This window comes from Thunnus thynnus, chromosome 12 (assembly GCF_963924715.1).
Source record: "Thunnus thynnus chromosome 12, fThuThy2.1, whole genome shotgun sequence".
Taxonomy (NCBI): domain Eukaryota; kingdom Metazoa; phylum Chordata; class Actinopteri; order Scombriformes; family Scombridae; genus Thunnus; species Thunnus thynnus.
In genome coordinates, this window is record NC_089528.1 from 705,125 (window position 1) to 777,213 (window position 72,089).

The window sequence follows — 72,089 nt, forward strand, 5'->3', positions numbered from 1 at the left end:
ATAAAGTTGTTCTGAGTCATCACTTTTATCCTATGATGAAACATTTCTGTCCTGATGGGAGTGGTCTCTTCCAGGGTGACAATGCCCCAATTCACAGGGCACGAGGGGTCACTTTGATGAGTATGAAAATGATGTGAATCATATGCTGTGGCCTTCTCAGTCACCAGATCTCAACCCAATTGAACGACTATGAGAGATTTTGGACCGACGTGTTAGACAGCACTCCCCACCACCATCATCAAAACACCAAATGAGGGAATATCTTTTAGAAGAATGGTGTTCCTCAGCCTTGGCATTGATTCTACAAGTCTCTGAAATTCTTCTGGAGACCAGTTTGCCTTGGGAGACCCTACCAGGGGTTATTGCCCCCAACAACACAGCTCCCAGGGTCACAGGGATACTCAAACCCCTCCACCTCAATAAAGTTACGATTCTCGGAGGAGTACAAAACAAACCTGTGCATTATTTCAGAGTGTCTGCATTTACCCTAATTGTATGTTTGTGTATTACCAGTTGGTGTGTGGACAGCCATCAAAGATCTGTATTTGTAGAATGCATTTGATGCTTTCTACAAAATCTTAATCGCTCCACAACATAACCGTCCCTTTCTCCAGACTTTTCCACTTTTTTCTCTAGTAATTTATGAGGATTGCACAAGTTTTACTTGCTGGTTTCTGTTATGGCAATTTGGACTTAAGAGTCTAATATTGTAGACAAACTTAGTACTTTTTTTAAATGAATTATTTTAGTCCAATATCTTTAAACTGTTCTTTGTCCTTCACGATTATTTAATTTGTTGAGTTTAATCACATTCTTTTATCTTGTTGCCACACTATTGTAAGAAACAATTCCTCCCTTGTAGTGCCTGGAAAAAGGCAACAATGTCCCCAGCACTAGTGTAGAATTTCTGAGTATAACAATATTTTGATACAAGTATCCCAGCCTGATAGCAAATTATACCAAATCAGAAATATTTATTCATCAAGTCATTTCAACTTTATTCAAATGAGAGATACTCTTTCATTGGACCCTCTCAGTTTCCCTATGCATATCATCCCTCACAGCCACTCCTTCATCTCTCAGTTATTTTATTGTCTGAGTCAGTCGCTGATATAAATTAGATGAAAGATATCAGTCTGATCAGTTTGGGGAATACAGATCAGACTTTCTAACACCAACTGCATAATAAAGAGAGAGCGTTTTATGCCAAATTTCCTGGAGGTTATTATGACATCACCCCCTCACTAGACACAGCTTTGCAGTGTACAAGGTAACCTCATAAATGATCACACAAGCTTTAAACAAGTCGAGGTTAAAGCAACTACTCTTTGGTTCAAACGAATCAGAAGGGAACATGCAGCATCTCAACCCCAGCTGCTCTGAATTTCCCTGATTTCTCTCCAACGGCATCTCATGGCTCCTCAGTACTTAAAGCTGCATCTCCTGCCATCCACTGAGCACATGTCATTGGTTTTAACCCTTCCCTTGTTTCCCCTTACTTACTTACTACATCCCCTTCATCTCAAACAGTTGTCAGTTAGGCTCTCTACACATGATCAGCTTTATGAGCTGTGCTCATGGCATGGTGGGATGCAGAGGTTAAGTGTAGCAGGGGTCAATGTGAAACTGTCAGTTTTTTAACATGCATATTACACACAGCAGATACACTCTATTGTAATCTATGCAGCTGTCTGCAGCAGCTACATGCAGCTGCGTCTTACAGGCGTACCGGTGACCTGAATTGTTAATTTACGCTTCAAGTCTATTTTCCTCCATTTTACAAGCATCACTACAGTCATGTGTATTGGGCTCTAAGCACTTTCAACACGCAGGCAACCAACGCTCAACACTGTACCTGACGGAGCACTCGCTGCTGCTCTGCTGACATGCTGCTCGTTCTATGTGTGCTGTCTAGACACAGGGTTAAAGATGTTAAAGAAGCAGGTCAGCAGGCTGGACTATCTGCAAAAAGACATGATATTTATTACCAAAAGTACAAATGAAACAGGCAAAAATGAAACCCAGAAAACTCAACCATCAAACAAATAAAAATCTGCAGCCCCGCAGCAAACTGCCACCTACTCTCTTCCTTACTCCACTCAGTTGACCAGTGATTGGCCTTTTACCCTCTCAGCCTCACCTAAGTGGAACGTACCATCTACTCAGGTTACCACAGGGTGAGCTACACTAATAAAAAAGCTTTCAAAGCATATCGAGCAACATTGATGTAGAATTTCTCAGTTACTGTTGATAATCACAATATCCTATGGTCACACACATACAAAGCCATTAGTGCACCAAATTATGCAGAATGTAATTTACTAAAGAGTAGTTTTATCCTTCCTACCTCAACTAGACAGAGCTGTGACTCACTGCTTAGTGCAGCTAATGATGCACACCTGCTGTCACTATCATTGATTAACCAGACATCTGCCCTACCTACAGGGCAAAAAAAAAACATCAGGCCTGAAGCCCTTCAAAAAAATATAACATTGTGAAAAAAATAAACTACTCAACTGGAATTCCATTATTTGTCTTGACCTAAATCAACAGAAATGTTGGACTGAAATTAGTGATCTAATAACCAAAACACTAGTAATGTTGGGGACCAGGGCCCAACAAAAAGGGAGAGGAGCAACCTTTTGACAGTGGGTTATAATACCATTTGACTTGACAGTGTGGGCCAGATAACAGGGGGGCACCAGTAAATTTGAAAGACAAAACAACAAGCCTAGCAAAGACCATTTGTATGATTACATATTTCAGTGAACTCAAAAGAAGGCATTTCTCATTCATCACAGTGTGCTTCCAGGTTAACTCACTGACATCTGTCATTTCATTGGCTGCTCACTGAAAGATCACCACAAACAAGGTCAAAGTTGAAACAGGTTGAACTTTGAACACAGAAATCCAAGTGGTGCACAGCACCCATGGTAGTGTTTCTGGGAGGTTGGACATCTTTGCTCCCTTCATGGCTCACATCGACACATTGTGATTCTGCTGTTTATCATGTGACATTTGTATATTACTACATAAAATTAATTTCTGCCTGGATTATGTTCAGACAAGACATTTTTCTTTAATGAATAAGGAGGTTAGCATAGATGATGGGTGTACAAAGCACAGGACTCATTAGTGTGTGTCTGTGTGTGTGTGTGTGTGTGTGTGTGTGTGTGTGTGTGTGTGTGTGTGTGTGTGTGTGTGTGTGCGTGTGTTGGAAGAGAGTCATAGTGAATTGCTATGCATTTGAAAACACTTGTTAAAATATACTATGAAGTAGCCAAAATATTCAAAAGAATTTCTGTTTTTCAGTCATGACACTCTTGAAAACAAAACCAACATGTTATTTTGAAAGGTTTGAGTTATGGTTTGTGTAGAAGTTCTAAAGTTAATATTTGTGAGCAAAAACAGAATATAGCTCTGTGATTATTTTGTTACAGCACCAAATATCAGATAAACTGAGATTCAATTATAGATCATAATTATCCCTCTCTCATCCCTCCCTTCTCTTCATCCATCTCTCTACCTTCATTCTTTCCCTCTCCTCCATTTCTCTCTCAAACTGTTCATTTAGCTTTCAGCAGTGAAATGGGGATCATTCTGTCCTGTTTGGATGGAACATAACAGCATTTTACTTCAATTAGACTGCATTAAAACACAATCAACCCTCCAGATAGAACGCAGCAGGCCTCTGATCACTACTGTAGGTGTGTGTCACATGGCAGTGTTGGGTTTGATTAGGTTAGTTTTGTGATTATTATTTAGTGATCTTTACTGTGATCTTTGCATTTTTGTGTTTGTCCATTTGATTCCCCTTTTCTATCCATCTGACTTTTCCCTAATTTAGCTTTGCCTGGGCTCTGTTCTTTGAGTTGGCCTGTGGACTGTTTCAAAAAAGCGAGCACCTCTAACACAGAAATTGCAAATGGTGGCAATATCGCACTTCACAGATTGTGTCTCACAAATACAGATAAATTTGCCTACAGGGCTCTTGCATGCTCATGCATGGGTCGCCAAGTATGCGGTTTGTTTAGATTAATGAAACACACCAGAATGAGTAACAGAAATTGTTGTCATGTTGCAATTTGCAGCGTGAATGTTGAAAATTGGGTGGAGAGGTGAATAATCTCTGTGGTTTTACATGAGTTTGCAGGTTTTAAATGAAGCCTCAGTCATGTAAGCTATGTGCTTTCAACAGAGCTGGGTGGCCATCTGCTTTGACCAGTTGGGTTGAGAGAGAGAGAAGAGGGTGGGGGTGGGAGGGGGGCGGTGACAACAGAGAAGCAGAACAGCAACAACAATAACAACAACAATAGATACATGACTAGAAGCAACAAACAGCAACAATAGCAAGAACAGCTGGTGAAGGACAGAAGGACATCAACACGTCAGCATGGTTTATGGGGTTTCCTGCGGATGAAAAAGCACAAAGAACTCCGGGGAAGAAGTCAAGTTAGTAACATGCATTAATGGTAAAAGAATACATACAGATGGAGAAGAGGAGAGAGGAGCTCAGTGCATCATGGGAAGTCCCCCGGCAGCCTAGGCCTATAGCAGCATAACTAAGGGCTGATCCAAGACGAGCTTGTTCGGCCCTAAGCTTTATCAAAAAGGAAAGTTTTAAGCCTACTCTTAAACATAGAGAGGGTGTCTGCACCCCGGACCGAATCTGGAAGATGGTTCCACAAGAGAGGAGCCTGATAGTTGAAGGCTCTGCCTCCCATTCTACTTTTGGCAACTGTAGGAACCACCAGTAAGCCTGCATTCTGGGAGCTCAGTGTTCTAGTGGGGTAATAGGGTGAGCTCTTTAAGATATAATGGTGCCTGACCATTAAGGGCTTTTTATGTGAGGAGAGGGATTTTAAATTCTATTCTTGATTTTACTGTAAGCCAATGCAGCAAAGCTAAGATGGGGGAAATATGATCTCTTTTTCTAGTTTTAGTCAGCACACATGCAGCTGCATTCTGGACCAGCTGAAGAGTCTTAGAGACTTGTTAGGGCAGCCTGATAATACTGAGTTGCAATAATCCAGCCTAGAAGTAAGAAATGCATGGACTATTTTTTCTGCATCTTGTTGAGACAGGATGTGCCTGATTTTTGCGATACTATGTAAGTTAAAAAAAGGCAGTCCTTGAAATTTGTTTTATGTGAATGGTAAATGGACTGTTCTTGTATAGCGCCTTTCTAGTCTTCCGACCACTCAAAGCGCTTTTTACACTACGAATCACATTCACCCATTCACACACATTCATACGCTGAATGGGTACAGGGGCTACCATGCAAGGTCCCAACCTGCCCATCAGAGAAAGCTAACCATTCACACACATTCATACACTGATGGCACAGCCATCAGGAGCAATTTTGGGGTTAAGTGTCTTGCCCAAGGACACATCGGCATGTGGACTGGAGGAGTCGGGAATCGAACCTCCGATCTTCCGATTAGTGGACGACCCGCTCTACCTCCTGAGCCACAGCCGCCCATAATATGGGAGTTGAAGGACATATCCTGATCAAAAAGAAGTCCCAGATTCCTTACGGTGGTGCTGGAGGCTAGGGTAATGCCATCTAGATTAGCTAAATCATTAGATAATGTGTTTCTAAGTTGTTTAGGGCCAAACACAATAACTTCAGTTTTGTCTAAGTTTAGTAGCAGAAAATTGCAGGTCATCCAGGTCTTTCGGTCCTTAAGGCATGCTTGGTGTCTAGTTAACTGATTGGGTTCATCTGGCTTCATTGATAAACATATTTGGGTATCATCTGCATAGCAATGAAAATTTATCGAGTGTTTCCGAATAATCTTATCTAAAGGAAGCATATGCAAGGTGAATAGTATTGGTCCAAGAACAGAACCTTGTGGAACTCCGTGTCTAACTTTTGCTTTCATGGAGGATTCATCATTAACATGTACAAACTGAAAGCAATCTGATAAATAGGACTTAAACCAGCTTAATGCAGTTCCTTTAGTGCCAATTAAATGTTCCAGTCTCTGTAATAGGAGTTGATGATCAATAGTGTCAAAGTCCTTTGTCTGATGCAGTCAGGAGGTCATTTGTGACCTTCACTAGTGCTGTCTCTGTGCTATGATGCACTCTAAATCTTGACTGAAAATCTTCAAATAAACTATTGTAATCTAGAAAGGCACACAACTCATTGGCGACTGCTTTCTCAAGGATCTTTGAGAGAAAGGGAAGGTTAGATATGGGTCTATAGTTGGCTAAGACGCCTGAATCGAGAGTAGGCTTCTTAAGAAGAGGTTTAATTACAGCTGTTTTAAAGGACTGTGGTACATAACCTATTACTAAAGACAGATTGATCATATTTAGTAAGGAAGTGCTAATTAAGGGTAAGACTTCCTTAAGCAGCCAAGTTGGGATGGGGTCTAAGAAACAGATTGAAGGTTTGGATGAAGAAATCATTGGATTAGTTCAGGAATGTCAGTTTGAGAGAAACAGTCCAAATATATGTCAGGTTTCACAGCTGCTCCTAAGGTTTCAGAGCTGCTTCTAATGTGTTGTAATGTACAAGCTGTTCATCAAACAAATGAAGCTCTTTCTTCTCCTGTATTATCTTCACAGTTTAGTACTGCATCTGTAATGACTTTTAAGATTCAAGTGTGTTATGCAAGTGGCAGCTAATGTAGCCTGACACAAACAAGGACTAACCTCACCTTCAGAATTAAGCAAGTGGAAATATTCACTCATGTTCAAACTATCTGTGGATGTCACAGATAATGGAAAAGTGACAAGAGTAAAAGGAACAGTACTAATAGCAGGATTACAGAACACAGATGATTGAGCCACTGTGGGGGGCCACAGCATGTGTACAACAAAATACATTTTGCTGCTGGCCCTGTCCACAACAGTACATTGCTTAGCATAAATGCCGGTACTCTTGTCTGCTTCTCCAAACTGGGAGCGTGCTGACCCAACTCTACTACAGGTAATACGCTGACTATGGATAAGTATCTCATACAACCCCACTTCAAAAACTACGAACTATCCCTTTAAGTATATAGTTTTTTTCTGAATATAATTAGGGCCTGAGCCCAAAGGGCGAAGACACTATTGTATTTTGTATGTTTGTTTCTTTCTTATTATTCTTTCTTTTTTAATACGCCACTTCAGCCCTAAATTTGACCCCCTAAACATGCTCAAAAACTCACCAAATTTGGCACGCACATCAGGTCTGGTGAAAAATATGATAAAATGTCAAAATTAACCCCCAAAGTGCCAAAATGTGCTCGAGAGCACCACCTATGTATCTAAAATGGCCGCCACGGCCCGTAGGAATGTCGCAGAGAGATCGAACCAAAACTCAATTATTCATCTCATCAAGACCTACAAATCATATGCTGACACCCCTGACCTAAATCCAACAGGAAGTCTGCAGTGTGCTCATTAAAGTATGACTTTGTGCCAATTTTGGACCTTGAATAAACGCTATCTCCTCCCAGGGTGTTAATGGTATCGGCTTCAAACTTTAATATGACTTATCACACTGTGCTGAACAAAAGTATTAAAAACTTTGTAATAACTCGAATGGTTTAGATCTAGTAAGCCATCTAAACTATAAGTCCGACCACTTTCAAACCTGTATCAATGGATTCACAACGAAAATTCCTACAAAAAATGTGATTTTAATGTAAGATTTGGCCAAAGTCATGGGATTTATGAGGATATTTCACAAGAAGAGTACTCTGAAATCCTTCTCTCCAGCTGAGAGGGAGAGAGAGTGAATGGGGGGGGGGGGGGGGGGGGGGGGGGGGGTAAAGTCAGACCTGTCAGCCCAGGTCTGAAAACAGGAGTACATGTGCTCCTAAATGAAAAAAATTAGGAGCACACTGAAAAATGTTCAAGTAACAGTTTCTTAAAGAAAACAATTAATTACATAAATATTTACAATTTATCACTTACATATTTAAACTCTGTGAGTGTGTGTGTGTGTAAATCACAATTTCTGTTGTTTTTAGAGGTGCTCGATTATGGCAAAAATCATAATCATGATTATCTTGTTCAATATTGGATCATGATTATTTAACACCATCACTTTTTGAGATCATTGTCATTTTTGCCAGTTGCCAATGTTGATATATGCACATATTTTTTCCCACTTGGCTGAGGAGACTATTACACATGTAATCATATATTGTACTAATGATCAAGAAAGACTGTAGGCTATATGAGGGAAGAACTCAGGAAGATTGGAGTTCCGGAGCACAGCATTAAAACTTTAATGGACCTGCCATGAGGGTGGAGCAGCAGGTTTTTTTTTTAGTTTATTAGACAGACAGGATTAATGTGCAGGATTTAATCAATGGTTTGTAGTCCAAAGCAGAGGGTGGCAGTAATGCACCTAATATGCTGGTTGCTGTTGGGCCTCACACCACGAGGTCACACAGAGAAGGCCTACATGTAACCTGTGAGGCTTGACCACGAGGTGCTTTTTCTTTTGTTTCCCCCGAGACAAAAGAATAGTGCCAAAATGCTGCTTACAGACAATGGGAGTCCATTGCAAACTCCATTTCCAAGGATGCTTTGCGTTTTTCACACCTCAGCAGGGAACAGTCAACATACAGTCCCTCATTGACGGAGACGCTCCTGCACAGCGGAGCGTCCTGATGACACAGCCATGACATCACCACCCCTTTAAAAACTGAGCATGCCCTGAAACACACGCCTTTCCCATGTCACAGAGCTAGGTCAACTTCTGTACTTCTGTGAGTTAGTTTGACTAAAGGGGGTACTCCACGCATATGTTTTCCCCTCATCAAAGACTCCCCTCGCCGGACGAGACTTCGCCCGTGTTCACCCGAACACATTCCTGGATCCAAGAGAGACCGCTGCTGCAACCAGCGTTCTCAAATTCCCTCAAGAAGGAAGAAACAAAGTTTCTTCAGGAAAACATGGAACTTCTCTGCCCTGCTCGTATTCACCGAGTCGACTCTGCTGTTCTCTCTGCGACGCCACTGAGAGCCAGCTGCTGTGATTTTCGAGAACAGCCACTGTCTGCATCCGAGCTGTGAACAGCCGGACAGAAAGACGGACTACACACACCCTGCTCGCTTTCTGAAGCGACCAAGTAAGAGGCATAAGTCTGTTACACGTCTTTGTCCAGCAAGTACTCATAACAATGTACATTTAAACGTATGCCACATAGAAGTGCAATCAAACTGGCTAAATAGCACCCTCTACGAAATTGCAGCAAAGCAGCCCCAGCAGCAGGTAAGATAGTAGACAAAGGAAGTGATGTTTATCTCCTTCTTGCACTGTCTGAAAACAGCCCAGGTCTGAAGACATCTACATGCCCGTGACAGAAATCCTTCGACTGCGCCGTGGCCCGATGTGCGCAAAGGCGCGAGGGCCTGTTCAACACTGCTTGCAGCTTTAATTTATTCTATATTTTATGTCTTCTTATCTCAGTGTCTCTTGCACTGCAGTAATGTGAATTTCCAAACAGGTAATGCAGTTTTGAGAAAAACATTTTATGCAGTTTCACTCACAATATTATACTGCAGCATCTGGCATCTCATGTGTACTGTAATACTGTATCTTTAATTTCTGCACACACAAACACAAACACACACACACACACACACGGAGAAGTATTGGCTTCCTTTGTTTCAACATGTTTCATAATTTGAAACTGTCAGTCCTGGCCTAGTGTTAGTCTTGTAAAATGTGATCACTTATCATTTTTATGACTTTGTGGGTGACATTTTGAATCACACTCACTCCAAAATCATTTCACATAGCAAAGCACAGCAGGGAGCCAACAGATGAGGGTTATTTTCTGCAGAGACCTGAATTCATTTTGAGCCATTTGATGAAAATCATGCTTAATGCTGTACTAATATAAAATGTTGCTTATTCTGCCTCTCTCTCTCTCACACACACACACACACACACAGTGTGAGGCGTAATTCTAAAATATAGTGTCATCTGATTTTTAAAGTAATGAATGGTGCAACATGTTTATGGTGGACAGATTGTTCAAACAGCAGAAAAACATTTCTGAATATAAAAACCATTGAAAAAACAAAAAATAAAAACAATGAAAGATCTACACATATACACATCGCATATGTAATTCTGCTTTCATAACTCTTATAGGAGATGACAAAATCAGAAAATCTTTCACATAGATTTTAACAATGGTGGTATACTGTATGTAATTACCCAAATTAACTGCACTCACCACCATAGTTCAAAGTCTTTCTTTGCAAACAGTGACACTTGTGTTTCTGATGAAAACAAACAATGATCTGATCTATTAACAAGTATTGTGTGTGTATCAAAGCCTGGTATATCTTATTCCTCTGTGTCATAGAGCTCCGTTGTTGTCCAAAAACTATTGAAAACACACCAATGAGCCTCACTGCTGAACTGGATGACATGTTCCTTCATTACTATGAACACACACACTGTAGTTTATTTTGACTCAATCCCACATACACCATTCTGCTGCCAGAAATACTCACTAGAGCACCAAATGTGCATTCATCTGCTGCTGAAAATAGTCCCAAACAAAAGTACTATCTCCTCCTGTTTGAGTAACGTTTGTTCAAAACTGCAGTGCCCAGCTGTTTTAAGAAGTTACTGAACCTTTTTTGAAAAAATGAAACTATATTCATGTTTTTAAACATTTACATCTTCAATAGGAACCAACAGTCTTGGAGCTGACAGCCATGGGGTAGGGACGTCAGAGAGTATTGAGATATGGACACATTATTGGTTTTGGGTCATTTCACTTGATTTCCTAATTGAAACAAAACTATGGAGTTGTGCTAGTTTTATCATTCAAAGGCCTTGTGATTTTGATCTACACTAAATGAATCCAATGGGTGTATATATCTTCATATCACATAACAAACTAAAAGAAAAACACTGATAACTCACACCTCTCTGTTTCATAAGCGTCATGTCATCTGACATCTGTTGATAAGATCTGAATGACTCTTAAAATCAAATCAATAAATCAATCAGCCATCTCCCTCCTCATAACATCTGGAGGTTGATTAATTATCATTATTAAAAATGAATATCTTGCCTTCAGGTCTAGATTAGATCGATGATATCAGCCACTTTATATTAACTGTTCAGTCAGAACATAGTTAAGGTAGTTTGATATAATGATACAGAACTGTGCATGAAGTCATTCTTCTTGTGATCCAAACTTTCTCTGAAAAATAAGAAATACTGTGTTTGGGTGGGTAGTGCAGACATAGCACCATGTGCCTGATGTCTGAGATGAGTTCTTATGTTTTGGAAAGGCTAGATGAAACTCTGTATCCAACAAGGTTTCTCTAATGTGACTCTGTGTTTGTGTATGTAAATTTGAAGAAAACAAATTAATATTTAACAAGATGCAGACTGTGTGGGACTCACTAGCCTCATCACTGACTGATATCTTTACAGGAATCTCAATATTGTTTCGCTAGATTTACATTTAAATTTCATCTTTGTTTTGAGTAATGGTTTTCTAGTTGGGCAATGTGCATGTCATATTTGTAGCTGTAAACCTATAACTGCAAAGAGGTCTTTCAGGAGATAGACAGGTAGACAGGTTCCCTCTTCTCTAATGCGCTGCTGTACACTGAGTGAAGATGAGGATAATGGACAGATACACTGCTGACAGTTTTACAAAATAGCTGCTGCCCTTCAGAAACAAAATCCTAATGAACTGATAAAAAAAAGACCCAAATGCAACAAATGTTTTTTTTTCAGAAGACAATATATAAAACATGAGAAAATGATTAACAGTTATTCATTCATCATCTTGTTGAGACATTCCACTTAAAATCATAAATGTGAACCTGCTGTTGGCATTAGATGAAAAGTCAAGGGATCACCAGAGTCTATGGGGAGTCACCCCCTTGAGAACATGATGGTCTATACAAACAGCTGTTGAGATCTTTCAGTCTGGACCAAGACCACTAATCTTAGCAGGGAGACAGAGCTACTTTGTTCAAAATTCCCCTATGAATACTTCCCTACATTTTTAACTCTGGCTATGCTTAGCATAAAGCCTGAAAGCAGGGGGAAACAGTTGGCTCATTCCAATCACCCCCTGACATCCAGCTCTGTAGTTAACACATAGACATGAGAGTGGTCTAGATCTTCTCATCTAACTCTCAATAGGAAAGCACATTACATGTTTGATCATCTTTATTAGATTTGTGTATGACTATAAATTTTAATTTTGGATGGAAAAAAAGTGTTTCAGGGCTTATTTCCTCAACAATCAATGCAATGAGGACAATGACTGCAGAATCTGATAAGTCTTGTTCCCACAGTGGGGTTGCCAGGTCTGAGCTGTAAGACCTGTGAGAGGGTCCATGTAAACTGAAGGTAAACATGCAAGTCAACAGGAACTGTGGAAAATCAGAGAAAAACATCAAAGAAATTATTATTATTGTTATTATTATTATTATTATTAGGGGATGGTGGTTACATTTTTTACATTTCTGTCTGTAGCTTGGAGCTCTTTCAAACCAGTGAATTCAAAATGTGATGCAAACTAGTGACATGTGTCTGCTATTAAATGGTGTAGCTGTTATCTCTGCAACACAAACAGAAAATGCATGGTTTAGTCTCAAACACAAGAAGTGAAATGTTACAATTGATCCCATAGTCTGGGTTGTAACATACCTCGGGGTGAAATGTAACAATATGAAATAAGGATTATGACAAATACTTAAGATATTGAAAACTTTTTATGTATGACTTAAATGACTTACACTTAAATGACTTTTTAACATAATTGGGATGTGTGTGCAACATTTGAACTGAAAAAAACGTGCAAATGTGCACCAGCTTCATCAATTGAACATGAGTGTGTTTCTGTGTGTGTGTGTGTGTGTGTGTGTGTGTGTGTGTGCCAAGTACCATTGGAGTCATAGTGGTGACAAATGTATGGCACTCTTGGATTGCAGGCTTTGTGGGCCCACAGACTACAGGTCACACACCAAACCCAATCTTCTTTCCCTGCTCTTTTACATCATTTGATGCTTTCTTCAAAATGTTGAGAGGCACCCCCCTGTCACTCTTTCTCTTCCATGACCTATGCATACTGAAATTCAAAGTAAACATATAAATACAACAAAATGTTTTGCTTGGGGTAGGTTGCAACATTTTGTTACATGTTGTTATAACTAACCCAGACTCTTGTAGGCATGAACTAGCTTACCTTACAGCTAACTACTAAAACATAAGCACTAACCACTTGCATGAAAGATATCTACACAGACTCATAATTAACATGATTTAAGTTTAATGAGTTCATCTACAAAGCAGGCAATTATATCACAAAAATAAATGAAGTAAAAAATATTACTTTCTTACCTCAAAACTATTTTTTTCTTTCTAAAATTGGCTGTGTCTGCCACAGGGTGCTACTTCCTCACATGTGGAACAAGTACTAAATTGAGCATGTGGAGCAAAATGGCGGACATGACTCACGTGGGGGAATATGTCATGCAAGAGTTCCAGTCAGAGGAGGTGACAGTATCAAACAAGTTGAACACAACCAGCTACCTTAGTCTTAATTAATTAGAGGGACTATGGGACTGAAAAAAGAAAGAAATCCTATACTCATGTCAATGGATATTCCTAAGTGATGTCATGCAGGGACGTAGGGATTCATGCCACATGCCAGCGTGTTTTTATATTTTTGGAATTATTAAAAGTTTGTGGCCTCTAACGCCTGAGTGCAGCAACTACTAACCACCTGATGTTTTCTGCATAGATCACCACATCAATGCACTTTATAGGACGAGAATTATGTCACTTGACTTTGTCTTCCTTGTCACTCTTCTACCAGACAATGCATGGCTCCCTCCACGAAACAGTTAGAATAGCGACCCCACATATGTCTACATCGTAATGACATAAAGTATAGCCTATGTTCTGTTAAATATGTCCGTTAACCTACAAGGGTTTTATGTCTTGCAACTGGGAAATGTTTCCACTTGACAGGATAATTATTGTTAGCAGCTCTTATCAGTAGGCATATTTTCAACCAAATAATTAATGACGGGTTGTGCATTTCCAGACATATTCCACAATTCTGTTAGTGCAACATTGGAAGAAAACTCTACTGGAATTTCAAGCCAACATCATGCCACCATCAACTTTTATAATAGGTAGGTACAGTCCTCTGTGTCCTGTTGTAGGCCTCAGTGCCATATAGCTTTGATTGATTAATATTAACTAACATTTGATGGGGAACATTGACAAGTTAATGTTTGATACTAATGGTTTATTGGTTTGATCTACATTACATGCAAGAAGTGCATGAAAGATACAGATGGAGAACACATTAATTATGAAAATCTGAATGGCTCATCCCTATAGTCAGTTGATCTCTATAGTAAGGCTCTGTTATGCCTTCATTCTATGATGACACATTTCTATCCTGAAGGGAGTGGTCTGTTCCAGTGTGACAATTTTTCCATCTACAGCAGTGGCGTAGATTGATGTTTCATTATGGGATACTGGGCAAGCATTCAGGTTTTGCTTTTAATTTGTCACCTGCTTGTATTTAAGTGCTGATTAATAAAAAAAAAACCCTGCTTGTGATGAAATAAATGGCTTGACCAGGAAAACTGAGTTGTATTGGAACAGCATCTTGTTAATAAGCTTAAATTAAATTAAAAATGCATGTGCTTTTTGTTTCTTTCTTTTTAATACGGAGGACAAATGTGAGGGCCACACAAACCAAACCATGAAGATGCCTGTGATCCATAATCCCACAGCCAAGGAGGATCCAGCAGATGTGTCTATTGTGATAGAGGGCAACCAAGTGCTGAATGGGTGCAGAAACTGAACCAAGGCATGTATGCTTTTGATGGGATTGATCTATGCCCTGAACCTTGAGTATCCCAAGAAGCTCAAGTACACCATTTAAAAAAGGTCCACAACCTCACAAGTAAGCTAATGGAATGAACTGTTTGTACCCAAGTTCAAGCACTGGTCCATATAATTTCGGAAACTTACTGTAACTGATCTTTAAGTTTGGTGTTGAATGATGCTCACTGTGAAATGTGATCAGTCAAACTCATCTCCCTGGAGCAGTCCAAGGACTACAGAGATATTTGGAGAGTGGATACTTGAACCAAAGAGCAGCATCCCATTTACATTTTTCTACATTCAAACAATGCATTCTAATCCTGGATCACTGTTTCTCAGAGGACACAGACTTATCATTTGAGTGTGGTGTATACTCACAGTGTTTTTGGCTGGTTTAGTGCTTTTGTCTTTTAGTATTAGTAATATTGGGTGCTTGCCTTACTCTTTGTTCTGGATATGGCTTGAGTTAGGTTCAAACGGGATCTGATGTTATGACCAATTTTGGGTTTGTTTACATATTTCGGTATTACTTCCTGTTTCTTCATATTCCATCCATGTACTGTGATCAAATGTCATCGTTCATTTGCTTTAAGCAAAGGGACACTGTGTGGAGATGTGGAAAATGCTGTTTAATGTTCTGGCACAGACTGACTGGTTCATTCAACAGTCCCTTAAGATTTTGCTAAAATATGCATATGTTCCTTAAACAAATTGATGAATAGAAAATGGATGACTTCCTCTGAGGTAAAATAAGGAAGTGATCTTTTTGTTGGTAGTGATAAACTGAAGTGTCCTGCATCTTTAGCGTCTGGTGAGGAACATGCCCATTGAACCTGATGTATCTTCCGTACTGACTGTGACTAAGCAGTGTTTCATTTTCTGTTAAAAGTTTCGAAATGTACCTTATTGTCTACATTGAAGCATGTGTCTCCTCTCTCTAAATTAGACAAAGCATAAGCACTTTGTAAACTGCAAATAGACATAACGAGCTGAAATGTGGATATAATTAAGCGGGATGCCTCTGTGCTTGTGTAATTGTATTTTTTATTTTTTTTTAATTTATTTTTATTTGAGCAATCTTAAATACCCCAGACTCACACATTTAAAGTGTTCTAGAAACACTTTGTGATCCAGAGGGTCCTTTTGTACCTCCTTATTCTTTATTTTTGATTTGGTCGATTAAAAAAAATTGACATGATCGGTATTGTTTCCTGTCAATATTTTTTCAAGTGAAGCTAACCTTTCCCGAATAAGTAATGGTTAATTAGTCAAATTGATTAATATAATAATAATTATTAAGTAGATGAACAATTGCCTACTAACCATCAAGAGTTAATATTACTCCCTTTTCATAAGTAATTAGTTTTGTAATGTATTGAGAAATGTTAAGTAGACTTTACCTAATTTCTTTTAGTGTGTCATAGCTGTTAAATTTAGGTAGTTTACGCAAAATATGTCTCTCAGAACATTTCACCTGTGCTTTTCCTGCTATGATAAGTCAAAATATCTGCTGTGAGTTTGTGATATTTCTTTTTAGGGGTTTAGTAAAACTGTGCAGTGTAGGAGCACCAAGGCAGCACACGCACTTCAAGTCCCACAACACCTCGCGTGGCAGAGGAGGCACGTGGGGCGGGGATTGGTTTATTGCCCGTCATGTGACACATCTGGCGCCTCCTAGTCCAGCAGGGGTTTTTTTGTGATTGATAGAACATTCTGCCTTCGTCTCCCGCAGGCCACAGATAGAAACCGCCCGGCGATCCTCTGATGAAACAACAGACCGAGCAGAACCTGTTAGACACGCTGTTATCCTCCCAAACGAACACCACGGTACGTTTACCGGCTCTCGGAGCTCTCAACACACACTCTATCTTGGTTTTATCAACTTAATTGACATAACACACGTTTGTTTCGAGCAGTCCCTGTGTGTCGTAACGTTAGCCTATGTGGAGAGTAAAGGTCAGGGGTGAAGGCGACCCACTGCATCTCAGCGGGGACAAAGTGGCCGCTGTTAAACACACTCGGTAACTTTAGCCCACCTATTATCAAACTGAGTCCGTTAAATAGGCTATCTGCTTATCGGCAATGTTACAAAAAGTGTTGTTGTTTGTCTTGTTTATCGCTCAGTGATAACTGTCCGATGTGTTGGCTGAACGAGGTGGCCTTTTAAAACTGAACTTCTTAACCAGCAAGGTTAATCACACAGAACAAATAAATACATACAGTACATTTTTTAAAAAGAACCTATCATTGCAATACACCAAATTTACACACACTGCCAGTCTTCATATTTCTAAGCATGTTGTAGAGAATGAAATTGTAGTTTTCTGACCATCCACACAGTTAGTTGGCTTCATGTGTATCACATATAGTCACTAAGCTTTAAAATCCATTTGCAGAGATGAAACTTGTTTAGTTTGTAACCCTTAAAGGATAATTTCACAATTTTCCAAATGTGTCTTAAAACAACAGTCAGGTGTCCATATGAAGAGTGAAAGAGGTTTTCCTTGCTGTAATCATCCCTCCTGTTCATACTGGATATTAAAAGATCACCTTCAAATGTGCTTTCAATGTAAGTGATGGAGGACAAAATCCTCAGTGTGTCCACACAGTCATTTTGTACAAAATGCATTTAAAAGTTGATGTGAAGCTTTTATGAGGCTGCAGCAGTCTGAGTTAGTCATATCAAGTGGATATCTGACACATTTACAGTCTTTGTGTTTCCTCGGACAGGGTTTCCCTGTTGAGCTGCGGTGGAAGTATAGTAACAAAAAGAGAGACTTTGGAACTAAGAAGACTGTAATGTTGAAAGATATCTACTTGATCTGACTCATTTGGACGCTGAAGCTTCATATCAGCTTCAGATAAACCACAAATACATTTTTGCACAGAATGAGGACTGTGGATTTTGTCCCCCATCACTTCCGTTGTAAAATGTAAACATCGGAAAATGTATTGACAACAGATTTGATAGATCATTAATTCAGTTCCAGCTTCTTCCTTGGGCTATGGGAACTAGGGATGAGCATTTCTCAATAGTTTTTGACATATGAGAGACCAAATAATAATTTTCCCACTGGAAATAGTTCAGCTCATCCGTTCAGCCAACCAGATCTTGACGCATCTTCTCTCATGATCAGTGTAGTTTGGAGATGAAGGCCTGAACTACATCCACACTTATTGAATATGTGAAATGTGCTGTGTGAAATGTTGTATTCTATATAATCAGTGTTTATTATGTCCGTGGAGGTGGTCCTTGTTGAAGGCGAGGCTGGCCACCTCCACTAAAAAATACTGAGAAACCCTAAACAAACAAAGATCGACTAAAAAGGAAAGTTATTAATAGTTGCATCCCCAAAGTCAAACAATGATTAAGAGAAGAAAAAAGCAAAGGTTAATGTTGTGTAAATATGTACACTTTTCACTTGAGTTCACCCTGCTGTCTTATGTTTTTCTCTAACGTGTCTTCTGTCTCTTTCTTCCTCCTATCCTTCGTTTCTAGACCTCTTTTTGTCAGCCAACATGAATTTCTTCCTGGAAACAATCCAAGTCATCCTGCTGTCCATCTGGTACAATGTGGAATCTTTTATCTATTTCTTTGTACCCATGAAAAAGAAGAACATAGCTGGTGAGGTGGTGCTGATCACGGGGGCAGGCAGCGGGATCGGTCGCCTCATGGCGCAGGAGTTTGCTGCTCTCAACACTGTGGTGGTGTTGTGGGATGTTAACCAGGAGGGGATGAAGGAAACGGCTAGACTGGCTAAACAGAGCGGAGCCAGCAGAGTTCATTACTATCTGTGTGACTGCAGTGATAAGAACGAGGTGTACAGAGTGGCTGACCAGGTAAAGACCGATGTACACCTGTGCATCTCATTGATGTTCAAAAGTACACAGTAGAAATGATGAAATATGTAACATTTCAATCATGTCATTTGTGTATTTTTAAATACATTTGAGCCCTTTAAGACAAACAAAGTCATATTTTGATCAAATAATGTTGATATTTGGAGTATGACTAATGCTTTCAAAGGTTACTTGCAATATATTCTTTAGAAAAATCATTGTGACCTACAGTCAGAGACTATGCCTTTTTTTTCTTAACATCTTTAATTACAAACAGAACAGGGGGATGACAGACACATTGCTGCAAATACCTAGCAGCTTCATGGTCAAGTGATAAATCAGGGGCAGTATTAAAAAAAAAATCACTCAACTTGTCATAAGACAAAAAATCAAATGTGCTTCACATTGTTTTCCAGAAGAGTACCAGTTTTTGTACTTCTCAATTACAGAGGTTGTTAATGGATTATAGATTTGCTGGTATACTGTTTTTACTATATACCAATCAATACTGCCAACCATTTCCATTACCATCATTAACTTGATTATATTCATTTTCAGAGGACACCATGAACACAGAGCAGTGCTCCTGCCTTCATTAGCTTTTTGTCTTTTGTTTTGTTTTGTTAAGTTTATCCACAAGGAAAACACTTAATGTTCAAACAGAGGTAGAGAGCAGCACAGAGAACCAGACTCCTGTGTGTCCGGCTCTGGCTACTCTGGCTATGACTTTCTAGCCTATATTTTAACATTAACCCTCAACCCACTGAAGTATGGCTAACTGACGAGTATTTAGTCGTAACGAGTGACAGCTGCATTTTACCTGACTGACAAACTTCTCTCAGGTCAGCTTCAGTTCTGCTGGTGTTTGATAGTAGTGATGTGGAGAAGGTGTGTAGAGAAGCAGTCATACTACATCGTTCTTGCACTCCAGAAATTCATTTCATCAGGAAAAATTCATTCATTTTCAAAACATAAGAGACAGACAACATGCTGCATTTAAAGTAATTTCCAGTCACCTGTCTTAAAATTTATACAACCTACCTTTGTTTACAGTGTTTAAACTCTTTTTGATATTTGTTAGGAGTCCAACAAAGCTGCAATATACAGACCACTTCAGTAAACACACTCTGAGGTGTGAAGTCATTTATCTATATTTTAGTACCAATAGTAGTATTTCAGGAAACTGATGATTATCCTGATAATACCATTTACTGTGACATTTTAACCTACTGTGATACCAATGAATCTCCATTATGGATGCATAAAGGTTTTGCACATCAATTGAAAAAAGTCTGGGCACTTAAGTAGTTCTTGATTGATGAATGTGGTATGATGCACTCTTTACAGTCTGTACAACTGCTCCTGTTGCCTATGAGCATGAGATGGCAAAAATGCGAATGGTTATAAGAGTTTGATCCAGACAATGAGTGATCTAATGTCTGGGATGTCAAGGAATGCAGTTATTTATTTAATTTACCTGCCAAAAAGCTGCACCTAGTGTTGGTTCCTATTGAGGGTTTCCCTAGTTGCATCTATATCTACTGCTCACAGTTCTTTCATCCTGCAGGCTGCCACATTGCTACCTAGAAACTAGCTAGCAGGCTGTATAGCTAATGTTTTATTTTTGTTTGCATTGCACTTTGTCCCTTTGGTTTGGTGCTGGGCAGGTACCCTGCACTTTGCACTTTGCTTTTTGAGGGTTGATTTTTATGAGATCTATGAGACTCTACATTCAAATGTGTGTCGGAAAACTACAACAGTATGTTAAAAGATGCTGCAAATTGGCTGGAAAGTCTCTGGGATCAGCATAATTTCAATATAACACAAAGTCATTTAATTCAGTGTTTAATATAATGTAATATTGATGCTTTGACATTCTGTAACTAATAATGAGCAGTTTTAGTTAGTGAATTCCTCTCTATTTCAGCAGCAATCAGCACCTCTAAAACAGTATGAACACAAGCAGAACATTAGCTCTTTAATGCAGGTAGAGCAGTGCTGTTTAGTTCCACTGCATTAGTGTTAGTAAGGTGGATCTGATAATGTGTGCATCTGTAAAGTAATGATATGTAAAGCAGGGTATTGCCTGGGAAAGGCCATGCATGATCATCAAAGCTCAGCCCTGGACAAGTGTGTGATTATTAGCTGTGTTCTGTTACTGCCTTGAGGATAATGTATTTGATTACATTTGATACTAAAATCCTTCAAATATTATAAGTGCTACATATATAGAAAGTCAGCTCACGGTATTACATCTCTGGATTTGAACTGAGCAGTCTTTGTGTTTGTATGTGTGAACCTGACTGTGTGTATGCCTTGGAGGCAAAGGAGGGATGACTGTTGTGTAAACAAACACTTCATTGACTTCCTGTATTTCCTCAAAGAGTGACCAGGCCCTTTATGTATTTCATCTGCAGAGGGTACCAGGTTCCCTCTGTTTGATAAGTATATTTGCTTATATTTCGTACCAAGCTTCCTGCTTCTGTTTGCTCTGTTAAATGTTTGTTACTGTATTACTGGTAATCCACTTGTTTGGAACAATAATTCTAGCGCTCGAGTTCCACCTGGAATGTTTTGGCAATGCACCGTTTAGCTGTAGCATGTGGGTAGCATGCTCATGGATCCTCACTGGCTTAGGCAAGTTAGAGTTAAAATATCCCCATATTTAAATGATATTGCATCTCCTCTGTTCCCCTCCCCTCTCTGTGACAGTCAGCTAGAGGGCTACACATGTACTCATAGAACTGGAGTTACATCCAAGTGTAACTACTATTCATTCTTTACCGGCATGCTTATTTTATAAAAGGCACCTGGAGTTTATCCACCTTTGTGTTTTCCCTGGTCTGTTTTTGTTTGCATTGACCACTCCCCCGTCCATTATCAGAGACCTGGCTTTTAATTGGCTACCATCTTTCATTTGAGGAAATACAGTAACACACAAAATGTGGGCAGGTGCTGTAACATGTCGAATCATGTGATTACAGACAACCCAGAAACACAGTCACAGGCTCAACTACATTCATCTTAAATCAGAATATTAATGATACAAAATGCAATCTTTATTCAATAAAAACAGATAGGTTATAGATTAGTGTTTTTTTGTCTTACAAAACAGCGATAATTAAACAACATAGTGAGTCATGACCTGCTGTTATATGTGCTCAGGACCCCCAGTGCTGCTGATAATGCCAAAAGTGATTATATGAGCTATACTATCATTTAAAACTGAACTAAAACTAGCTGAAAAAACTCAATGAATAAATAATAAACTCAAATGACAACAGAAAAACCACATCCCTCAGCTCACCACACTTCTCTACCTGACATGTGTACTGTTGGAGAGCCAGCTCAAGCCTGTGCTCAGCAGACAGATGCCCTCCAGCCAAACTTAACCCAAACTCCATTTCTGCTGGTGAACAATGTAAATACCTCATCAGTGTCGAGCAGACATTCGTCTGCCAACTATAATTGGTAGTAACTGACAACTGCCGTGTGTTAAATAGTTTCTATGCCCCTGGGCTGAGAGAAATGCAAATTTTAGATCAAGCAGACAAGAAGCTATCGGTAGTCTCTATACAACTACACAACTAAACTAGACAACACTAACAACATATAAGCTGATATAAGCCGTATAATGATTAGTTGATTGACAGAAAATTAATTGGTGACTATCTTGATTACTGATTAATTGCTTATTTTTCAGTAAAATGCCAAAGGGCTTCTCAAAACTGAGAATTTGCTGCTTTCAGTTGTCTTAACATGATAGTAAGCAATATCTTTGGGTTTTGGACTGTTAGTCATATAACACAAGACATCTGATGACATCACATTTTGCTTTGAGAAATGGTGATGGGCAGTTTTCTTGTGTTTTATAGACTAAACAATTGATTATTAAAATAATAATTTATTGCGGCCTTATTAGATAATGTATTATTGTGAATACAACAGTTAAATTCCTTTTCAGTTTACATTAACAACAGTTGGCTGTGCTCTCCTCCTTGTTGCTGCATCAGTGATTCCAACTCCTGTTGAATGCAGGTGTAACTAGGGCTGTGACCTAGCAGCCACGTGGCTTTTTTTAGGGTATAAACAGCTCCAGGAAACAGTCATATTTCTGTTTTTTTTTTTTTTTTTTTTTTTTTTTTTTTTTTTTACAAACTGAGATAGAAAAATAAATAACAGACATTTTGCTTTGCCCCACTCAGGTGAAGCGGGAGGTGGGTGACGTCAGCATTCTGGTGAACAACGCTGGCATCGTGACAGGAAAGAAGTTCATGGAAGCTCCTGATTCTCTGATCGAGAAGACAGTGGAGGTCAACACTATGGCTCACTTCTGGGTCAGTTAGACACAGCAGACATTGCACACTGTCCTGTGGATTTGTATGTTTTCTCATGGAGACTTCATAAGAATGATTAATTATACATTATATTGACTTAATTCAAGTCAATATAATTAATAATCATTTTGATTAATGAACAAATCAAGGTCCACTTAGTCTGCTGACTTTGAGATGCAATTGAGTTTGCTCAGTTGTCATGGAGATGTCTCAGTCGTCATCACGTGACCTAAGTATGGAACGGCGGTTCAAGGTTTTTTTTGTCTCTCTCCTCTCAGACCTACAAGGCCTTCCTTCCTGCCATGATCGCTAACAATCACGGCCACCTGGTTAGTATTGCCAGCTCTGCTGGACTCATAGGAGTCAATGGATTGGCAGGTATGTGTTTTCTGCTTCCCCTAAATACTAAAATGCAATGCCATGGATTATTGCCCCTCCTATGTATAGAATGCTTAGGTAATTATTACATCTCACAAATTCCTCTGATGCTCATGTGTTTGCAGAAAAATTAGATAATCCTGATAAGCATTGGAGGTGTTGAACAAGACTAGAAAAGTCTGTTGAGTTCAGCCTCCTCTTCTTCACTGAGAGGCCCCTAGTCAGAAAAGTACTTATTCTAAACAGAGAAACTTTAAATTATTTTTGTCACTTGAGCTGCATCATGCCAAGTCAACCTGCAATGAAATGTGATTCCACTACAGTCAGCAGGACTGACTTTCAGATATCTGCCTTATTTTACTGTTTCCTGATCACTTTCAGCCGTATTGGAGCTGTGTTAAGTAACTGCTGATGAAAACATTTCCTGCTGCTGCTGCTTCATATTAAAAGCTTTCATTGACAAACTAACAGAAGGCTTTTATTGTGAAGAACTTGTAGGAAATGAAATGTGTTTATCACTGAGTTAGCGGAGCTTCGTTAGCGGTGCTATTCTTCAATAAAAACAAGTCAGCACAACAAAATCTTGAGATATTTGAAGCTATTTGTTCAGCAGATCAGTTAGAAATACTGCAGAGAGGAAGACTACAAGCAGAAACAGCCACAGTGAGATGTTTGATGAAGAGCTGCCGACAGGGCTCCAGACTAACTTTTTTCACCACTGTCCTGAACTGCCCCAAGAAACAGTCCTAAAGTGAATATAAAACATCTCAAAATCAAAATGTTGTGCCTGACGAAAAATGAAGCTGTCTGCTGCGTAGCAGACTGCAGCTTTGCTGTGCTCTCTGCCATGTTCACATTTTAGAGAATGTCATTGCAATTTTCCTTAATTAATGATGTATTATTTCACCACCTGCTATACATCCGCTATTAATCTGAATGTTAATTTTTATGACCTGATCCATGGATTAACCGTGGTGCCCATGGATAGAACTACAATCCGTGCATCACTAGTAACTATAGTAACAGCATGAGAAGAGGCTCTTAGTGCATTTTTTGGCAAACAGTACATCTCCAACAGGTTAACAACTTATTTTACCTTGCAGTGCTGTGCTGTGCTGTGCCTACTTGCAGCATGCCAACACAGCTCAACTGCTCGCACAATGGGTTGGCACGACTACCCCTAAAACGACAGAAAAACCCTACAAGTTTAGTGGCACAGGGAAAAGCTTTGTCACAAAATAGAAACAGATTCTCTCATACTGAGAAGAAAGGAGCAGAGGAGGAGGGCAGTGAAAGATTGATAATGTTGTCATGGCACAGATAAATTAAGAGTTGTAGTGAAGGCCATGTGCAACATTCTCTTGATAACATGGTGCATCTGTACAGGTAAAGGCACACTGACTGAGAACAGTACAGACAAACTACAGTGGATGATACCTTCTGTCAGCGAATAGATGTCATATTAGTCAATGTGTGTCTTCAGAATGTTTAGACTGCATTAGGCTTGTGCTGATCAGATTATAGAGACGATTGAAGGGATGATCAATGATTGGCTTTTCCTACACCGATATTAAGGCGCTGAGCCCTGTTAATCAGCTGCAGTGACAAGTGAATTTTAAAGGGACTTTTGCCCATCATCTTAAATGAAAACTACATTCAAGATGTCCAATGTTTAATAAAATCTTAAAATATATAAAATATCCAGTATTCAATTGTTAAATTAGAGTGCAATATAAGGGATACCTTCCTCCTTAAAACATGGTAGTGAATGAAACAATAGCCTGTGTTCACATCATCAAAACTTTATGATAACTTACAAACACGAACACACGTCTTGTCCTGCAGCTTGTTTAATGAGCACCATAACAAACATATGATGGGGAAAAGTGCACCACTAATGTCAATTAGCAGCTAGATAGCTAATTAGCTGCTCAGCTGCAGCACATGAAACAGCATGTAAACATACCTGCAGATGTCACTTCGGACCTGTTACATACTGGTTCGTTCAACAAACTAAGCTGCAGGACAAGAGCTAGTAGAGGAAATCATTCCCCAGTGTCACAGTGTCGTGCAGTCACTGTGATAGTGATGGTGTGCATTATGACAGTCCAGATGATAATGACCTTTATATGAGTAAGAGGAGATTTTTCTTATTAGAAAACGTTTTCATCACCATTAGTTCAACTCTCCTGATCGCACTAATTTATCAGTCTAGGCATATTTATTGATTCATGTTGACTGATTTTTATATTGTAGAGAGTATCACTCATGTTGTACATTGCTTTATTCAACCGAACTGCCACCTCTGTATCTCTAGTCTCTGTGATTGTAGTTTGTTGACTGTCTAAAGGAGTTACGTTTTATTTGTGAAGCTTTTATCTTATCTTTGTGATAGCTGTATCTGTGCTTGTCACAAACTGTTGCGCAATAACAAGCATATTTCCCAACTGTTCTTCAGAAAGATGTGTCCATTTCCCAATTCAGTCTTTGATCGATCAACAAAAGATTGTTCAAAACAGTCTTAACAGTTACCAAATGGTTTATGTAAAGAATAAAATAATGACTTTCAAGTGTCCAGCCAGGTTACTTTTGTCTGGTCTTAGTTTTGGTAAGGTCAGTAGTAATATGTAATATATTGTTGAACTATGTGGTATGGGGCCAGAGCCAATACAGAGACATTGCTCATACAGTATTTTTTTTAAATCCCATTTTAATGTAACTATCTAAAATGTGCTCTCAAATGGCTAAATTAAAAAGAAAATTTTAAAAAAGCATTTAGTGCTTTAATGACTTCAGAGAGAATATATGTAATTGCCTAAATTAAAGTGCTCATGTAAAGTTAGCAACTGAGAGGATAATTTTGGGACATTGGGTGCTATAATTACGTAACAGAGCATACAGTATCTTCAAGCTGAAATAATCAATAACAACTTGTGCTAAGTATAGCATAACAAGAAGAACATTAAAGGCCAATTTTGTCTGTTATAATTAACTAAAGTCTTTTGTGATGAGGTTTTTCAACTTCAAATAGACCTTTTTAGAGGGTCATTTTCTGGACAAGCTGCAAAACTAGGTTGCCGGAATTATTGCTTAAAAAGTTAATTGTAAGACTTTTTTCCCTGAGTGAACCAAAACAGTGAAGTTGCAATGCTGTTGTAATGTTGTAATGCTGAAACAAAGAACTGAGAGACGCTAAAATGCTACTTGAGTTGAGGGGAACTATTGGTTATGATTCTTCGTTTGTCACTATGAGTGTTTCCCTTTATAGGCTTAACCTGGGCCTATAAATAATATCTATAAATAGTATAGATATAAATAGTATCAGTTTGCAATATACCTATAATAGGTAATATCACGATACACGATATATATCTTGATACTTTGAAATCACCTCTAAACCACTGTAAACTACAATACTAAACTACTAAATAAATTACTATTACAATAAAGTTAAAGAACTGTTATAATAAAGATAAATACAGTTAAATAAAATAGGTATAAAGTTAAAGTACTGTTATAATAATGTTAAATAAGTTACTGTTATAATATTAAAGTACTTTTATAATTAAGTTAAATAAATATTAGATATATTGCCTACCCCTAGTTTAATCCATTGTTAATATGAAAATATTGATTAGTGCAGCTTTAAAGTCATAGATTGAAACATGAACTAACAGTTTTTAGCATATATCAGTAGCCTGAAAAATGAACAGGAATCAACTGGAATCATATTGCATTTGATAAATCATCACTCTGAGCCGCCCTTTCACCTAGATTTGTCAGAAAGATTGTCTTATCACTTGTAATTACTGATCTGTAATAGGTGTGGCCATGGTACAAAATCATCACGGTCCTCTGACAGCCACATTATGATAAGCAAACAGCATGCCAGATGACAGAGAAACGTGGAAGGAAGGTGCATATCAATGCACTTTCACTGTTGTCTCTTCTGTCAGATTAAACTGAACTGAATGAGATAAACTGAGAAGATGCAGTGTACAGTAAAAATACCCTGCAAAGATTTCCAGATAAGTTAAGAGAATGTGATATATTTGTTGTCCTGGGCTCCAAAGCAGTCTGTGATTGAACCCCATATTCCTCACAAGGTTTAGACTTTCTAAATTTGGCGATATGGACAAGCCTGGGGTCCATTCAGTTTTTTTAAAATGATTTTCATTTGCCTGCTAAATGCAGGATTAAAACATATCTTTTAGACAGTTGTGCAAGAATAATAAAAGACCTGCATCATCTGCAAGCTGTCATCATTATACATGAAATACAGGTTATTCCACACAGTTTAATAATCAGTTTGACCACAGACAGAACAGAAAGGTCCACTCATTAACTGATCTGCTGCTGTTTGTGTTTCCTTATAAAACATCGGTCTGATATCCACAGACTGCTGCTAGCTACATTAGCTACCTGGCAGGTAGAGACAAACTGAACAAAGTAGAGTAAGAAACTGTTCAGTCAACTCACAGCACTTCAACTCTGTAATCAGAAGTGATACCTTGTCAACAAACTAGATCAGTGTGCAGTCATTCAGTCAGTCTGCCCCTTCTTGTCCAGCTCCACCGCTTCACAGAACAAAACATAATATTTTTTAAATGGGTTTTTTAGAATCTGCCTATATAGCAATGCATGCACATTTTGTATGCTTTTAGCATCTAATTATTAAAAATACTGCAGTAAAAAAAACTTAAAATTTTCACAGAGGGACCTGTTGTACAAGAATATGGTTGAGTTTGCTGATAATTTGATACGATTTTTTTAATAGAAATTTTAAGATCTGCCTATGTAGAAATGATTGGGATATTGTTATGATTTTAGCATCAAATTATTAAAAATGCTGCATTAAAACAACATGGAAAATCTCAGATATACCTAGAGACTCATACAAGAATATGCTGGGGTTTGCTGATAACAATTTGACTCGATTATTTTATGGGATTTTGAAGATTAGAATCTATATCACTGATGATTGATTTTGCTTTGCTATGTGATTATTTAAAAAATGCCACAGAGAAAAAACAAGAGTAATGACAGGTGTATGTATTTCAACAAAGTAAAAATATAGAAAAAAGGAAAATATAGGAAAAAAATAGAACCTTTCCTGTTTTTAAACAACCTGCATGGCCATTCAAATATTGATTTCTGAGTTTACGAGGTACACTTGAATGCATCATGAAGTCCCACACACGTTGCCGTACAAAGTTATGTAGATTTCTTGAGTTTACGTGGTGCCCCTTAATGCACCATGAAGTCCCTGTCAGTGCCCACCGGCTTTAAAGCGATGTAGGTACGCAATTGATTTTTTAAGTGGAGATAGCATGACTGCACCTCTCGTTAGTGTAGGTGAGTTTAATTTCCTCTGTATGTTCTCTCTACTCTTGCTAAAATAAAGGCATAACGCCCCCAAAATATATATTAAAAAAGTCCTTAATACTGTGATAATGATTTTTAGCTATATCTCCCAGCTCTGCTTACAGTTATATCCTCATGATGCAAGGATCACATATATTTTTGCTAGGGATGCACAATATTATCGGCACATCATCGGTATCATAAAAGCTATAAAATGAAATATTGGCATCGGCCATTTCTGCCGATTATGAGAGGCCGATTTGTTGCCATCTCCTTGTTGCCAAAAATACATATCCAATTAGTTGCCATTTCCTGTCCTGTTGGATTAAGACTAAAATGACAAATAGGAGTATAAACTGTTCATGTTAACACACTCTTTTCCTGTCCTCTAACCCCTCTCTTGCAGACTACTGTGCCAGTAAATTTGCAGCAGTAGGTTTTGCAGAGTCAGTGGGTCTGGAACTTCTGGCAACTGGGAAAGATGGCGTCAAAACCACCATCGTGTGCCCCTACTTCATCAACACTGGAATGTTCGATGGATGTCAAACTAAGTAGGTCCCTTCACATGATTTTCACCTGACTGTGTTTTTTTTTTTTTTTTTAATTTCTGGTAGCTGGCACTCTTGAAACTGGTCTTCCAAAATGATTTACACATGTAAACATCATAACCTAACCTGTTTTTATAAATGTAGGTGTGAGCTCAAAATGGCAAGTTCAAAGCAGTCACCACAGGAAATGACATCTCTAACACTGAATATTATTATAAACTTTGATCTTAGTATTCTCTTAACTTTTTTTTACCTTGCTGGTTTCCGAAGAAAGTTACAGTCATTGGGTCAACAGTAGGTCCAGGTCTCCAGCAGCACTAATAACGTCTCTCAGAATGCCATAAATTGTGATGATGATGCTCTTTGATCACAAAGTCAATAATCTTTTCTGTGGATTACTGTGATGAGTAGCTATTATCATCTTGGCTTAGCTTGGTTTGGCTTAAATGAACCAATCACATGAGTTCTCTCCATCTCTTTTCACATTGTTTTCCACATTCTAATCTTTCCCTCCTCCATCTGTTTTTTTTTTCTCCTGTCTTTATGTCATCATGTAAATGTGTTTCCTCAGCTCCCTCCTGCCATCTTTCTCTTCTCACACACATCTGTAATTCCTAACTGATCATTATATCACGCAGCCTATGTTAATAGATTCCTATTGATATTCTTGTCCTGAGTGTACTGAGGTATATGTATGTGTAACAGTTCATACAGAGATCCATTCGGCAGTGCTGCCTGTGGACTTTATAACCTCACTGTGATGGCCAGTGTTCAGACTGGTGTGAGATTGACTGACTTGTCATTACAGAGGAGAGGAGGGGGTGAACAAGGAGAGAGGACGAAAGAGGAAGTTTATGTAACTTGGCAAGTCAATTAAGAGCAAAGTCTTATTTATAATGACAGCACAGAAAGCCAAAGACCTCGAGTGGTAGAAAATGGAAAGAAAATGAATCAAGGAAATGAAACATAGAATATAAAAGGAGAGGGACTGAGAGAAAGCGATATATTTTTATGGAGCATGAAATAGAGCAGCAGGATTACAATAGGCACTAATACACTGAAGAGAGAGCCCAGCCTTTATTTACCAGAGACATTAGTAGAGACAGGCGTTTCTAATTTCCCCTATTTTAGTTAATCAAGTTTGGTAAAAAATAAAAAAAAACCTCCCTGTTTTTCTCAACTGCTGCTGTTTGTTCATGCAAACTCAAAACCTTTTCACATTAAAATGCTGCCATTGGTTCAGGTGGCTTTAATAAACTTCTGTCCACTTGCTGAACTGCACCCACTCCAAAGACCATTTCTCTCCAGTGCTCCATGACCTCAAGCTCCAATGGCTGCCGGTCAGAGTTCTCCTCACTAACTACAAGGTCCTCAATAATGTAGCTCCTTACCTCTCTGATCTCCTCCACCTCCTCTCGTTGCCTCTGGTCCAGTGTTGCCAAGCTCTCACAAATCCATAGGACTTAGCACTGAACTTAGGGCAACAGGGTCTTTTCAGTTGCTGCTCCCTCTCTAGAATTCTCTACAGTCCCACATTAAAGAGGCTCCCACGCACTGTCAACATCGAAAACGTCTCTCAAAATTCCCTGTGAATTTGTGAAGGTCACGAGCTAACAGAATAATCACCAACTGTGTACTCTCTCTCTCAGCTCTACAGGACATTTCAGCTCATTATATACATTTGTGCTTATAAGTTTACATACACTGGCAGAATTTGTGAAATATTGGCCATTTTTGGAAAATATGACTGATCATGCTGAAAACTTTTATGTAGGGACAGCGGTCAGGTAAAGCCATTTATTATCACATAATTGTGTGTTCCCTTTTTAAAAACACAATGATAACTGAAGTCACCCAAATGGCCCTGATTAAAAGTTTATATATACATATGTTTGGCCTGATAATATACACACAAGTTTAAATGGCTATTAAGGGTAAGTTTCCGTGCCTGTGACTTGTTTGATTGTAATTAGTGTCTGTGTATAAACAGTCAATGAATTCCTCAGCTCTTGAGAGACCCTGCACATTTCATCCAGTGCTGCTCTGACTTTGCTGGATACTTGGCCATGGGAAAAGCAAAAGAATGACCTGTGAGAAAACTTTAACTTAAATTAGGAGAAAGATATAAAAAGATATCCAAAGATTTGAAAATACCAATCAGTAGTGTTTAAACCCTGATAAAGAAGTGGAAAATGAGGGGTTCTGTTGATAGACTGTTGCCACAGTCGGATAGACCAACAAAGACTTAAGCCATAACTGCCAGGAAAATTGTTTAGGATGCAAAGAAAAACCCACACGCAACTTCAGCTGAAATACAGGCTTCTCTGCAAAAACATTATGTGGGTGTTTCAAAATCCACAATAAGGAGGAACTTGAACAAAAATGGGCTGCACAGTCGAGTTGCCAGAAAAAAAGCTATCACTGCCCCAGCGCCACAAAACAGACCACTTACAATATGCCAAACAGCACCAAGACAAGCCTCAAAACTTCTGGAATAAAGTCATTTGGAGTGATGAGACCAAAATTGAATGTAATGGTCACAACCATAAAAGCTATGTTTAGAGAGGAGTCAACAAGGCCTGTGACAAAAAGGGAAGGTTCTGGAGTGTGGGGAGATCTCAAATGTGCAGTTCATGCAAGACAACCCAAGAATTTATGGAACCTGGAAGCATTTTGCCAAGAAGAATGGGCAGCTTTACCACCTGATTAAATAAATGGCCTCATCCACAACTATCACAAAAGACTGCAAACCATCATTGATGCTAAAGGGGGCAATACACAGTATTAAGAACTAAGGGTATGCAAACTTTTGAACAGGGACCATCTGATTATTTTCTTTTTTGCTATGTTTTGTTTAATGATTGTGCTATTCTGTGATGCCTTATAGTTTATTCCATTAAAATGAAAGAAATGTTTTGGCTGATCACTCATGTTTTCTCTAAAGAATGGTACATATCTTACAAATTCTGCCAGGGTATATAAACTTATTAACACATGTAGGTCTACTGTTTTGGTTAACTCTCTGCTCTCAACAACCTGGTTTCCAGTAGCAGCAGCAGGCAGCTGTTTTCATTGAAAAAGCAGCTCTGATAAAGCCACTGTACACTACCTGCTCAGCACCAAAAAGCAGACAGACACCATTAGAGACTAGCTGGTGAACATAGTGGAGAATTTACAGTAGCAGCTAAAGAGACAGATATTTTTCTTAGGAATTGTTGGAGACCAAACCAGAGCTAAAGAGAGTGATTATTGAACCTACATTCCAATAATCGAGTACACACAAACAAAACTCCAAATGAATGCTCTCTGTCAAGTCCATTTTTATTTATGTGGCCCAATATCACAGTCATAGATTTGTCTCAGCGGGCTTTACAGTATGACAGCATACATCTTTTTTCAACATTTTTTGCTGCTCAAATCTAATATTTAGGTTGCTACAGGTCTTAAATATTAAAGGATGAGTCTGGTGATATTGTATATTTTCATTATTGTCAACAAATCCCATGAAAAGACTAACCAACAAACTTCTTTGAGGAATGTTTGTTAGAAACGACAGTGGCTGCAGTTCGTCTTCAGCAGGAACCTATGCATTGTCAAATTCTTTGCTTACTTTTCTGTAACAGAAAACACAAATCTAAAAGGTGTCCAGAGTAAATATTCAACAAAAACACTAAATACTGCCTCTGTAGTGACGTTTACACTTGTCGACATCAGACTGACAGTGTCCTTTACCTAGACACACACACACCATCACAGGCCATTGTGGTATACTCTTGGATGTCCTGGGGTCAGGACCACCAGGCCACATGCTTTATGCTAGCACCAAACACTTGGCCTGTCACTTTCTACTTCTCACATTCGCACACATGTCCTAAGAATAACTGCAAGACCTCATAAAACATGCTGCTTAAAATATTCTTTGCACCATGTAATGACCAGTGTCCATAGTACCTGCTGAAGGCTAAACTCATGGGAAATTGTTGGACTTAATCATTAATCTCATGTAATTCATCCACATCCTGACCCCATTACTCCTTGTTGTTTATGTGGTCCCAAACATTTAGATTGCATTGCTTAAAAGATTGGTTCACAATTTTTAAGTGCATCTTAAGATAATAGGTGCCCAAATGAACAGTGAAAGAGGTTTGGATGTGGATGTGCTTTGCAAAAAGCAAAGTTTTTGTTTAATCTGCATATCATTCAAGTGACTAAAATCATCAGTCCACTTTTATTTATACAGGTGTAGAAGCAAAGAAACGTGATAATGTGTGGAATTGTACCAAACAATACACAGAGCACTTCTGGTTAAATAAACAGCTGCATAACCAGAAAAGTTAGGTAGGAGTAGTTTGTGCAAACTAATAACACAGAGCACTTCATGTTAAAATACCAGCTGGGTAACCAGGGGAGATGGATGAGGAGTTGTTTTTCCGAAAGGTCCGGTTACAATCTCTGGAGAAGCCAGTACTCTTGTTGCCAGATTGCCTTGACCTGTGCCAATCATTGACACACCCAAAAAATGTCAGGCCGCCAGACAAACAGGAGACATCTTGGAATAGTCTTTGCACATAGTGTGCAAAGACGAAATAGAGAAATCACATTGGTCAAGATCCAAGTGATCATGGACTCACGAAAGTGCCCAAAGTCACGTCCATTTTGGTATAAATAGGGGTTGGGTGTGAGTTTAAGGGGGCTGCTGCATTTCTGATTTTCTGAGTTTTGTATGTTCGTGTGTAATGATATAAACTTCTGTTGGTTGTCTGCTCATCCCTCTGGTCTCAGCGTTTGGTGTGAACATCTTTAATATAGCCTGATTTGAAACCCCTATACAGGGTAAATGGGAAACTTCATATCTGTTAGTAAGTGGTTCAGTGATCTAAGCAGTATTGTCTTCTCTTAATCCACCTTCTTATCTTCACCAGATGGCCAACACTGATGCCAATCCTGAAGCCAGACTATGTAGTCAAGAAGATCATCCATGCGGTCCTCACAGACCAGGTCTACCTGCTGCTGCCCAAGAGCATGTACCTCATTGCTGCTCTCAAGAAGTTAGTATCCACCTTCTCTGCTCTCTTTGACATAAGTGCACTAAACCTACTACCTACTTTACAATAAGTACATTCAACCACGAAGGAGCAAGAGTTACATATCATCCAAAATTGTGAGTGTATCTCTTTTAAACAAACTACTAAAATGTGTTTAATGCAGTGCTACAGTATAAGTGCTTAGAGATCTGTCCAAACACAGAAGTCATTATCAACAAGTAGCACCTACAGTCCACTGGCTTTTTTTTTCACCAGAAACAGATTCTAGTCCATGCCCACACCAATGCAGAGAGATATGAAAACAGTCATCAGGTCAGAGTTTGGCCACATGAACGTTAGAATGTTTCTAAAACCTTGACATCCACACCGACCCATCAAAACAAAAGAGAACTGTTTAAATCAGTTTTTTTCCTCTCCCTTGTCTTTATTCACAACCAACACAACTGTGTATTACAGCATAAGTCATAATGTTAAACTGTGGGACATACTATGTTGACAGACATGGCCAAATGCTCAGGTTAATGCTCTTTCAGTAGCCTGAAAGACTCTTGAATTGGGTTTCAGCATAACCAAGCATACAAGACAGATCTCATCACTGACAGATCTTTCTTTTTTATGTCAAATGACTGCACAGATAAAAATATCAGTGATGTGATCACATGTACATGCCAGCTGTTAACCAAAGCTAACAATATTTCCTAGGCAGCTGTTTTGACACTGCAATCAAACCAGTTTACAATATAAAGATAATAGCAAAGAGCCAATGAGTTTGTATTACAGTACATAAAAAATGATAGAAAAGAATTGTTTACTGAACTCTTAGAAACTGATTGATCATCAATCAGTTTCTAACTGCGTCAAAATCACACACCTTCTTTTCAGTTATAATTAAGGAACACACAGATATCACATATATTCCTGAAACCAGTGCAGCTTGTTATGTCATGTCTAAACATCTATAAATCCACAACTATTTAATTAGTATTAAAAGTAACCTTGTGAATGTTGTCTCTACATCCATGGTTAAAGAGCAACTGAGGGGCTGTGCAAATGGGAACTGTTAATACTGTAGATAATGCAGCTTTTAATCATGCTGTTTCACCACAATGTAAAGAAATGTATGCTAAAAAAAGAGTTAACTGCACTCACTGTTTCCATGGCAACTTTTATATTCCTAGTAACAGGTTCTTCATTACACCTGGAGCAGCTGGGTATGAAGAACCCAAGAATTAGACAGGTCATTATAATATCCCTGTAGCATTAATATATGGGCTAGTGTGCCTGGTGACAACAGTTAGTTGTCTAAATATATTGACTGAAGTTGGGATATATAGCAGTTAGGAAGTTTACAGTACAGTAACTTCAGTGAGACAGGAGCAACCTGTCAGCTGATGCCATTAGCTCTTTAATATTCAGTACTACTTTGAGCCAGATGTAGTATATCTGACCATATGGTGTGATGATGGTGTAAAGGTTTCCAACTGTAGTGTAGAAGTTTGTGGTTTGAGGCTTAACTCTGATGCTACTGACTTTTATGCTCAGACAAGTCTAAGCTCAACAAGTTTAATATTGAGTCCTCAATTAATTTTATTGCTGATTGTTCCATGGTGACAATATAGTCCTGAGTCCTGAGTGTGACTGCCCTCAGACTGAAGATGTAGGTCACATGAGCGGTCAGAAGTCAGCCTGAATAGAACAGGTGGTCTAGAAATGTCCAAACATAATTCCATCTAGCCTTCAACTTGTAACTCATCTTCACAGCTTTGATATGTCCTGGAAAAAGGATGGAAAAAGATCTCTAAGTAGTCTTTATATTGGGATATGGTTGGTAAATGGTGCTACTAAACCTGGTGTCACTCTCAATAGAATGGGGAAAATGACTGTGAAGAGTCTTGATCGGACTTTGACCCCTCAGGGTGGTGACCCCTATTACTTTATTGCCAGTTTTTCAGCTCTTTATTTGCCTGATTCTGCCATGGTCTCATTCAGTCACCCCATTCCAAACAGTGTCTGAGAATAGTGATGAGTTAATATAGCAAAAAAAATTATAATTACTAACAGTTCTTTCATACAGCTGTTCATTTCCCAACTCAATTTTCCAACTGCTATTCTGACAACATCTGAATATGTGCAAAATATAAATAAAATAATATTGAGCTTTAATGGTGCTCACTGTTTAGTGGATGAATACAGCAGCCATTCGAATAAATGACTGCAAGACGAGTGGTAGAGACCTACACACTTGGGTACTGATGCCTATAGTCTGTTGTCTAGCACTAAAGGACTAAAGGAGGTATTATATTAGTACCAATGAAATCTGTCTGCATTAGAAACTACACAAAGCAATAGTTCTTTATAAAGTTGTACCCCATGATCAGTGGACAGGATTAAACAATGGAGCCTCAACACAAAACTTGTGCTCACTTAGTGAGACACTCTACAGCCATGTACAAGTGGAAACAACATCTGAACTTGAAGGACCAATGCACTTTTTCTATGTTTTAGGCCATTTTACACAGATTATGTATACATTACATCAACATCTACCCATTTGGAAACCATGCTGCTATTTTAGAAATTTTAAATTATTTTTCCCTACAGTTTTAGGCATCCATAGGTCCATATGATATGGAAATCTATTGCAATGCAGACTTAATGTGCATGAGGAGGTACAAGGGAACTTTTTCTTTTTTGAGATGCAGACAGATTGTCTACATTGTTCCGTCCCCAAGCTGTGATTTGGCATTTGTTTTTCATTTTGAAACATTTCTCTACACTGATGAAAACTGGTTTAAGCCACTCTCTGCTTGAAAACACTGAAATGCAGTACACCTTGGTCTGTGTTGTAATTTGATTTCAGTGTGGCATGAAAATTCATATCACAATGGGGAAAAAAAGACAACAAGCTAAATGTTTGTCATTTAACATATGTTTAACATAGGCTTTTACTGCATCATAATTCAATTGAAAACAAAGTATTTCACTTTATTTCTTTTTTATTTTGACATTTTTAATCTTCAATTTGTAGAAAGTCAACATTGTGAAAATGGAATTATTACAACATGCACAAAGTTTACTTCTACTCAAAAAGTAACCTAGATGGTAGCCGACCACATTAGCTGTCTTGAGTCATGACATGAATTGTTACGCTGCATGTATGTGTGGAATAGACTGAAAAAACACTGATCTGATCTTGGGTTGTGTTTTTTTTGGTGAGAATTTATCTGGTTTCAAGAGGTGAAGCCACAGGAATACACTGAGTGTGAAGATGCTGCCTCTTTTAGTGTGTCCTACCTGCATGGTAGCTAATGGTAGCTGCCATGCACAGCTAAAATTAAACCCAGTTACCTGTAGAAGATGACTGTACATATCATTACAGATGTTTAACATATGGAAACAAAAACAGTGGGCTGAATACTTCTGTTAGCTTTCTCTAATTGTAAACCTGTTTAGATATAGCAAACAGGGTGAAGGATGAGTCATCTCAACATTTTCAGGGGTCCAGGTTAGGTGCCCTTTACACCAGGTTGTGTTTTTGTGTGTTGGCCATGGTTACAATTGGTCTGGTAATAGCAGCCCTGCACATGAATTCCATTTAGCTGCTCATGACGCACAGGTTTTATTGAGATGGGTCACAGAGGTGTTGATTCAGAGCTGTGGTAATTTTCAGCTTGTACCTCTGTGGTAGTTATTATCTACATTAACAACAACAACCTGTGTGTCTGTCTGCCTGTTGATGAGCTTTTGTTTGTTACTAGTGTCTTTTTTTTTTTAGCCCATGCAGCTCCATGTTAGGTGAATCTTGTCATGATGAGATGAGAGATTGTCCCCCTCAACAAATTAAATAATAGTTGTGCTTAGGTTGATGCGCGGGCTATTCAGACACTGAAACAAACTGTTAGCCACTATGGAACTTGAATAGAATTGTCTTATATTCAGTTATAAATAGAGATGAACAATATATCCATGGCTGATATTGTTGGCATATAAGTAAGGAAATTAAATTATTGTTATTTGGATAATGGAATTTCAGCCAAATATTGCATCTGATATTATTGGCGCCTTGGTTGCGGGGTAGGGACACCACTCCAAACCTGCTTCTGAATGGGTACTTTCTCTCCTCTGCTCTCTGTCAGTCCCTGTTAGCATGAAGGCAGGACCGAGCCACACACACACACACACACTTTACTCAAATCGACAATGGCAAAGTTTTGTTGCAATTATTGATTATGAGCATTGTTGTCAGTGAGGGAGAGAGTACAAACAATTTACCAAACCACTGCCGAACAAGCAGAACATAAACTCGCAGAAACGCAATGTGTTCTACCAATCTACCCGCAGTCAACTCTCTGTCCCCTTATCCACAGCCGGTCGAGGAGAATGTAAAGCTTCAGGTAATCATTAATCATGCCAACAGTAGGGGATATATTCTGCACATTTCCAGGTCTATATTTATATTCTGGGGTTCTACTGGAATATCTTTGCTTGACTTTATTTATCTTATACGGGCTGTCTCTGCAGATCTTCAGTTGATGAGTCCACTCTGTTCTGATTGGCCAGCTCCCTGCAGTTACAGAGGCAACGTAAACAAACAGTAGTAGGATTTCACTTCTTTTTCTCCTTTACTTGAAATGGCAACTTCACAAATACATCACAGCCGTACAAATAGAACCAGCTAGTATACAGTATGAGAAATGTGATCTGTATTTTGAGAAAAAACTAGCACTAACAATATCAACAGCATGATACAAGGTGTTTCCAATGCCATCTGTCAAAATGAGAGAAATACTGTATCTTGACTGATTCAAATACTAAATGCGTATATCTACGTAGAAGCAAAGTCAGAGTTTCATCATACTTCCTCCCTGCCTTCATACTCTCCCTGCATCATCCTTCTCAGTGTTCTGCAGTGGAAGCTGACCTCCCTCCTCGGCTCCTACCTGGGATTCTCAATGGAAGTAGACTGCAACACTAACCTCGGTCTGCACTGCAAAATGCACTAGCACACATCTAAGATCACTCCCAACCAACCTATTCAGCTGTTAGTTAACATCAATGCGCGTATCACAGGCTGCTAAATTATATTTTGGGGAAAGATTGATTGAATATCTTATATATGTTGTTTTTGTTGAATTACATATGCTTAAAGATATGTTGCACTAAGCACTGTACATCACACAAGCTATAGATATAGCAGCAATCTTTTTCCTTTCAGAAAATAATGTCAATGTGAAGCTAGGTCTGGAATGTGATTCCTGGTGGACATATAACCTTAAACCAGCTGTGTACTCCAAACAAACTGAAGTTGTTGTGTTCTCAGACTATACCCCACTGTACCAGTATACACACTGTCACTGCAGGTCTTTTTTGTCACATTTAAAAACCTCTTTTTTAAATTCCAATTAATTAAAAGTTAGCTCTTCTTTTTGTAGCTTTGGCCATTGTTTATATCACTTATGATCTTATCCTCACCAAGTTAAATGTTAAGATGTAGAAAAACTGTGACATCATTATAACAAGACTCTACAGGGAAAGAAACATAAGCAGTTGTAAATAAGCAGTTTATCAAGATGATCTAAATCACTTTATTTGGTGGTCAAACTGAAATTAAACTCACCCAAAATTTTGGAAATACTTCCTCATTGCACAACTACAATAATTTCCCTTCAAATGGTTTTTAACAGTGAATAATATAATCATTTTACCGTTTCTCCTCCAAATATGTTTGACTAACCTGAAGGTTTGTTTCCATCTGACTACTCATGTTTCTTGACCCATCTGACTTCTTTTTAGTGATGTCACTGTGTTCCCAGATCTCACCTATTAACTTGGTGGATATAATGTTATATAATGTTACTGATAGCAATAGTGGTCAAATCTATGAAGATAATAAAGCAGAATTATTCTTTAAGGACTTACTCTCCAGTAGTACTTGGTCTTAACTATGGAGAGCACTGTTACTATGGTAGTTGTGGTTAGCATGTAGCACCCTCACAGCCTGGGGACAGCTTTTCAAAGACATCTTATCACCAGGATTATTGTTCTCTATTGACTTGCAGGGATAACGCACTGTAGATAGACATAAACAACTCTCACCGTTACCCAGAGACAAAACTGAACCGGTGTGAAATGTCTTTGAGAGATAAACACTGCAGAGAAAGTGACAGCTTGTGTAGATTTTGTGACTGCAAACAGCATGAGGGTGTTTGTTTTTGTTTGTATCCAGGCAGGTACCTTCACAATGGAATAATCATGTTCTTGAGGGCATTAAAGCTCACATATTCTGAGTATGTCAAGTCAGTTGTCAGTATCTGTAGAGCAGCTACAGGTGATGTGTCATCATGAGTCTGCAAAGTTCTCTGGTTTGGCAAAAGCTTGTACAGGTTTTGATTGAATGTGAATGTCAAGTGAATAAAGGTCTGTCATTTTCCATGCTGCTTTTCAAGAAAGTTAAGATTTTAACTGTAACAGTTGCCTAATTGATGTGCCATGCTAGTCAGTTGTCTCTGTAAATGGAGACATTGAAAAGTATTGAAGATTCTGTATTTTGTTATGAATCTGAATTATGCATGTTTATAATAAAGCCAATGCTCATGTCTTGTTAGCCATCTTTAGGGGTTAATATTACTGTCACAAGGGTGTTCAACATTTGAATTATTATGCATTATCTGCTCTTCAATCATATTGTAATTGCAGTCAATGTCATTTTTATTTAGGTGTAATGCCACTTGTTTTGGTTAACTGCTGCTGCCCACAGCTGTTGAGGTTTCCACTTAGCAAGGCACTTTAACCCCAGACTGTGACTCCTAGCAGTCCCCATCAAAATGTGACTGACTGCAGTTTCAACAGCAAAGTTGACACCAAACATGACTAGCAATTTGAGTTCTTCTTGTTGTTGCAGTCAATGGATTCAGTTGCTGCAAGTAAACCTGGATCATTTGCCTCTAGTTTTTTGGTGACCTTTGATATGCTAATGCCCACCAATGAGAATAGTGAACTTTTTTGTTTGTTATTGAAGGGCAAAAGTTAAAAAAGTTACCTAATTAACAATCAGTAATTGAGGATGTGTATTGTGGTGTTAATGTATACACTGCTGAGCAAATTATGTCCATATTATGTATTAACTATGGTCTGGACTAGGGATGCAAATTTTAGTTGGTTAATCAACAACTTATGAAATATGGTGGATGTAGTAAATAGTAAAACCATTTTAACTACTGACATACTATGTTTGCAACAAAATTAGGTAAATTGGGAATTTAAGGAATAGGTTCAATAAACACCAAGTTACTTCAATTATAAATAAAATAACAAAAAAATTGCAGAGCTCTTACTCTCATCTGTCAAAATTCAATGATTGGCTGGACGAAATCCAAAGTATTAAACACAGCAAACAGCTGCACAACTTCCCATTTTATGAAAGGACATTGTTAGATCAGACTGGGGGGACTGTGTGGGACATATCTAACAATTAACAAACAAGCAAAGTCTGACCCATTTTTCCTTAATCAAAAGTGCTGCAGCCAACCTGTTACATTATCGAATAAAAATAAAATGAATTACCCCCAATCTCCCCACAGCGGACTTCAGTCTGACTGTTTTTATATAAGATAATACACATACCTGATCTTCATGGTTAAGTGATGTGTGATGTTCACTGTAGCTTACGTTAGTCCAACTGCTGGAAACAGCTGCACAGCTAGAACAGAAGTCCTGGAGATGCACAAATACTGCGGCTCCAACTTAATCAGTCCAGGAAATCTTTCAAAGTTTCCTGCCACCATTATAATGATAGTAAATACAGATAGCTAGCTAAACCGGACAGCTGTCAGAGAGATGCATTTGTTTTATGATTTTTGTGCAGCAAACGTTACATCCATAGAGTGCAAGCTGACTCAAGGAGTTACATGTTATAAATATTTATTCTGGAAAAATAAATGAAAAACATAATAGTGAGTCAGCTGATCCTCAGTGGCTTTACTGGTTCAGGTGTTAACTGCCACCTGAAGAACACAGCCCAAGCCCACAGCTTGTATACCTGCAGGTGATCTCGTGCCTTTTACACTCAAAACAGAAATGTTTGAAACTGAAGTGGACTGTCTTGAAAAATACAAGATAAAGTGCATACATATAAAATAACACATTTAAGTAAGTTGACAATTCCATACAAAGCTAGTGGCCCAACTTGGAGCACGAGAACACAGTTACATCGCACATCCTCGTCTTCTGCATTATTGGTTAATATATTTTGAATCGATTAAATTATTTATGGAAGTTAAGCAATATCAATTAACCATTGACATCCCTAGTCTGGACAGAATTTTCCATTCAGAGTTAAGTGTATTTGTATTTGCAAGGGTACTGGTTTCATTCGGCACCAAACACTGAAATCTCCTTGGATGATGTTTGCAGATCTCTCTAGCGACTGTGTCTCCTAATAAGTCTGTTGTTGTGACATTTGTTCCCTATATGAGTTACAAGTAAGGTCCATATAAAGTGCAAGCAGCTGTGAGCCTAAACTGTTTGGGTCTAAACTGTCTCTTCTGAAAGCAGAAGATCTGATGAAAAGGTGGCACAGCCATCTACACAGCTCTCTAAATTTCTCCTTGTTGAGCTCCTTGTCTGAGCTTCAGGTCATTGGAGCAGACTTGAACTATTTAAGACAAAGATACAGGTTAACCCTTTCTTTGACAGCTACATACATTTACCTCTTATATATCTACTGTCATTTGATATACATAGACATGAAAACAGAGTTACTGAGGGCCTGTGCCATCACAAAAAATATGACCTCTGCACCAGAGAAGGCTACAATCAAGCATCACCCAATGTATCCACAGTAGTATGTACACAAGGCTCTCAGTTGTGGCAGCACTTCTCTGTCGCAGCCACAAGGAGAAATGTTATCAGCCTGTTTTCCCATGGATGAGTAATCACCAGGACTGAGATCTTGTTTTGATAAAAAAAAATAATGTGATTATAATTTTAGCTGCAGCATCCACATGCTTCAATCTGTACAATTGTAATTTATTAAAGCAAGCTTTTGGTTTTGGCAGTGATCTGTATATATTGGGCTGTAACTGTAATTGTACAGACATAATGAGAAGTAATTTGCCAAAAATAACAAATAAGACCAAACCCAGTGCTAGTGATAAATAAGTATTTTGAACACATTTCTTGTGGCCTAGCATGTCAACATATTTCCTCTGCAGTTTCTTATCAAGAACTTGTGTTCAGATGTCAAATACAGCAAGTCATTTGAGTTAAGCTACTCTCTTGTTGTGTTCTGTCTCTGTGCTCTTTGCTTGTCATTCCTCAGTGCTGAGAATAAGACTGTTTAACGTTGTGCTAGCTGACATTGACTCATATTCTCAAGCATCACCATAAATTGATAAATCCCACATTTTCTTTCGAAATAGTCATGAGCACAGTTACGAAACAACTGTGTGTAGGCAGTTTTACTGGATGAGGAAACATAACCCGAGGCCATCCCAGCTGGACCTTTTTTATAACTTGATCGATGTGCAGTGATTCACTGAGTGGTGTCAGGGCAGCGTGGACCTTTCTCAATTTTCACTTCACTTCTAAAAGCATTTACCTTTGGTCTATTTTTCTTCCCCAAATGCCCTTTGTTTGTTTACCTCATTATCTTTATACGCATTTAGTAAAGTGTCTGCTGATTCTCTGTTGTAATTGAGTTGAGGTCCAACTTTATAACTTTTATTTATACAACCTTTTATCACGAGCAAGGGCTTTAAACAGGGGAACAGTGACAAGAACAGGAAATTAAAAGTAACCCACCCAGATCTAATGAATCACACAGCTATGAGACAAAACATACCTAACATATTTAAGCATGCAAGGAAGAAAAATATGAGTTTACCAAAAGGAAGAAACCTTGTGTCATTCAGGTTCACTGAGCATGCAGTAGATGCTAGACAGAACATAGAATGATATATAATGTGGTTGATGTTTCCTCAGTCTCATATGCTTACTAGATAGTAAGCATATGAGACTGAGGAAACATACAGTAATGTTGCTGGACTAAAGGTAAGAGCAGCTTCTATAAGGCTATGTTCCTCATTCATTTCAATCGAACAACTGCATTGGTGCAGTAGGGTGTTGACAGAGTCTCTGACATATAAAACACAGGATGTTCACATAGACTTGACAACAATAAAGACTACTACAGCTAAAATGGCTCAGATTACTAAATGACCATGTTCCACATGAACACATAACTGCAACTATGTAGGATTGCATAAATCAGTTAAATGAAGTCTGATCAGGATGAACAGACACACATAGTTGTATGTCTGTCTTAGTTATTGCATGTTTTTGTTTCTTTCACCAATTTTATGTATGCAAACTGGACAGAACACCAGCAGAAACAACAAACAGAGACATAATACAAGAAGTAAATCAGCTGAAAACCTCCAGATATACTGAGTGTTTATGACCCTCAGTGGAACCAAGCAAAGGCCTCAAGCTGACATCTACACAGCCACAGCAGTAAAAGCCATCAAAGACCATCAATTTTATGGAGGCACTTGATGTCTTTATACCAAATATCTGGCAAGATGCAACTTATGAAGCATGATAATGTTCCTGTCAGGAGCAGTGTTTTAGCTGATGTAGCACAAAGCAGTAACAAGTACACATCAGCTGCTGTTGTATTTGCAGGTGTCATCTATCACACAGCATATCTGAACGGTAGATTAATTAAGAATAGCAAATGAGTCTGTGTAGATTCATCAAATGTGGTTTTTACACCCAGTTGAGCTGTTACTACAAATTCTGATGGATAGAGATAGTTTCTGCAATGGTGGCTGGCCATGCACTGCTAATGGTGCAGCACCAGGTTTTCTTGGCTTCTCAGTAGTATATTATATGTTGTATTATAAGGACTGCATACCGGACTGCAGGCTGGCGCTTGTTCATATCCGTTTATTCCATGTTGTACATGACAAAACAGTATGATCTCTTTTTGCCTTTCTGTTTACCATAAGACTTCACAATGTTTTGGATTCAAGGGGGTTTTGTTTCGTTAGGTTCTCAACAAGGCTGACTTGCCACTGTATCCAGCTGTGGATACAGCTGTAATACATCTGTGGGTTTCACACAAACATAACTATGGAGGACCCTTGTGGTCCTAAATTATCATAAATCTGCTGTGGTCTGAAAATGACGCATTTCTGCTTCGACTGCTTCTCAACACTTAACGTTAGTGTAAAGTTAGAGCAGGTACCACAAGACTCTTTTCTGTCTCTCACACTGATTAGATTTCTTTACATTAATGTCCTGCCCTCTCTTCCTCTGCACAGTTTGATGCAGCTTTGGGAGAAATTGGGTTCATTTGTTTTGATGCAAAGTAGAGGCCTGAATTGACATTGTGATAGTATTTTGATAAGTCATGCAGTCATGATAGCAGAACATAGCTTACCCCTTTTGTTTTTTCCTGTTGGTAGTTCAAAGGTCGTAATAAGCACATGACTGAGATTATATGTAATTATGAAAAGTGTAAGCGAGGAAAAACATATCACCTGCAATAGTTTCACGCCACGAGCACACAAGTGCAAGCACCATGATGGTGACTGCACCTCATTTAACGGCCACAGATGTCACTGATGAGAAGGAATTTCTGATTCCTACACACAGAACCTTTAGAACTTATGGCAGTATCAAGGTGCTTGTTGTCATGGAGGCCACCATTCTTACCAGACAATCACATCCATCCATCCCTCCTCCTGTCTAGAACCACCCAGAGTGAAGCCATTAGAAAGCAGCTGAGTGCAGTTAGCTTTGAGCTCCATGTATGACGTCCAGACTTGATGGTGGACAGTCATCAGGCGCTACTAGTTCTCTTGACATCCACCTTGTGAACACCTCTGTGAACAAAGACCTTCTGATTGCTTGACAAACTATTACATGTCTTAGTATTGTTGAGCACCTGAATGACAGTGATTGGTCAGCCATTGTTTGTCACTCTCTGTAATGTCTTTTTTTTCTCTACATCTCTTCCCAGCATTTTCCCTCCTCTCATCTCAATCCTCACCACCCTCTCTCACATCATCGTTATTGCTTCCATCCCGTACTGTCCTAGACTTGATTCCTTCCCTATCCTTATTCTTCTGTGACTTCCTCATTTCTATCTGGTCTTTCTTTTCTCCAGCCAAAACACCCACAACCTAAAAATTTATTTTCAGTGATATAACAGAGAATGGCAGAGAAAAGCTGCAAATCCTTACATTTGTGAATTTGAGTCAGCAAGTGTTTGAGATTTTTGTTTTTTTGCGTAAATGATTAATTGTTTATTAGGGCCTGGGCACCAAGTGGTGCAAAGGCAGGGATTGTACTTGAACAAACTCCTTCTAGAGAATAAACCCGAGCGACTTCAAATATGGTAGGTGACATCTAAAGATCTTTGCAATGCTTAATTGTGAAGCTTTTGAGTTTTCATGGAATGCCCTTGGCGTGGTGTTCTGGTCAATTTTGCCCAGTCCATGAAACAGGAACTTGTTGTAACTCCGCTTTACATAGTCCAATCTGCCCCAGATTTCTCGTTTGATAGGAGTCCAGTTCTAAAACATCTACATGTCAATCTTGAGTCATAGTTAAAGCATCACCTACTGACAACAGGAAGTCAGCATTATGTGACAAAAAAAATCATCATCATTTACATGGTGTGGTCTACACACAATATACAGCAATATGATGTATAATTAGTGGGGGTTCTCTAGCACCACATGGTGGACAGAAGAAGTGATATTTAACTCCATGCAATGTCAGATATTCATGAAAATGTATATGCAAGTCAGGTAACCTCCACTAAATGTATCGCTGCATTAATGAGCCACTTGTGTAGCACCACCTACTGGCAACAGGAAGCAAGCCTTATGTTACAAACTTCCTTCGATTTACATGAAATTTAAAGTGTGGTCTACATTTGATTTGCAGCAACGTAATTTACACTTAGTGCATGTTTTCTAGCACCACGTAGTGGACCTGGGAAGTCATAGTTATCTCCTACATGTAGTGTCCAATAGTAATGAAACTGTATTTCCATGCCAGTTGCGCTCTGGTTAATGTATTGCTGTGTGTCAGCTGACCTCAAGTAGCGATTACACAGCTGCCGCTTCCTCTGACTCGCATGAGATGTGAGGGCCTTTTCATTGGTGATTGCAGCTTTAATGTAAATTAACTTGTTGATGAATAATAAATGAATCAACTGATTGTTTAAACATTAAATGCATTGTCATCTTCAGTGACAATAGTCTTATCTCACCAAGTCCTTTGGTAAGCACGGATGTCTCATAACATACAGATCAACATAAGATCAAATTAGTTTTTGAAGAGCTGTTTATGTTTTTGTATTTTTGAGAGCGAGAGATTTTTGTGACTTAAGAGTGGACAGTAGAGAGACAGGTAGTAAGGAAAGGGAGAGATGGGGAATGACCTGTTGCCAAATTTTTTCGGCTGAAGGTACAGTTTAAGTTAATTTTGCCATGCTAGTGGCTCTGTGAATGGAAATGTTTGTCCGTTTGTTAGCTGGTCAGTTGCTCCACCACTTTGTTTCAGACTGAAATATCTCAAGCTATTGGATGGATTGCCATGAAATTCTGTAAGTCATGATCCTCAGAGGATGAATCCTGCTGACTTTGGTGATCCTCTGACTTTTCCACTAGCACCACCATGAGGTTAACATTTTTGGTTCTGAGTGAAATATCCAAACAATTATCAGATGGATTGCCCTGAGATTAGATACTCATGGTTCCCAGATGATGAATCCTACAGATTTTGGTGATCTTCTGACTTTTCCTCTAGTGCCATCAGCAGGTCAACATTTTCACTTATGCTGTGATTTTCTGTATGTCAACATTTATTTGATGAATTGGCACAAAATTTGGTTCAGACATTCATGGTTCCCAAACAATGGATTCCAAAGATTTTGGTGATCCTTTCTTTTTCGCTAGTGCCCCCATGAGGTTGACTTTTTAGTCCTTTATTGAAACATTTTAAAAACTATTGAATGGATTGCTGTGAATTTTTTTTACACACATTCATGTTCCCTAGAGGATGAATTGGTATAACTTTGATCTCCTGACTTTTCTTCTTGTGCCATCATCTGGTCAAAAATGTAATGTTTCCAGTACTTTGGTTCATGTCCAAATACCTGAGAAACTGACATTTCCATCAGCCTCAGCTGTACTTTGTATTTAATGCTAATGACAATATGCAATTGCGAACTGCATCCTCCCATTCTTGGGACTCCTGATTTGAACTTTGAAGTTTTTTTTTACTGAGAAAGGGCTTTAATGTATTCTATCAGTTTTGAATCAGTTAATATATTGTAGTTTGTATCACAGCAGAATGCCTCATCAATGAAAATCAGTGTACACTGACACAGCTTTATAAGAGTCAGACACAGTGGTACCACTGTGGTTGCGTTTTGATGTCCATGCCTACATACCCATAAAAAACCCATGTGACTCTGCCCTGGCTCCAGTGAAAAGAGGGAAGCATGAGTTACTAATGACAAATCACATTACTTGACCCAAGTGATTAGAAACTTGTAACATTTAGCAGTAAGGTCAATAATGGAGTTTAGAATGAACATTTTCTGATAAGCGTGCTTCAGATAACTAAAACCCTCAGTGCTTCAGCTGAATTGTTTTGCCTTTTAATTACATCTAATAAGAAACATTTCTCCCTTTTTTTTTCTTTCTCTGGTCCATTTGTCTGAGGACAGAGCCATTATTCTCTATTAGAAAGCTTTTCGTTTCTGGAACACAGCTCACACAAATGGAGATAGTGCCTCGCCTGTCACCTCTGTTAATTTTACATAAAAGCCATTGTATTCAAGCTTTTAATAACATGTTGTTGTATTATCCAGCATTGTCTCTGTTCCTTTTTGAAGACAGTCATTGTTAGTCAGAGGATTGTTAGTGATTGTTAGTCATCCGAAAGCTGCTAACATGGGCTGATTTGAGAGGAGATGCAGAGTGGCATTCTAACAAAGTATTTAACCAAGCTTATTTACATTAGCAAATATATGTACAGTACCAGTCAAAAGTTTGGACACACTTATTTATTCAAGGGTTTTTCTTTATTTCTTTTACTATTTTCTACATTGTAGAACAATACTGAAAACATCAAAACTATGAAATAACACATCATGGAATCATGTAGTAAACAAAAAAGTGTTAATCTCTCTATGTAAAGCAAGGAATCTCTGTCTGTCTTCATGTATGTAGGCTATGTCCTTCGCATATCCTAAAAACTGTCCATCCGATCTACTTTATACCTGGCGGATGTATTGCTGGGGACCCAAGGAAGTGCACTGTCAAGTGTGAAATTGTTTGGATGACCAGTTCTCAAGAAATACCTCATAAACAATGTTGATTAGCTTCTTCTTCTGCCCGTGGAGTCAACGAGTGGAAATACAGACAGCGCCACTCTGCCATTGCACACATTGTGGTCAGAGATGGGATTACATCTGTAGTTATACTGTACTTAATGACTTAAAAAAAGTTTAAGAGACTTAAGCTCTACTATTGAACTGCGTACTGTGAACGGAACTTGGCATGTACGTTCAAGACTTACTTACATCTCAGGCACTTTCAGAAATATATAAAAAATACCCCATAAACAACTGCATGAAGCCCCTGCTTCTTCTTCTTCATGTGGTGTCAAGTGGAAATACTGTTTAATATAAACACTGTCACATAGTGGGGTGGGGCTTCTGGGCTCTGACTTGCTGAGTGGGACAAAGGCACGTGTCAGTTAAACTGCCCAAGAGAGAAGAACAAGCACACACAGGAGGAAAAAAACAGAGGCAGAGGCAGTAAAACTAGCCAATAGGAGTGCAGACACGTTTGATTGGCAGCAGAGCCAATGGAAGACCATAAACTGCTTCTATGGTTCAACCTCTGTTAAGTCTCACTGGTGTCTGTCTGGATTTAAACCATTTAATTTATTAAATCATTATCGTTTTAATTGATACACTTGTCAATTGATACATACATATGCAGTTCTCAAGAAATAATAAGTAATTGGCTGTTCCGAACAGGCACGCTTTGAACGGTCACTGCACTAGTATTTTAGATTCCTCAAAGTAGCCTCTGTTTGCCTTGATGACAGCTTTGCAAGCTCTTGACGTTCTCTCAGTCAGCTTCATGAGGTCGTCACCTGGGAATCTTTTCCAACAGTCTTGAAGGAGTTCCCTTATATATGCTGAGCACATGTTGGCTGTTTTTCCTTCACTCTGCGGTCCAGCTCATCCCAAACCATCTCAATTGGGTTTATGTCAGGTGATAGTGGAGGCCAGGTCATTTGATGCAGCACTCCATCACTGTCCTTCTTGGTCAATTAGCCCTTACATAACCTGGAGGTGTGTTTTGGGTCATTGTCCTGTTGAAAAACAAATAATGGTCCACAAACCAGATTGGATGGTGTGTGGCTGCAGAATGTTGTGGTAGCCATGCTGGTTAAGTGTGCCTTGAATTCTGAATAAATTGCCAACAGTGTCACCAGCAAAGCCCCCCCACACCATCACACCTCTTCCTCCATGCTTCATGGTGGGAACCACACACATGCAGATACCATCCGTTCACCCTCTCTGTATCTCACAAAGACAATACTGTTGAAACCAAAAATCTCAAATTTGGACTTATCAAACCAAAGTACAGATTTCCACAGGTCTAATGTCCATTCCTTGTGTTTCTTGGCCCAAGCTTTCTCTTCTTCTATTTGGTCTCCCTCAGTAGTGGTTTCTTTGCAGCATTTCAACCATGAAGGCCTCATTCACGCGGTCTCCTCTGAGCAGTTGATGTTGAGATGTGTCTGTTACTTGAACTCTAGGAACTCTTGATGTGGGCTCTAATTTGAGGTGCCGTTAATTGGTGATTTCTTAGGCTGGTAACTGTAATGAATTTATCCTCAGCGGTAGAGGTAACTCTTGATCTTCTTTTCCTGGGGCGGTCCTCATAAGAGCCAGCTTCATCATAATAATTGATGGTTTTGGAGTAGTGGAATAGGGCTGTATACCAACACTAACTCAGCACAACATAACTGATGCTCTCAAACACACTAAGAAGACAAGAAATTCCACCAATTAACTTTTGACAAGGCACAGCTGTTCAGTGAAAACCATTCCAGGTGATTCCATGCTGGTTAAGATATTGCCAAGAGTGTCCAAAGCTGTCATCAAGGCAAACAGTGGCTATTTTGAGGAATCTAAAATATGAAACACATTTTGGTTTAACACTTTTTTGTTTAAGAGCTGTTTTAGCTGTAAACCCAAAACAGTCATTATGTATAACTCTCCATGAAGATAAATGAACATAATGACAGCAATAGCTGTTCAAACACATCTGTTAATTGTGGTAAAGCAACTTGCAAATTGTACATTTTTAACAAATGAAGCTAATGATGGGATGTCTAGACTGAGAGGCAGTACTGCATGCTGCATCAATGAACCACTAATGAAACACATTCAGAATATAATGGCTATTTTACATATTTAAGGAAGTTTATTATTGTAGCAAACTGTATACTCAAAAGTATCCAAAGTGCTTTGAGGTATAAAAGAAAAAAGTAAGAGATACAGAGTAAGATAAAGTAAAACTATATATAAATAAAATTAAAAAGATGAAATCAAAGAATGCATTCATGCAAGTTCATTGGATAATGGTCTAAGCAACTAAGTTTCAGTTAAAACTCTGGAGAATAGATTAACCTGAACCTTATTCTAAATGTAGTCAGAGTTATTTTGATCCTAAACCATTTAGAGATTTGTAGACAAGCAGTAGCTCTTTCTGTTCTGTCTTTTATGATACATTGGACAAACTGGAAAACAGTCCACAGACCGGAAATTTACAAAGAATTGTTCAGATTTCTTCATATTTCTCAGTATACTAGCAGCAGTATGCTGAATGAGCTGAGGATATCTGAGAGTATTTTTTGGGAGACCTAAGAAAGTCAACAATCCGACGAGCTGGAAATACAACCGGGGCAAGCTGAGTAATTTTTTCTCAGTCATGCATGAAAATGAATCTCCTGATTCTTGTTACTGTAGGTGACTGGCAGACTTTTAATTGATCATTATTAATACTTAATGAAGTTATGTTGCTGTGCTATATGTAAAAAGAGACACAGCCCCATTCTTCATTTAGAGGCACATATTTTTACTGCTGCTGTGTGCTGGCTATCAATATTTAAGACTGAATCCTACATATAAGCAGTTGCATGCAACAAACAGAACATTAGAACGGACATTTCTCCAAAACTCTGAATTATTCAGTGACATATGAAAATACTTGGTAAGATTTAATAATATTACGCTTATATACTCTGCAAAACTGTAGAGCAAAGTGATGAAGCTTAACTCAAAAAATAAGTATTATGTGATTTTAGAGAGGTGTTTACATCAACTAAAGCCATGCAATTTGTGGCTTTAGTTGTAATTTTGTGGACCAATCTTAGAACTGGAATGTGGGAAAAACTTCTGATGTTCAGATATTGTCCTGCATGCAGAAGAAGGCTAGTTAACCTATACAGCTACAGTATTTTTTTTTTTATTATGGAGCAGCTTTGTGACTTCCTCTTATTTGGTGTGAGATTTGTTTGGGCCTTCCAGAGCACAAACAAAAAACAATATTAAATTAAGAGCACAAATGATTAATTTGAGAGCACAAATTATTCAATTTTCTGCACTAATTAGTTGTTTTTTTCACCTCCATGACACCTCCTGGGCTCAGTAGCTTGCAGTCCATGTGTATCCACCCCATATAGGCCCAAATATCCTACTGTGTGTGGAGTGTGTCTGTGCCTCTGACTGATCTCTTAAGGCCAATTCATGCTTTCCACTTTCTGTGTTCCACGTCCACAGACAGCTGTGGACTTAAGGACACAAATGCATTCCACATGTATGTACTAGTAAACAGGTTGCCACATGATAACTTTCCAGAGTTGTAAAATCCAGTCTGTGAATATTACAAATCGCTATGCAGTGTATTTATGATCAGACTTTAAACGCAATAATCTGTTAATCTGTTACTCCAACCGGACTTGCTGGATCGTATTTAATTGTCTCGCCAGCACTTTAAACAGCACGCCCACACCAACACAGCTCCTTGGATTGCTTTACACAGGGCTGTTTTCAGTCTGAATGCAGCTGATGAGTTCCTGTATGTTACAAGGAAAAGTTCAAAAAAGAAAAGTTACAGTTTAATGAGATTAGGAATACAGTACATACATACAATAGACGAGACAGGCATTCCTATTTGCTTTTCCAGCACATGTACTGTTAGAGTGCTTGCTATATGTACAGTCCATGCAGTCACAAAGTTTGGTCTGTGCACAGACATCTGTAGAGGGGCTTGCGTAGACCCTCACAGGCATGGAAGAAGGATGAAATTTACGTCAAGCAGACCCTCCAGTTCTTTCTCTTCCCTCCAGACCCCTCCCCCTTTCTTCCTGTATCAATACACTCATGTGTTTGAGTCATAAAGCATCAATGTTAAAACATTTTTCATGTGTAATTTAAAAAAAATCTAGTTAAAACAAATATGAACAAGCACATAATTTGTTAAAAGTATTTTAAATGCTTGAAGCCTAATCTAATCCTAAACTACACTGAATGGTAAATGGATGTATTTATATAGCACCTTTCTAGTCTTCCAACCACTCAAAGTGCTTTGCACTACATGCCACATTCACATTCACACACACATTTATACACTGATGGCAGAAGCTGCCATGCAAGATGCCAACCTGCTCATCAGGAGGAGTCTCTAATGCTCATTCATATACACACACATACTCACACACTTGATGGCGCAGCCTTTGGAAGCAATTTGGGGTTCAGTATCTTGCCCAAGGACACTTTGACATGTGGACTGGAGGAGCTGGGGATTTAACCGCTGATATTCTCTACCTCCTGAGCCTGAGTCACCCCACTGAATTAATATTTTTCAGTTCATTTGTGATGCTTCTGCTGCCTCACTTGAGTGACAAGCTAGCCCTACTTCCTTTATCCATCCTATCCTTTATCCTTTTTCCATTTATAGTCTAGAATCCAAAACGCTTGCACACATTATATCTTATGCAGTGCTGCTATTATCTGTTCTGCACAACTCTGGTCTGGTTTTCTTCATTCTGCACAAGTGATAAGAGAAACAATAGTCCAGTTTACTTATGGGTCAGGTCAGATGGACAGTGCATTTTAGAAAAGCCCCTTCTGGAATACAAGGCACAGCCTCTTACACTAACTCACTGTGAATTTTGAATCGGAACAGATCATAACAGACTCAACAGACTTTTTCTCACGCACTAGCAGTAGTTGACGGACCTAGCACTACCACCACAGTTGCCTCTAAAATTTCCTTTCATTCAGTCTGAGCAAACTTTAGTGTGAGCCTTTTTTCTTCTATACAAAAAACTATTACTTCTGTTTTGTCTGTGCTTAGTTGAAGGAACTTTGGGAGCATCCAATCATTGATTTGTTGAATGGATTTGGTGAACTGATTTAAGAAAATGTTTTCTTTGTTTTATTATAATTTTTAGATGTTTCAAAGCTTCAAATGTTGCCTTTAAATAAGGGGATAATAGGACAACAAATTGTAATAATTATTGAAAATGTGAATTTATGTCTCAGAGATACCTTGAACCTCTTTAAGACTGTCAGAAAGTCAACCCAGCTCCAGTCTTGGGTCTAGTGTTGTGTGCCCACAATTTTGGGGTTACACAAATGGAGAGAATATGTAAAAAATGATGAGCACATGAAGTGATAACTGAAGAGTAAGAAATACTTGTGATATTTGAGGTGATGTTGCATGGAATAATGGCATTTTAAAGTCATACTTCCATCTTTATCCTGTCCTTCCCTCAGTACTGTAGATAATCTCCATATACTCCCATCATTTGACTTAACTCTACAAGACTAAATCCAAAATCTTAGCCCATGCTTATCATATTGCAAACTACTTACACACTACACTAGGCTTAACTTTCCTATGCCTGCATCTAACTATCTGAATCCAAACCAAAACTAATCTGGACACTTGCAGTCTTTAAGACCAGAACATCTTATTAGCCAGTTGATTTCCTTTTTGTTTCCCTCCACAGCATCCTCCCCATGAAGCAGGGCATTCTGCTGGGCCAGTACTTGGGAGCCTTCAACCTCATGGACACGTTCAAGGGACGCTCCAGAAAACAGGAGTGAATGAAGATAGAGGAGAAGGAAAAGTGAAGAGGAGGATGACTGAAATGGAAGGAGACATGAAAGTATTAAAAAGGTCCACCTCAAGATCTGTTTTTCATCTTGATCTTCACCGTGTTGAGAAGTCAGTCCTGGTCAGAGGTTGGATTTGAATTTGAGACTTTGATGCTTCCCTCACTTCATTTTTTCATACTTGAATACAAATAAGTGAATACCTATTAGTCTCTGTATCATACACTGTATAATCAATGTTTTACACATTAATATCCTTAAATTCCATTATATTTAGATCATTTTAATAATTGTTAGTAAATGATTCAAAACATATGTTGCCACAGATGAAGAGGCCCCTGATTTTTGTATGGAAATGTATGAATGTAAGCAAGTGCTGCTAAGGGCTTCTTAAAAATTCAGCTAGCTAGTATTGTTGCTTAATTCTTGTTCTGGAGCAATCCTAAAGATGTCATGATGTGTCGTCCACAAACAGCCAAGTCTAATGCTCATTCACATCGTGAGCAAACAAGGGCCAAAATCCATGTGAGAATTAAGTTATAAAATTACAGGCATTAGTAAAAACTTGTACCAGTAGAAATGTCGTCTGATCTGTCCTGGCCACAAGTAGATACTTATTTTGAAGGTGAAATCTATTGAAATCAATACATACATAATACAAAATCAAGTTAATTTTTGATTATAAATCAAAAATATAATATAATATAACACTTTTTTTTTTAGAGTTTTATTGTTTATCTGGGTCAGTGTTTTATTGTCCAAGTCATTTCACATTAAAATGTGCCACAGCACTACAATGCTACAGCCAAGTGCTCATACTCAGGAACAGTGAACCCTACTGAAAGGGTTTCTTAAATGTTCGATACCTCTCCTTGTAAAGCTCAGTACCTGACGGTCCAGACCACTCAAAGCTCTAAAGTGTTAAGTCTGCTTTTTTTCACAAATAGCAAAAGTACAGAATGCACAGAAGTAATATATAAAAAGATAGTCATGAATTTGAGTCATAAAGCCTCTAGGTAAGCACAGTGTTTTCACTTACCTTGAAATATTTTCAATTCGTTCTTGACAATATGAAATCACACTGCCTCCAAAATTTGCTTTGCTTACATTCTGAACCCACATTATTAAAAGGCTTGTGTCATCTTCAGACTATGCACTTAACTTACAGTGCATCTCCAGGCACCACGACAAACATGTCTCAAACGGAGCTAAGTGGCTTATGATAGCAAACATCAAGAAACATAGACGGTTTAGCAGTGGCTAGATGGAAGTAACTTTTTTATATGCCACAGTTTACATTTAAAAAGCCTTCAAGTCATTTACAGTTTACTAGCAACATCACAGCTGTGTGTGTTAGCATTACAGTAATGGCTCTGATTTTACCACGGAAATATCTTTCATTACAAAAGCCATAAAGAGTCTGTATACTGTATGTTTAGCAGGCACACATAAAGGTGCTTGTTTCCTGTGAATGAAATCATTTTCAAAATTCAGGAATAACCTGAAAAAATATGGTCATACACTTCCACATAGGTTTTAATGGTCCTATCATGACACCTATTAAGCACATTTACTACCATCTAACACTCGCTCAGAGTCTTAAATGGTGATGTTATAAAGTAACAATATCAGGTATCCATCTTTTTGTTTTAACTTTACAGTGTGTCATATGTGACTTCTAACTAATGGCCATCATTTGTAGATGTCAATGATGATGACAATGTAATATTCTGTAAAATAGCTTAATTACTGATGTATCTGTATATAATGGACTGCAACAAAGAATACATACTTGTGGACTCGTGAAGAAAATTCTGCAAATGGGCAAAAAGAATGAGGGATACAGAGATTGTTTTAAATATGTATGTTCCAATTGTACCTTTCTGTTTTTAGAGCTGTCTCTCAGTCTTTGAATGCAAATCACCTAGAACTGATATTGTGAACATTCTACTCAATAAATTGTCACATTTCAACTGTTTTGTCTCTGTGTTTGGAGTCTCTTGTTCAGCATTGACTGCTACGAGATACCCTAAAAGACAACTGTTTCCTTTTCAGAGTAAACTGACAAATCTCATTCCCACCACATCATCTGTCACCATGTAAAGCCTCGTTTGGTTGTGGGTTTTACATTATTACCAATATAGAAATTAATTTAAAATATGGACGGCTGCTGTATTTAATGAAAATATCTGGTAAATCTTTGTTTTCAATGATTAATAGTTGTCACATAATTTCAGTTTTCTTTCCATTTTGTGTATCCCATACTGTAGGATCACAACAAAGCCCTGCCACGGACTTAAGATATATGAAATGTTTAGTTTAATCAACCACTAACTGTAAGTTTAAACATCCTGTTGCACATTTAAAAAGCAGCCACAGTAAATTAAGCTTCCTGATAACAATCCTATCCACTCAACTGTAACGCTAATGGGAATTGCAGTCTTTTAATCTGCTGCTATCATCAAATTTTATTAAAGGTTTTTTTTTTAAATACAAAACAAAATAAAGAAGAAAGGGGAGAAGACTATGATGATAAGAAAAGCAAATAGATATGGTGTCTTAAGCCAGTGTGGTTGGATTTTTAAGATATTTACATTTAAGAAAAATCTGAAGGTGTACCTGACCTATATGTCTTGATGTTACCCAAAGGTGACATTCAGTCACAGTTGACGTAACTCAACGTCATGCTCCACCTCCTTCAAAAGGACATGACCTGTGTAGTTGTAGCCATTAGAGGACTGATTCACATTAGCCTTATCACAGGGTCCTGACCTCTGCCAAACAAAAGACCAAAAGTAATTTGCATATAGTCCTCCTCTGTTTATGAAAGGTGTAAACTTGCAGTTTTACCACCAGCAAGTTGCCTGTAAATATCTAGTAAGCTCAGGTAACTAGCATCATACATGAATTTAGAGTACAATTTGAATTTGAATAACACATGGACAATTGACAAATGACATACATGCTGTACTGTGCACATAACCCCTGAGTTAGCTTGATTTGACTGTTGATTTGTTCAAAGCCAGCTAAAAATGTGTCTGCAGCTCTTGTCAGAAAAAACTATTCATTGCAAGTGAAGGTTTATTGACACTTAGCCGGATGATAAAAGACTTTTCAAGGTGAGACGTGTAAAACACTGCATTCTTCAGCTTTAAAGTCGGAGCTCCGGCTGTGCAGCTGTAGTAAAATGGTTCCATGCCAGCCATTATCATCAACATTCATGATTGGTTTGCACTGCACTATGGTTATTATTTCAAAATAAGAGTGCACTATAATTCAAGATCAAAAAATCAATCCACCAAATGCATTGAACCAAGTTAACTGGATAAGAATTAACAGGATCATTTTAGGTGGCAAACTAAAAAACAAACAAGACACATAGTAAAAAAGTGGCCCTGCAGGCTGCTAACCAGAACAAACAGTGGCTTCTATTTATATCCTGCAGTGTTTTCCACTGGTCCAGGTTATGCTGTGCAATTAAGAATGACAGATGGCCAGCTGAAAAACTTCATTTGGTGAAGCAATATTTCAAAATTTGTATGAATTTACAAGGGCCATTGAACTATATGATCACAGTTCATTTTGGGATACCCAGGGCTGTGAAGAAGGCATTGATTGCAACATCCATATTTCAGTAGAAAAAGAAGGACGTTCCTCTTGGCTACATACTGTGTATGGATACAGCGGTGTTTGTCAGTCATGACAGAGTTTTCTGGAATATCTGTCACCAGAGACTGACTGGAGAGCAGAGACAGTTTGAGAAGAGGGTCAGGGGAAGTGCACAGCAGCAGCAGATGGCCACGTTGAGGAGATGCAGCAACCAAAAAGATGACCAGAACCATACTCAATCAGTTACTGAACTGTTCCCCCACCACCACCACACACACACACACAAACACACACACACACACACACACACACACACACACACACCACTGCAGGCTCCACAGACTCTCTGTGACTGAAACGTACACAACATGATTCTGACAGCCATTGTGTTTTGCCTGCACGGCATGACCACTTTTGATAGGAAGAGTAGAAAAATAATTCAGCTGTTTCAATCATAAACTGGAGGTGAACTGTGTGTTGTAACCATTTATATGAGATCTTATCACAATAATAGTCATTTGTTTTATATATTTGGTTTGATAAATAAAAATGTAAAAACTGTGTTATAAACATTATTTCTATCTAATTTTCGATGCTTTCTTCAGTGCAACTAAAACAGTTAAACCATTTGCTGACTTGACACAGTATTATACTATTATAGTGAAGACATACAGTAAGTCAGAAATCTATGCAGCATTGTGTGAGTTCAGGCAGAGTGCTGCCATCAGCAGCCTATTTTTTTGGCTCTTTTCTATTCAAAAAGGAAATGAATGCTTCACCATTAGTGGCCCATTCGCCGACTGCTTGGCTATTAGCTGACTAGTAATTCCATGTGTCCTAGGATTTTTGGTATTGTTGTCTATACTAAAGTCCGATGTTCATGTGCATAATGGGATTGTCGAGCTTGCAATTTTGTAAAATCAATATATTTGCAAAAATAATTATCAAATTGTCCAAACCAGTGCACTTTTCTGTGTGTCATAATCCAATTGAGAACCACTTTTGCAGACCTAGGTCAGATAAAATCTAACCTCAACAAGTGGATGAAAGTTATCTTCTCAGGCTCACCTTACACTCTAAAAATAATCTAATTTCAGCGATTTCTAAATTTCTACCCCAACTAACCAGCTAGTTGTTGAGCTTGTTGCCCTGCAGGAAGCAAGAATGGTACATGTTTGCCATGAAAAAAACACATTTCTGGAATGTGCATGAGCCAGCATGGACATATCAGTGAGGGGCTCAACAAGGAAATCAGAGGGGGCTTCTGATCATGTGAGCCTCTACTTTGACCCAAATGTTACAAATGGAAATGCAGTATGCATGCAAATAGATATTACTACTGTCTGAGTAAATGATATACTAAATGTTACAAATATATCCTCATCTTATATTGCTTGCTGACTTTGGTAATAAAACCAACCCTGCGAAGATACAGGAATCTTTAAAAAATGAACCCATTTAAATGTGAATAAAAAAATATGAATTAACAGATGGATCATTTGAATAGCTGCTCGATCGAAGTCTTCATTCTTGTTTGACCTGTAAACTGAATGTCAATCTATTAATAAATAGCAAACTATTTTGGAAAGAGTTCCTCCATCAAACGTAAAATATGTGCATGATGGTTCTGATATTCGAGTATAAAGCTGGGATAAGAGCAGGGAATTTATTTGACAAATGGTCTCATGAATGGCACCATGCAAAGACAATGAGAAACTATTAAAACCATTAGTACTATGAATCTGTAGGTAGCCTCTGTGTGCCATAGCGGACGTGTTCCTCATCATGAGGTATGCAAACCATACTGTGATCCCTGCTGACTGTGATCACAAGGACAGGGAGGCTCAGAGATATGGTTCTTCACTGCACTACTACTGCCATCCCATGGACAATCTTTGTATGACACTGAAGACAATGAAGTAGAAGCACTGCTGGGTCTTTATGGTGGTCACATACAGAGTTATCTTCCCCCTCCCACACCAATAACCTGGCTACAAATGCCCTGTGGAACCTTTAAATGTGGGGGTTGCAATCATTGTGATAATGTCATGAAAACCAATCATTTACAAGATGGGAGCACATCTCGCACATATCAAATGAGACACTTTGCCAAATGCAAAACTGCACCCATTGTTTATAGACTGGAATGCCCCTGTGGTTGTTTCTATGGAGGAAGAACAAAAAAAAAGACTAAAAGACCGAGTTGCAGAACATAAAAATGTCATCCGCACAAAGAATATTGATTGTGAAATGGCATCACATTATGTGCGAACAGGACATGGCAACCCAAACAGACATGGTGTTAGAAGTTGTTGACAAGGACATTAGAGGAGGCGACCACCTAAAAAGACTACTGCGATGTGAGACCTTTTGGATTGTAAAACTGAAAGCAACGAAATACCCCGATCTCAATGATGAGACAGACTTCTCTCCTTTTCTGTGAAATATTACTTCAGGAATAATGAAAATAAGTATTTTAATATATGGAACTATTGATGGTTATGGTGATTTTATAGTCCAATATGTGCTTGTAATCATGAACAAAAAAATGTAGACCAGGTTATAAATTGATGAATTTATCATGTGTACATACAGAAAGGATTAGGTCCACCTTGACTTGGTAGCCACATTACATCTATCTCCCACCTTCTCTCTCTCTCCTTCCCTTCCCTTCATCCCCTTCCTACCCCTTTCTCTTCCCTCCTCCATCCCTTTCCCCTCTATTGATGATGCATCACTTCTTTGTTCTTGACCAATAGGCTTGCACATTGATAGAGAACCATCTTCCCACTCAACTCATTTGTGTAACACAATAGGTATGTAAGCTACATACCAACTGTGAAATAATTCTCATTGTTCATTGTTTGTGAAAATAACTCTCTCATTTCCTCACTCAGTTTCTAGTTACAAACCATGCAGCAGGGAAACTAGTTTTTTCCTGTGGTAACACAACAGTTTATTTGACTTGCAAAAGACCACAGCTCACTCAAAACATTTAAGTCCTGTGTAAGAATGAAACTAATTCATCACTCAGTGCCACTGAAATGAACTTTTTCTTCATCACTGCTACAGCCAAAGCAGTTCTTTGAAAGCAGTTTAATTAACTTTTGGTCAGCAAAACTTTGTCAATGCATCACTGAGATACGAAGATAACAATTACAAATTATATTAGAATTTTGTGTGAAATCAGTGAGAAATGCATACATTGTTGTGATAAAATGAAGTATAGATGCAGAATATTTCACACACTTGTTTGAGAATAGTGATTGTCATTCATGGATTGAGCCAAAAGTCCTCTGATTTGTACTGTTTTACAGTCTGTGGTCTGACTGTACTGCTAATGCCATCTTGTGGATGCTCTTGGTATGACATCCCTTGATCAAGAAATTCTCAGGTTGACTCATCACAGGGTCATTTTCTGGGACAGGCTGAAGCCCTAATGTATTCTAATTCCATTTTTTCCATGTAAATATCAGATCATTTATGCACTTTAAACAACTATTTTTGAAATTCATATGAGGTGTGCTTTGCCTGTATTCAAATTCAGCTGGTATGTCTGTTTTTTAATTTCTCAAAAACAACTAATAGAATAAAATAAATAAAAGTAAAAGTAAATAAATTGAGAAATAAAAAAGAATATATCGAAAATATGAATATATATTAAGTGGGGTCCAAAAGTCTGAGACCACTAGTCAAGATACTTCTATTTTGCATTTGTTTTTTAATGTAATGCTATTTTTTTCATTACAAATGATAATATCAGCTTAACAATTTGAGTGAAAAGTTGAATCTTTGAAAAATGTACATGAATTTCCGAATATCTTTTGTCCCCCTTTTGATTTGATTCTACTAGCAGAGTCATGGCACGCACAACAGTTGCAGGAAAAGCAATTTGACTGCTATTCCACACAAACTAGTCATTTTTCATCAGATTTGATCCAGACTCACCCCAAATGCTTAATTCTACTAGCAGACTCATGGCACACACAACATATGCTTTTTTATGTGTTTCTAGCAATTTCACTGCTATTCCACACAAACTAGTAATTTTTCATCAGATTTGAGCCAGAATCATAGGAAATCGGTAATTCTACTAGCAGAATCATCGCACACACAACAGTTGCAAGAAAAGCAATTTCACTGCTATTCCACACAAACTAGTAATTTTTCATTAGATTTGAGCCAGAATCATCACAAATCAGTAATTTTATGACCATATTCATCCTACAGAGAATAATATGTTATTGTGTCATTTCTGTCCCTTTCACACTCATTTGGCCTCAAAAATCGATGTTTTGCAGAATTAATGCTTTAAAAGCCTTTCCCCTGTCATTAATAAAATGTGAGTGGATTTTCATCACCTCTGATCATCCAAAATCACTGATTCTATGAACAGTGTCATCATGCGCACAATCAGTGGCGTTTTTACATGTAAAAAATTGGTGGGGCACCAACTACTTCTACTAGGAAAAGTATAATACTTGCTCTTGCTACTGATGTGTTTTTTTTTAAATGTTATGGGCTTCTAGCAGGTCTTGTACACATCTACAGAGGAAGAGAGAGAAATTGTGTGTGTATGAGTGAGTGCGTGCATGAGTGAGTGAGAGAGAGAGAGAGAGAGAGAGAGAGAGTGTATGTGTGTGAGTGAGAGTGAGAGACTGAGAGAGTGTGTGTGAGTGAGTGAGTGAGTGAGTGAGTGAAAGAGAGAGAAGCCCCCACTGGAGCTCCAGGCTCCTGTGACATGACCGACATCAGACACACGCTCACCCTCATTTGCACTCGTCTTAGACTAGTGCATGTACACACACACACACACACACACATGCATACACACATACACACGCACACACAGACGTACACACACACACATATACACACGCGTACACATACATGCACACACGTACACACACACACATATATACACATGCATACACACACATACACACACATATACACACACACACACATTATTGTTATAAACTGCTGTTGTAAACTGTTCATATTCATATCAATACAATTATACAAATATTAATACTGTTTATATAAACCAATTCTATGTTTAAAATAATCTCTCACAATTCTAGGGATATAGTTATAGTTTAAAGAACACATTTCCACTTTGAATGAAAACAACAACAAATTTAATATCTAACATTGCAGCATGAATCTTTTGTAATCAGCCCACCGCAACCTGCATCCAAACGCCACTATCTCTGTTAAGAAAAGGTGTTTTATAGCCTGTGATTGTAAAATAATTCTATTTAATTATATATTGCCATGAATATGTGGCTGAGTATATTTAATATAAAATCACCTTTCTTAAAAAAGTCATCCTCAATTAATATTGAGTCACGGCATCCTATAAAGCACTCCAGTTGTGCATGCGTGCGTGCATACGTGAGCGCGCGTGTGTAAATGGGATGAAGACGGGGTTATAAAACTGAACTTTACGTTTCACATCCCTCATTTAAGCCCTACACTTTCACTTTCGTAATATTCATCAAACTGAACTTTAGATTGTGCATTTCAGTCAACCCCCATTGTTACATAATGTAATGATTTATCAATTTTATTTATTAATTATTTATGTTTAATTTATTCTCTTGTCACTTCGTCTCTTCGTCCATAGCACAGTGCATATTTCCTTTGTACAGTCAATATTTCATTTCAACTTTTATAGCCCATTTAAAGCTATGCTATTCTGTAAACAGATTTTAAATTTCAGTTTAATTTTAATACTACTTTATTTAATTATTTTTATTATTATGATAGAGATTATTATTATTATCATTATAAATGTATATGATGTTTAGTTTGTCAGTTATTACGGAGATTCTTGCAGGCTTTCTATCGTTGTTATGGTGGTTGCTATGAACGCTACTATCATAAAACCACGTAGTTGTAACTGTTTGATGATGTTCTTTCAATGAAAAAAACAGATTTTACGCGCCCCAGGGATGAAGTGAATTTGAAATCCCAGACTTTAAGCTTTTTTGTTTATAAGTGGGAAAAGGCCAGACATGACAGATCTAGATACTAACCCTAACCCTAACCCACAGCCCCACCTGCTGTCACCAAAAAACCACTAATTTCTGCTCCATTACATGGACTTCCCACCTTTTCTCGGAAAACAGTCTTTTTTGAGGCAAAATAAGTGGGAAACAGCCCGGGGTGAAACATAAACTGCCATTCTGTGTGTGCTGAAACTGCTCATGAAATGTAGGGCTTAAATGAGGGATTTGAAATGTAAAGTTCAGTTTTATAACCACGTCTTCATCCCGTTTACACACACGCGCGGCTGTCGCTGTCACCATAGCAACGGTCGCTGAGGATCATGGGTAGGCTAATGTAGTCGCTGTCTTGATGTCCGCAGACCTGTTCGATACTCAATCCAAAAAGGAATAACGATAAAACGAATCGGCAAAACCAAAAACGGGCCGGTTTTGATTGGTTTTTCGTTATTTGATTCTGACACCAAAAACTTTTTTTGTTTTTTGTTTTGAAACAAAAAACAGATTTACCGTTTTTTAGTTTTTGAATTGCAAATGAATGACGAATTATCCGATGATACCCAGACCCGTAGCCCCACCGCAGCATCATTTGAAATATTTCACAGTTGATTGGCTCTCTGTCTGATAGATAACCAATCAGATAGCTCTCTGTCTGACAGATAGCCATTCAAACTGTGATATATTTCAAATGATGCTGCAGTGCGGCTACAGCGCGGGCTTGGAATTTACAGTCGGCAAAAGAGGGGAGACTTTCTTAGCTAACACCAGCTAACTTGGAAAAAATAAAGTGGATTTCATACTTGAGCACACGTCATAAACCCTTTATTTGGAAGAGAAACTGGAATTAAAGCGCCTCGGAGCCCACCAGCCACGGATTACTGTCATCACTGCTGGTAAAATTAAGTGGTGAAGTTTGCCCAGAGGAAAGACCGCCATGCTGTCCTTTTCTGGGCCGTCAGCTCGTGAGTGAAAGCATATTTTATCATCCTGCCTTGGTGGTTCTGGTCCGTGCATTGGCCATATTGTTGTGCTTGATCGATTGATATAGATGGTGACGAGTGTCAGTGTGTCCATGCTTATCTATTGAGGTTGTTATCATAAAGTTGTCACAGAATGGGCTAGTATCCTTAAAAAAATGTCTGTGCACTTCGTTGTGGTGTTGAGCTCTTTGATGTTCGCTTATGGCCCTGTGTTGAGCTCATTTGTTCTGAGCTTTGTTGTGTCGGCTTATGACGATAGAATATCACATTCTTAATTAAACAATATTACAGAGAGGGTGTGCTTCAGTGATGCGGCCGAGCGCCGAACTTGGGCTAATGCTTTCTAGAAATCATGGCGTTTCCCAAACTGAATAAATACCTCACATATAAACACAAAGCTGCTTTGCTAGCTCAATCTTGTTATAACTAAGACATCGTTGATTTGATCCGTTAATTTTTCCACGGACAGACTTAGCTACTACGTCCGCAAACTTCACATATATTTTTAAGCTAGCTGCGCCGTGTCACCGGCACCGCTGATGGAGAATGCCGGAGTGGGAGCTGAGATATGATCTCAACTGAAGGGTGGTTAAGTTTTGCTGTGTATGGGTGGGTAACGATAAAGAGTGGAGAAGGGTTCGGGTTTTTCAGTGTTTGTGAAGGTGTAACCATTGGGACACACTGGATGCGTGAACCTCAGCAGTGCGGGTGCGTCGCTGAACTGCTGCGTCTCTCACGCTTGTAGCGTCCACACTGGAAGCGTGTCTGCTGTGGCGCTTCTGCCACTGGCAGCCCTATTTTTCTATCATGTTCCCTGTCTAATTCTGCCGAGAACCGCGGTCACGCGGCGAAAATAGGCGGACACCTCGAATCTCTAGATGAAGCGACGCAGCAGCCACGCGCATCTCAAGCTTCATTTATACTCCCGGGCAGACGCTCACACGTACAGCTGCGGACACCACGGACGGGTAGTTGATGTGTTTATACTACCTTCTGGGGTCCGCTTGGAGAACGCGCGCCACACATACGCAGTAGATCGCCGTCTACAGGAACATAACGCTGTGACCGCGCGGACAGGTGCGGAGAGGTCCGCACGTACACAACAAATTGCAGAGCCCAGGCGCACACCCTCTGATGACGAGATTTATGTCATGCGGACCCTCGCGGACTCGCGGACGCCGCAATTATAATTTGAGTTTTATGCAGGCTGTGTGGCTACTCTAACCTGTTAACATGGGCGCCGAAATGAAAAGCAAGAGGTTCCGCGACGCACACGCGCTGCGCACGCATCCAGTATGTCCCAGGCGTAATTCGTCTCACAGTCTCGGAGTTCAATCCACTCGGTAAAGGGTCCGTACTGTTTTCCCCACAACTCCTAATCAGTTCAGTTCAATCCAGTTTCACAAAAATAAAAGAAAGACAACTCAAAACTCTGCCCTGGGTTTTCACTGCTGATGCCCACAAAAGAAAACAAACCACAGACACTAGCAAAGCAACACAGTACATACAATAAAGTCAGCAGAAACGTCAGATAGGTCGGACCACCGTGATTGAATATTTATTTCTAAACGTTACAGTTACGTATGGAAGCCCATTTCCGCCACTGTGATGAAAAAAAAGATCCTGTAAGTCATTGTAATGAGAAACTATCTCAAAATAATGACTTAATATCTCATAATGACTTAGTATCTCAAATTAATGACTTAGTATCTCATAATAATGACTTAGTATCTCATAATAATGACTAAGTGGCATAACGCCTGTAGATGGCGGTGTTGAGTCATTTTCAAGCTAATTCTTGAACTGAAAAACATTAATGAGGAAGATGAAATGGTCTTTAATTGATTTACAATCCTAAATTTTGATTATTTTAACAGTAGCATTTTTTTTTCTCATTACCCTTACTCGTGGAAAACTGATTTTCAGTCTTGTTGCTATTCCTGCCTATTTCCTGCTATAGAATCAGTGATTTTGGATCATTTTCACTCAGAGTTGATGAAAATCCACTCATATAATCTACTCATATTATATTAATGACAGTGGAAAGGCTATGGTCATATAATATGGTCATAAAATTACTGATTTGGGATGACACATGAAAATGCATGTCCGTGTCACGTGTGCCGTGACTCTGCCACTACAATAGAGCCTTTCGGATGAGTCTGCATCGATTCTGATGAAAAGTGACTAGTTTGTGTCCAATAACACTGAAATTGATAGAAACAGATGAAAATGCATATACTGTGTGCGCCGTGACTCTGCTAGCAGAAACATGCATTCGGTGTGAGTCTGGATCTAATATGATGAAAAGTGACTATTTTGCGTCCAAAAACACTGAAATTGATAGAAACAGATGAAAATAGATATACTGTGTGCGCCGTGACTCTGCTAGCAGTATCATGCATTCGGTGTGAGTCTGGATCTAATATGATGAAAAGTGACTAATTTGTGTCCAAAAACACTAAAATTGATAGAAACAGATGAAAATGCATATACTGTGTGTGCCGTTACTCTGCTAGCAGAAACATGCATTCGGTGTGAGTCTGGATCTAATATGATGAAAAGTGACTAGTTTGTGTCCAAAAACACTGAAATTGATAGAAACAGATGAAAATGCATATACTGTGTGCGCCGTGACTCTGATAGCAGAATCATGCATTCGGTGTGAGTCTGGATCTAATATGATGAAAAGTGACTAGTTTGTGTCCAAAAACACTGAAATTGATAGAAACAGATGAAAATGCATATACTGTGTGCGCCGTGACTCTGATAGCAGAAACATGCATTCGGTGTGAGTCTGGATCTAATATGATGAAAAGTGACTAGTTTGTGTCCAAAAACACTGAAATTGATAGAAACAGATGAAAATGCCTATATTGTGTGTGCCGTGACTCTGCCACTACAATAGAGCCTTTCGGATGAGTCTGCATCGATTCTGATGAAAAGTGACTAGTTTGTGTCCAATAACACTGAACTTGACAGAAACATATGAAAATGCATATACTGTGTGCGCCGTGACTCTGCTAGCAGAATCATGCATTTGGTTTGAGTCTGGATCTAATATGATGAAAAGTGACTAGTTTGTGTCCAAAAACACTAAAATTGATAGAAACAGATGAAAATGAATATACTGTGTGTGCCGTTACTCTGCTAGCAGAAACATGCATTTGGTGTGAGTCTGGATCTAATATGATGAAAAGTGACTATTTTGTGTCCAAAAACACTGAAATTGATAGAAACAGATGAAAATGCTTATATTGTGTGTGCCGTGACTCTGCCACTACAACAGAGCCTTTCGGATGAGTCTGCATCGATTCTGATGAAAAGTGACTTGTTTGTGTCCAATAACACTGAACTTGACAGAAACAGATGAAAATGCATATACTGTGTGCGCCGTGACTCTGATAGCAGAAACATGCATTTGGTGTGAGTCTGGATCTAATATGATGAAAAGTGACTAGTTTGTGTCCAAAAACACTGAAATTGATAGAAACAGATGAAAATGCATATACTGTGTGCGCCGTGACTCTGCTAGCAGAAACATGCATTCGGTGTGAGTCTGGATCTAATATGATGAAAAGTGACTAGTTTGTGTCCAAAAACACTGAAATTGATAGAAACAGATGAAAATGCATATACTGTGTGCGCCGTGACTCTGATAGCAAAAACAAGCATTAGGTGTGAGTCTGGATCGAATACGATGAAAAGTGACTAGTTTGTGTCTGATAACACTGAAATTGATAGAAAAACATATAAATGCATATTCTGTGTGTGCCTTCACTCTGCTAGCAGAACCAAGCATTAGGTGTGAGTCTGGCTCGAATATGACGAAAAGTGACTAGTTTGTGTCTGATAACACTGAAATTGATAGAAAAACATATAAATGCATATACTGTGTGTGCCTTCACTCTGCTAGCAGAACCAAGCATTAGGTGTGAGTCTGAATCAAATATGATGAAATGTGACTAGTTTGTGTCTGATAACATTGAAATTGATAGAATCATATGAAAATGCCTGTCATGTGTGTGCCATGACTCTGCCAGTGCAGCAGAGCGTTTTGGGTGGGTCTGCATCGATTCTGATGAAAAGTGACTAGTTTGGGCCCAATAACACTGAAATTGACAGAAACACATGAAAATGCATGTCCTGTGTGTGCCGTGACTCTGCCAGTGCAGCAGAGCGTTTTGGGTGAGTCTGCATCGATTCTGATGAAAAGTGACTAGTTTGGGCCCAATAACACTGAAATTGACAGAAACACATGAAAATGCATGTCCTGTGTGTGCCTTCACTCTGCTAGCAGACCAAGCATTAGGTGTGAGTCTGCATCGATTCTGATGAAAAGTGACTAGTTTGGGCCCAATAACACTGAAATTGACAGAAACACATGAAAATGCATGTCCTGTGTGTGCCTTCACTCTGCTGGCAGAACCAAGCATTAGGTGTGAGTCCTGGATCGAATATGATGAAAAGTGACTAGTTTGTGTCTTATAACACTGAAATTGATAGAAACATATGAAAATGCACACACTGTGTGTGCCGTGACTCTGCTACTACAACAGAGCGTTTTGGGTGAGTCTGCATCGATTCTGATGAAAAGTGACTAGTTTGGGCCCAATAACACTGAAATTGACAGAAACACATGAAAATGCATGTCCTGTGTGCGCCGTGACTCTGCCAGTGCAGCAGAGCGTTTTGGGTGAGTCTGCATCGATTCTGATGAAAAGTGACTAGTTTGTGTCCGATAACACTGAAATTGATAGAAACATATGAAAATGCATATACTGTGTGTGCCTTCACTCTGCTAGCAGAACCAAGCATTGGGTGTGAGTCTGCATCGATTCTGATGAAAAGTGACTAGTTTGGGCCCAATAACACTGAAATTGACAGAAGCACATGAAAATGCATGTCATGTGTGTGCCTTCACTCTGCTAGCAGAACCAAGCATTAGGTGTGAGTCTGGATAGAATATGATGAAAAGTGACTAGTTTGTGTCCGATAACACTGAAATTGATAGAAACAGATGAAAATGCCTATACTGTGTGTGCCGTTACTCTGCTAGCAGAAACATGCATTCGGTGTGAGTCTGGATCTAATATGATGAAAAGTGACTATTTTGTGTCCAAAAACACTGAAATTGATTGAAACATATGAAAATGCATATACTGTGTGTGCCTTCACTCTGCTAGCAGAACCAAGCATTCGGTGTGAGTCTGGATCAAATATGATGAAAAGTGACTAGTTTGTGTCTGATAACACTGAAATTGATAGAAACATATGAAAATGCACATACTGTGGGTGCCATGATTCTGCTACTACAACAGAGCGTTTTGGACGAGTTTGCATAGATTCTGATGAAAAGTGACTAGTTTGGGGCCAATAACACAGAAATTGACAGAAACACATGAAAATGCATGTCCTGTGTGTGCCGTGACTCTGGTACTACAACAGAGCGTTTTGGAAGAGTTTGCATCGATTCTGATGAAAAGTGACTAGTTTGGGCCCAATAACACTGAAATTGACAGAAGCACATGAAAATGCATGTCATGTGTGTGCCTTCACTCTGCTAGCAGAACCAAGCATTAGGTGTGAGTCTGGATAGAATATGATGAAAAGTGACTAGTTTGTGTCCGATAACACTGAAATTGATAGAAACAGATGAAAATGCCTATACTGTGTGTGCCGTTACTCTGCTAGCAGAAACATGCATTCGGTGTGAGTCTGGATCTAATATGATGAAAAGTGACTATTTTGTGTCCAAAAACACTGAAATTGATTGAAACATATGAAAATGCATATACTGTGTGTGCCTTCACTCTGCTAGCAGAACCAAGCATTAGGTGTGAGTCTGGATCAAATATGATGAAAAGTGACTAGTTTGTGTCTGATAACACTGAAATT

The 72,089-nt window shown here is 38.6% G+C and overlaps 1 protein-coding gene and 1 long non-coding RNA gene across 5 annotated transcripts in view; one reads left to right on the forward strand and one right to left on the reverse strand.

Moving 5' to 3' along the window:
- LOC137193548 (uncharacterized) overlaps window positions 1–2,414 on the reverse strand; it is a 6,376-nt gene extending 3,962 nt beyond the window's left edge. The window contains exons 1-2 of one of the 3 annotated variants that reach the window (XR_010930841.1): window positions 2,348–2,414; window positions 1,856–1,962 (exon numbers count right to left, since the gene is read on the reverse strand). This is a non-coding gene — a long non-coding RNA (uncharacterized lncRNA). The other 2 variants (XR_010930842.1, XR_010930843.1) reach the window with 2 other exon arrangements.
- A 14,102-nt stretch (window positions 2,415–16,516) lies between these two features.
- LOC137193549 (epidermal retinol dehydrogenase 2-like) lies at window positions 16,517–57,564 on the forward strand. 2 transcript variants are annotated; one of them, XM_067604758.1, is made up of 7 exons: window positions 16,517–16,674; window positions 18,347–18,687; window positions 22,893–23,024; window positions 23,303–23,402; window positions 29,173–29,317; window positions 34,237–34,362; window positions 55,486–57,564. In XM_067604758.1, exons 2-7 carry the CDS (start codon window positions 18,367–18,369, stop codon window positions 55,580–55,582), a joined length of 921 nt encoding a protein of 306 aa, XP_067460859.1. In that variant the 5' UTR covers window positions 16,517–16,674; window positions 18,347–18,366; the 3' UTR covers window positions 55,583–57,564. The 2 variants fall into 2 exon arrangements, with proteins under 2 accessions (XP_067460859.1, XP_067460858.1); XM_067604757.1 differs by lacking the exon at window positions 55,486–57,564 and adding an exon at window positions 39,260–43,626.
- Window positions 57,565–72,089: the final 14,525 nt, after the last annotated feature.

Coding starts and splice junctions, on each gene's coding strand:
- LOC137193549 (XM_067604757.1), top strand. CDS start 18,367: ATGAATTTCTTCCTGGAAACAATCCAAGTCATCCTGCTGTCCATCTGG. Junction 23,025..23,302: donor ACACTATGGCTCACTTCTGG/GTCAGTTAGACA, acceptor CTCTCCTCTCAG/ACCTACAAGGCCTTCCTTCC. Junction 29,318..34,236: donor TTCGATGGATGTCAAACTAA/GTAGGTCCCTTC, acceptor TATCTTCACCAG/ATGGCCAACACTGATGCCAA.